At 42.8% G+C, this 71,859-nt stretch overlaps 1 protein-coding gene and 2 long non-coding RNA genes across 20 annotated transcripts; 2 read left to right on the top strand and 1 right to left on the bottom strand.

The window, feature by feature from the left end:
* Positions 1-15,389: 15,389 nt before the first annotated feature.
* LOC139077359 (uncharacterized) lies at positions 15,390-18,398 on the top strand. Of its 2 annotated transcripts, none has more exons than XR_011529805.1 (2): positions 15,390-15,781; positions 17,443-18,398. It is a non-coding gene; the product is annotated as an uncharacterized lncRNA (long non-coding RNA). The 2 variants fall into 2 exon arrangements; XR_011529804.1 differs by lacking the exon at positions 15,390-15,781 and adding an exon at positions 16,275-16,412.
* On the bottom strand, positions 16,014-48,663 carry TFAP2B (transcription factor AP-2 beta). 17 transcript variants are annotated; one of them, XM_070584774.1, is made up of 11 exons: positions 47,744-47,758; positions 47,305-47,441; positions 44,194-44,220; positions 42,565-43,023; positions 37,730-37,790; positions 30,137-30,356; positions 28,366-28,484; positions 26,023-26,164; positions 22,591-22,850; positions 17,228-17,283; positions 16,014-16,766 (listed from the first exon to the last, which is right to left on the bottom strand). In XM_070584774.1, the coding sequence occupies exons 2-11, from the start codon at positions 47,383-47,385 to the stop codon at positions 16,509-16,511; spliced, it is 1,683 nt and encodes a 560-aa protein (XP_070440875.1). In that variant the 5' UTR covers positions 47,386-47,441; positions 47,744-47,758; the 3' UTR covers positions 16,014-16,508. The 17 variants fall into 17 exon arrangements, with proteins under 17 accessions (XP_070440875.1, XP_070440878.1, XP_070440882.1 ...); XM_070584777.1 differs by lacking the exon at positions 47,744-47,758 and adding an exon at positions 16,840-16,903 and having other exon boundaries at positions 47,305-47,518; XM_070584781.1 differs by lacking the exons at positions 44,194-44,220; positions 47,744-47,758 and adding an exon at positions 16,840-16,903 and having other exon boundaries at positions 47,305-47,569.
* LOC139077358 (uncharacterized) lies at positions 47,004-48,928 on the top strand. The gene is made up of 2 exons (XR_011529803.1): positions 47,004-47,375; positions 48,621-48,928. It is a non-coding gene; the product is annotated as an uncharacterized lncRNA (long non-coding RNA).
* Positions 48,929-71,859: the final 22,931 nt, after the last annotated feature.

The following is a 71,859-nucleotide window of genomic DNA, read 5'->3' as shown; positions in this document are numbered from 1 at the left end:
GGGGCTTGGGGAGAAAAAAAAGGAAAAAAAAAAAGGAAGCTTGGCAACAGATGTTAGCTCAGGTGCCAATCTTTAGAAAAAAAACAAGTAAAGGGGGTAATTGCAGGGAGCATCTTAGCTTGGCCTGCTATAACTAAAATACCATAGACTTGTGACTTATGAACAACAGATATTTATTTCTCACAGTTCTGGAGGGTGGAAGGCCAAGATTAGGGTGCCAGCATGGTCACGTTCTGGGGAGGCTGTCTTCTGGGTTGCAGACTGCTGACCTCTCCTTGCTGCCTCACATGGCACTAATCCTGTTCGTAAGGGCTCCACCCTCATGATCTCATCTAATTCTAATTACCTCCCAAAGACCCTACCTCCACATAATATCATGTAGGGGATAGAGTTTCAACATGTGAATTTGGGGGGGACACATTCAGCCCAAAACAGGTAGTGTTCATTCAATTATGTCTAGATAATATGAAGTTTAAAGTACTTCAAATGAACTTAACTTTATTAGCCACTTGAGTTCTTTGGGGGAAACGGGGAAATCTCAGGAATTAAATTATCACTCTTCAGGAAGAAAATGTACTATTTAGTGTTTCCTTGGATTTCATTACATTTCTGTTTGTACTTTGTACTTTAGTTTTAAAACATGGCCAGAGACATCTTATTAGCCACTTCAATCTTCTGATTCTTTAGATGCTGCCCATCATCTGCTCCAATTTGAAATGCTCTTACCTGTACATATAAGTATAGACAGAACTCTTTATTGATAGAAGGTGTTCTTTCTTTTTTGTTTTAATACATTTGTACCTCTAGGACAGAAAATCTAAACTATTCTATGAATACAATAGAAAAATAATAAAATTAAAACATGATATGGCTAATATATCACTAAAACCTAGAGAAAGGAAATATGTTGTAAAAAATTTTACCATTCAACCATTTTACCATGACATATATTTTTAGATTAAAAAAAAGGTGTATCTATGAATTCTAATAGTTTCCAAATTACCCTTTAATGACAGACTTCAGAGACTGAATCAATTGGATTTTAGTAGCAGTAGGTACTGAGATGCTGTGTTAATAGGAACAGTAAAGTGGTCCCTTCTTTTAACAACATCCTCTCCTTTTAACTTAGTGCCAAATAAACACAACTCCTGGAATGAAGATTTAATAGGAAGAAAAGGGAAAATTTCCAACAAATAACAACAGCAGCACTTAAAGCACATGAGGAATTAAGATACATCTCTGCCACCAGATTAGTAATGAATAAATAGAGCCCACTAATTTTTATTGTGCTCGCAGTAAAACAGACCACACAGGCCTTCTCCTCTGGAATCTGTAAGTAGTGCTTTAAAATCCTTACATGACTTTAGCACCTGTAATGACTTAGGATGTTCAGGGATGTCTAAAGGAAAAGGCACTCAGCATTTTCTTACACACAGTTAAAAATAATTTCCTGACTGTTAGCTACAGTGACCCAGAGGACAGCTCCAGGCCTAAACACCAGGGGTGTTATTCTCTACTCACCTATCATCTACCTTAGCTTTTTTTAATGTGACTCATCAATTACCCCTATACAAATTCATCCTCCAGCCCTAATGATTGATATAAATGTTCCCCATCCATGATAACATAATTTACAGTACTCACTTCCTTTCATGCACAATTCTGCATAGGTATTTGACTTGTAGTAAGATCCCACATCACTTTAATTTTTCATATTGAATTCATTTCAAGAGCTGCACCCCAGGATCCCCTCACATGACATCTCATTTTCAGGACAATCTGTAAACACTATGGCAATCTGTAAGCCGGCCTGATAGGAGCTATGTTTATAGAGACCCCAAGGAGCTGTTGCTGCCGAAGGGGGAGTCTCTCTTCCCATGTGGCCGCTCCCACATTTGTGACAGTTCCTGCTAATGGCTGTGTTCTGACTGATGCTGGTGAAGAGCTAACTCAGATATGGCAGAAACTGCTCTCGGATGGACGCTTGGATAGTTGTGCAAGCTTTAGTTCTCCAGGAACGAGGCAGGAATCAGAACGTTTATACACAGGCAGAAGAACCCCCACAATCCCCCTTCCCAACCCTAAAATTCCCACTGTCATTGTACTATGCAGCTGTGTCTGTGTTATGGGGGAGACTTGACAGTAAAAGAATTTCAGGAAAGCCCCATGGATTCTGTGCATTTGCCACTTTTTTCCTATAGCTCAATTCCAAGCCTGCTAGTTTTAAAAACAGGTGTGTCTTTAAAGAATATAATTTGCATCTAGGACTATGACATGGGAAAACCCAACAAAATCACTGGGAGGCATGTATATATGACACATTTAAGTGGGCATGAAACAGTTAAACAGCAAAAGCCTGTCAAGGCAGCCAGTGAACAGCTTTTAACCAAGGGCTGCTGATGTCATGGGGGGTCGTTGATAGCAAAACACAGGAAGTAACAATAAAGTAAATTACTTCTGAGTAGTGAGGGAGACTTTTTTTTAACTAGTGCTCAGCCTGAAGTTTATTCTATTTGCCATCTTTACAATCCAAGAGAATTTTCAAAACCTCTCTGTTGCTACTGCAAAGGAAAGATATTTACTTCTGGGCAGCTACAGAATAACTGTTAAACAAGTACCAACTGGGAGGTTAATCACATTTCCAGCATTAACAGGAATCTATATAGTAGGAGATAGGAAGCAAATAGCTAAAGCCATGGAAATCAGTAAATAAGGAGTTTGCACTTCAAATGCTAAACTTTGTTGTGGCAGATAACCTAAGAATTCTCCATAATTCGTACATCAGCCCTGACACTAGTAAGGGACAGACCTATGGGCCTCTCTGACATGGGGCATGGATGAATGGGACAACAGGTGATAATAAAAAAAAACAAGTGCCAGACCATGGCAGAGACATTTTCTTAGCCAAGGCTGCTGCTTCCCATGGATTTGGTGAGAAGAAACTGAGACAATACAGAACTACAATATCATTTTTTCCAAACACTACTTAGAGTTTGTTTTATCTATAGTTGTGCTTAATTTCATGATTTAGTAAACACATCTATTTCTTTCTGTTATGAGCATTTAATTGTTCTTAATTTTTAAAATCTTTATAAAGAATCTTTATAAAGATTTTAAATAACCCCACTTGATCATTTTCAGAGAGAGGAAATTCTACCAAAATGTCCCAAATTAGATTTTCAAACAAGATCTTTATGTCCAGATATGCACGTTAAACAAAATGATGTCTGGTGGAGGTCTCACACCGTGTGGATATATCTTACATTATACCTTTATGCTGAGGACATATTATTATCTCATATATCACAAATGTGTGAGCTATGCTCTCTGACCAAACTGAACCTTCAAAATTGACTAGCTATTTGCGTTTAATGTAAAGAAAATGACATTATCTAAACCTGTTACTCTTATTCACCAGTGAGAGCTGCTAAGTTACCAGTTGGAGAAACACAGCCCAAATGCGTAACTCAATTTTCCTCCCTTCAGCAGAAGGAAATCCTCTCTGAAAAGAAAACGCTTTCTTCACTTTTACAAAACTTTTTATGGAGAACTATTATCAAACTTAAGCAAGCATTGCAAGATTAGAACAAAGAATTTCCATATTCACCCAGATTCATAATTTTGACACATTTTTTACCTTTCTCCCCACCCCTCCTTCTTTCCTGAACTATTTGAGAATAGATTGCAACATCACACTCTTATATCATAGGACAATTATCAAATCACAAAACTTAGCATTGATGCAAAACTATTTTCTAATAAAACTAGCCATATTTAAATTTCACCAATTTCACCAATAAATCCTTATAGCAAATTTTTCTTTGATCTAGGTTCTAATACAGGATCATAAATTGCATTTAGTTGAATGTCTCTTAGTCTTCTCTAATCTGAAACAGTTCCTCAGCCATTCTTTCTCTTTCAAAACACTGATATTTTTGAAGAATACGGACACTTGTTTTGTAATAGGTCCCTAAATTTGGGTTTATATGATGTTTCCTTGTGATCGAATTCAGATTATACATTTTTTTTGTGAGATGTCAAACTGCATAGTGACAAGGCAAGTGACATCTTCTTCTTCTCAGGGTATCACAGCAGGGGCACCTGACACTGGTTAAGACAATGGCAGTCAGGCTTCTCCACTGATATGTTAAGAGTCTCCACTGAGTTTCTCCATTAATTTTCCTTTCTGTAGAACTCCATCCCATTTTCCAAGGCACAAAGAATAGTTTATTATAACCATTTCACCTATATCCCAACAGGAAATAAGTTGAAATCATTTGCTATACTTTCACTGAAAATCATTTATACCATGTACTGTTTTACCTCTATATTTGTATGTGTGTGTGTTTGTTTTTATTTATTTTTTGGTGAGGAAGATTGTCCCTGAGCTAACATCTGTGCCAATCTTCCTCCACTTTGTATGTGGGACACTGCCACAGCACGGCTTGATGAGCACCATGTAGGTCTGTGCCCAGGATCTGAACTCACGAATCCCGGGCCGCTGAAGTGGAGCACGTGAACCTAACCACTATGCCACTGGGCCAGCGCCCCGTATATTTGTGTTTTAACATCCTTAATTTATAATAGAGACCTGAAAAAGTTTACCTGATGTCAAAGAAATTTCTGGCACCGAAAAGCAAGTAGAAAAGGGGCCAGCCCAGTTGCACAGTGCTTAAGTTCATACATTCTGCTTTGGAGGCCCAGGGTTCGCCAGTTCAGATCCTGGGTGTGGACCTATGCACTGCTTGTCAAGCCACGCTGGGGCAAGCATCCCACGTAGAGGAAGATGGGCATGGATGTTGGCTCAGGGCCAGTCTTCCTCAGCAAGAAAAAAGAGGAGGATTGGAAGCAGATGCTAGCTCAGGGCTAATCTCCCTCAAAAAAAAAAAAAATCAAGTAGAAAAGGGGCCGGGCTCATAGCTGACTGGTTAAAGTTCTGCATGCTCTGCTTCGGTGGCCCAGGTTCGAATCCCAGGCACAGACCTACTCCACTCATCAGCCACACTGTGAAGGTATCCCACATACAAAATAGAAGAAAATTGGCACAGATGTTAGCTCTGGGTGAAACTTCCTCACCAAAAAAAAAAAAAAAAGTCAAGTAGAAGAGAGATTTAGAAGGAAAGAAGATTGTCCTTGTCTCAGAGACTTATTAAGTCTGGCTGACTCTAATTTAAACATAATATTTTAGGGTCCTAAATATCAGGCTTTCAGTGAGAAAGAACAATGATATTACTAGGCATTTCACTCACTTGCCCATTCCTTAATCCATTCTTTCCTTTATTTCTTCTTTCTATCATTCTGTCTTACGTTCCTTTCTATCTTTATATTTCCTTCATTCCTTTCTTACTTGGATAATCGTCTAACCTACTCTTTCTCTTCCTGTGCTTCAAAGTCCTGATGGTTAGATGCCAAAAAGCAGCGATATTTCTCAAAAATAAGTGCCCTCCCTTTCTCCTGCACCACCACTCTTGACCAGGACATACAGCCCCTCCTTGAGCACTAGATGACTGGAAACACACACACACACACACACACACACACTTAAACACACCTAATTCATGTTTTCATTATCCACCTAAGCAGTTGTAGTCAAATTGATAAGTGTGTATTTTCTGTTATAATTTAGAGGACTCCGGGTGGCAGGATATCCACTGCCAATTAGAAGACTTTCAGAAAATCAGCTGAAAATCTCTTCATTGCTTGTCACAGGACAAGCCCATTAACTCTCCCCAGCCTCCCTTTACTCAACCAAGTCTGTGAGGTCCATAATATTCCAGAGAACCTGTGTGGGATTAAATGAAACAAAACACGGGAAGGCACACTTTAAACTGTACAAAGCTGAACAAATATAAACTACTGTTTTCCTTATACTTTTCAACAAAAGATTTTCCTTTGAGTTTGCTTAAGACCCTAATCTAACACGAATGCTTATGTACTGGTTCTGAAGACACCAATTAGAAGAAAAAGACATAGTGTCTCAACCGGAATGATGACATTTCAAGATACTAAAAGGACATTAGATTTCCTGTATGTATATCCTGGGAGCCCTACATCTGAAAAGGAAGATTTGGTTAACTCAGAGATGTATTTAAAGGAGAAGAAGAGGAAGAAGGAAATGGAGAAGAGCATTTTATATGTCTATATCTGTCTATCTATCTTTATTCATACAGGTGTATGTGTATATATACATAGAGAGAGAGAAAGGGAGATGGAGAAAGAGAGTGCACATCTTAGCTTCACTTATTAAATCTCCCTCAAAAAAAAAAGAAGAGGAAGAAGACGACGACTATACAGCAGAATATCACTGGGTCTGGCAGTTCTGGCTAAACACTGAGGATTTCTTACTCAACGGACCCCACTCTAACGCTACTTGTCCAGTACACTTGATGACCCAGCATCTTTTGAAGACTGTTAAGTGTTAAGTTGCTTGTTTTTCTTCCCTAAACAAAGAGCCAAGTGCACTGCCTGTGCTTTGCTTTCCTTAATGCCACTATTGTGCAGGGATTTGCTCAGCAAGCTAGGGGCATAGAGTGTGGATATTGAATACAAAGAGGCAGCAGGTTCCAAACATAGCCTCCAAAAGACGAGGCTGCCCTGCACCCCGCATGGGATGGAATGAAACTGTGTTTTGTCCAAAATTAAAAAGCCTGACCCGCGGGTCCTCAGAGGAGAAAAAGATTTCCTGCAAAGGTGACATCTGGATTTGGTTCTTGCTTCTGCTTCTACTGCTGTTTTTACCACCATCTACTATATCCCCATTTCTTTGCTGCAACTGTCAAAATTTAAGTTTGAAAATATTTTATCCTCCCCTCTTGCACTAAACAGTTTGAGTGAGGGGGAAGCTTATGATTTCTCAAGCGGATATATTTTAAAAGGGTTTAAAGGCCCCACTATTTCTTCCAGAAATTTTAATAAGCATATAGAAATAGCCAGCTGGCTAATCCTGGGAATATCCCTCCTCCTTGTTCATTTTATAGAAAGATCCTGTGGTCAGGAAATATAAAGCTTTCAACACATTGACCACAGCTAGGATTATAGCCTCATATGGTAGAGCTTTTTCCCACTGTCTTTTTCTGGGTGTTGGCAATATCCAGCAGTCCTCTCCCGGGTGTCGAAGTCACCTTCACCCTTCACTCACCAGGGAGAACTTCGAGATTGACTGCACTAATGAGGGAGTCTAGAATTGAGACGTCACATGTAAATCCATCAGCGTGATTAAACTTAGCATGCACACTGTGTGTGCTTGGTGCTTTCAAAGAGCCTGGCTATTAAATGGCTTCATATTTTTATACCTTTTGGCACCCTCATAAAAAGACTTAAGGAAACAGAATTTTTCCTTCACTGCTACAGATGGACTAAGGCAAATCTATGCTAAGACGCTATAAAATAATTTGAAACGTCTCAGGTTCATTGATAAATCAAGTCAGTAGCTCTGCTGAATATTTTTAAATGTATAAAAACATATATTAATAAGGTTATATGCGTATGTAAAAGCAGATATATGGTGCAAACCCTATTAAGTTGCAAATAAAGTAAAACCTCATTAATTCAGACTCACTTAAATCAGAATTTCTGATCTAACAAAAGGTCTGGCTGAGCAGAAGTTTGCCTTTACCATATCAATGGAGAAAAGACTTGCCGAACAAATTGCTGGTGTAAATAAAGATTACAGGGGAAGTATATAAACTGTTTAAGAGAATACACTGTTTTTAGTGTCCTCAAGCACTTGAGGAGCACCCATTTACATACAAATAATTGAGAGTATAATTACAAAGCAATCTTATGTATTAATCAAAGCAGGCCTCTAAGGACTTCTAAAAGGAATCTTAATTATTGCAGGTCCACATCTTTTATACACTTGAAAGAGGTACAGCTACATCCTTTTAAAACATTCTATAGTTCAAACTTCTCACACATGTATGCACATCTTTGTCCAGTTGATGTAAACTATCAACTATGATACATTAACATGCTAGCCTCCTTGTTTTTGCATTTCAAATACTGTAACAAAACACTATTTGCCCATTGCTGTGGTATGTATGGCTACATACTTACATTAAGTATGGCAGTATGGAATGACAGAAGGAGCGTAGAACTTATCTGCTCTGCCCCTCTGCTGCTAGATGAGCTTGGGTCCCAACCTGAGCCCAGGTTTCCTCACCTGTAAAATCAAGAGAGGTGCCTTAGTACCCACCTTACATCTCAAACTTATTGCAAGGATCATTAAATAATGTTACTTAATGAAAGTACTTCATAAAGTGAAATGCAAATATGTTTTAATTATCTTATCTATATAATGGATACTTATCTTTGATTTAGAAGGAAACGTTGATGAGGCATACTATACTAAAATATCTACATATAAATTTCAAATTCATTATTACCTGGAAAATATACTACGTCCTAGCTTGGGATGAAACGAGAGTAAAGGAAATTGAAGCAATCTATAAACACCTACTCATTCTCTTTACCATCTAGAGTGCAGTGTTAGGGATTGAAACCATAAGGTATTTTAGCAATTGAAGAAATCTCTTAGATATTAAAAATCCGACATTCATTATGTAGGTAAATAGGGTTTAAATGAAAATCTCACAAACGTACAGGGTTTAAGAAACACAGGATGGGCCAATTCAAAGGGCAGATAAAACAGTACACCCAAAGCAAGAGCCCTTGTATCCGGTTCATCCGCCCTAAGGTAGCCAGGACCAAGCACAATGGCTAGCATTTAGGAGGCACTTGATGACTATGTGTTTTACTAAGATGCCTCTTGGCCAGCTATCAGCTAACCCTAGATAGATCCAAAACTGGAGGATCAACATACTTGCCTTCAGGACAAAAGACTGTGCATTTCACAAGGTAAAAGACCAGGTCTGTCTTGTTACTGATGTATCCCCAGATTCTACAACTTAGTTCTGCTCAGGAAGCATGTGTTGAAGGAATGAGCAACTACTATATGCCACGTTTTATGTAAGTTGATTAAGACATCGTCTATACATTTAAAATTTATAAAAGGAGGTGGACAGAGAGAGACTTTTATAATAGGACGGGGGGGAGTGCCATGTTATCAAGAAAGTGCTCTGAGAACATAAAGCATTGATTTGTTAGCCCAGCTGTACATCAGAAACACCTGGGGATGTTTTGAAGCAATATCAGTGTCTCAGACCAAATAAATCAGGGGATTGGGCTTGGACAACAGTATTTTTTTTTTAACTGTAGGTAATTTTAACATGCAGCCAGGGTGGACAACCATGAGAAGAGAAGTTAAAAAGAGTAATTATAACAAGAGGTAAAAGAGTTAAAGAAATTTTTCTTAAATGAGGTGATATTTATACTGTGCCTGTTTGTCCCTATGACACATCAAGCCTAGAAAAATGCTAAGTTTTCTTCCCCTTCCAAATTTCCAAACAAGTGTCTCTTCTCTAGGCACTGTGAAGACCAACTCCTCCCACACACTGCTCTTTCAGACCCTTTGAAGTTCTAAATCCCAAGGACTCAGAGGAGCATCAGAGAGTCCTAAGAGTCCTACATCACACCTCACTGGAGAGTAAGATTCAGTACCTCAATCTGGAGCAAGGATGGAAGAAAAGGAAGAACAGGTAGCTCATGATGTTCCAGTAGATGAATTGCCTAAGATTGTCTAGTTTTCTTCACTTTAGGGCTTCTGCACATGTGATCATACTCAAGGGTGTGTGGTTTCATGATTTAATGAGGGCTGGCATGATCTGTGAGCGGAGAAGTCAAGGCATCACCTTTATCTGTCATACGTTTCAATCATGTTCACACTTAGTTAACTCAGACACTTTTATTTATAATAACTGAACAACCTAGTCCACCATATTAGGAAGAAAAACAAGAGTTCTTTATCTTATTATCCTGATCTTCCAATCCCAGATAAATTGGAAGAAGAATTTTCACTCTCTCCTTATAATTAATGCCAAAAACTGTGATGCCAAAAGAGTATCCATTGTGAGGGATCTATTTTTAAAAATACTGTCCTGTGGGATCAGAATCCTTTTAAGGCCTCTTCTTCAAAACTGTTGAAAGATATGTAGAAAAAATTCAACACTAATATCTAGAATAAAAACCAAAATCCTAAGATCTTCTATAGAGGAAAGAGCACTTTGGACTAAACTTCTAATTGCAGTTCCACCATGAGTTACATGCACAAGGTTGGACGAGCCATTCTCTAAGCTTCTGTGAAATGAAGTGTCTAGGTTAATGATGTTAAAAGAAACTTTTTTGTGCTGCCATTCTGTCCTACTTTAAATTCAACATATTAACACTTCCCAAATGCACCCAAGGCAGGCAAGAGAATATCCTATGGTAAGAAAAAGCCAAGTGTCCCCCTGTGCTTTCAAATTCTCTTTACTGATTCCAACCTTAAAAATCATTTGAAGTTGATCTCACCACACCACCTTCGGATAGGGCCTTTTACGGTCACCAAGGCAGCTCTACTCTGACCAAGTTTTGAAGAATCCTGAAAGATTATATATATATTACTTTTGATAAGTATAGGCAGTCCATGTGGATTTTATTGGTTACTGGAAACTTTTTCCTACACGGCTATTGCTCAACTAAATGAAAGAGCCATAGTTCGTGTGCTCTATTTATCTGCATCAGGCTGTGTGTGGATAAAATGAAGCGCTAGGCAGTAGAAGGTAACATACACAAGGTACTGTTATCATTACTGTTTTAGGTCTCACCATACTTATTCAAGACTATAAATCAATGAATAAAAATGATATATGAGGGGCTGGCCCCGTGGCCGAGTGGTTGGGTTCGCGCGCTCTGCTACAGGCGGCCCAGTGTTTCGTTGGTTCGAGTCCTGGGCACGGACATGGCACCGCTCATCAAACCACGCTGAGGCAGCGTCCCACATGCCACAACTAGAAGGACCCACAACAAAGAATATACAACTATGTACCGGGGGGCTTTGGGGAGAAAAAGGAAAAAAATAAAATCTTTAAAAAAAAAAAAATGATATATGAATAGAATGACAGGACAGGTACTAAAGACAGTCCTACTTTCAGGCCCACCACCAATGGAGCCAACAAGCCCACTATTATGCAGGCAATAGTCACACACACTATTGCCTGCATAAACTCAAAAAAGGTTCTTTTGGGGGAGCATAAACTTCTCCTTTCATCCCTATGTATTTCATAGGTCCTTCTCTCATATTAATGAGTTTCAATATTACCTACAGGAACTCGAAAACCATTGCTATGTGTATTTTGTGGCCAGGTGCTTGTGGACCCAAAGACTTCTCAAGGAACCACTTGGAGAGAAAAGGAACTTAACATGCATTTGGTCAGCATCATGAATTATATTATTAAACCAACCCAGGGTATGAATGATGGCAGGTCCAAAGGAGAATTGAAACCACCCAAATCTTCCCCATAGCTGAGAAGGGCCACAAAGGACCTAACTGACTATAAGGTTAGAAATTATGTTTTCAAGTTCCCATCTGGAGGCATGTTTGTTTCTTGCTGTGTAAGTTTGCTCCTGAGTTCTTCAATGGTCTGTTTTGAAAGGGTGAGACTGACTGAAACAACTGCCTCTTTCTTAAGGACTTAAAAAAAATCACTGAAAACAATGTAGGGATATAAATGTCTGTGCCCACAGCCAGGATAAAAAATGCAAAGTCTGGGCCACCTTGCCTTTAATTTTCTAACTGCTGTTTTGTAAGGCTGTGTCATGCTTCTCAGTTCAAACACGCTTTGGCTCTTTATTATTCATGGACCTTTTTCTCAGTCAGTGGTGTTGAATAATAAAACAGCCCAGGATCAAATGGGCCAATTCTCCACGCCTGACACCAACTGCTACTGTTCGCTGGGCTCTGCCAAGCGTTGCCTCTGATAATGAGTGGGATTTGGTTAAACAGTAAATTAATGAATAATGAAATATCCAGGTTGATCAGTTAGAGAGCACGCTTGCTTTGCCCTGGGCTAAATGCTTGGGGCAGAAATTACTCTCAAACGGCACTTGCCTGGCTGCTGGTCTGGATAACTATTTTACAGCCTATTGCTTGACAGAATGCTGGGAGGGGGGAGCCAGTGGGGGAGAGGAAAGGAAGAAGGACAGAGTTATTAACAGTCAAAAAAGAGAGAGGAAGAATAACCTAGTTATCACCTTGTAGGTTTCTAAACTGCATGTGTAAGAACAAAGTCACAAATATGATCTGGAGAAGTCAGAGTTCCAAAATTCCCAACACATGTTTAACATCAAGGAGAAATGAATGAAAACAGTCTTCTGAGTGTGCCTGTGCACATTTGTGATTAAACGTACAACCATTCAACTGCAAACTCATGTTTCTGTGTACACATTAGAGTGATGACATGCAGGGAAGCCATCCAGTGTCCAGTTGACAGGAAAACTCTACCCTCACTTTAAGGTTTCATGCTCTGGTTCTCAGACACATCCCCTTCCATAAATTTTAGAACATTAAAAATAGGATGGCTTTTCCAAATGACCTCCATTAGGAAAAAAGTTTCACTACAACTGAGAGTCCAGGAGACAGACAGATATATACTGATATATCTGTATAAATACATATATAGTCACTTTTCAACCAAGTTTTAAATTGTTATGTAGTTTCATGCATACATATGTAATAGGTTTGCTCATTGAAGATCAGATATATGTCCTTTATGAGAAACAAGTACGGATCATCAAAAATCCAAAATAGAGTGCCATGAGGAAAACCTGTACTAAGAAAACGTGTTCTTTCACTCCTGACATTTGTTTTGGAGATAAATTTCTCCAACTGGTTATTTCTGGAATATCTTATTATTTCAGAATTTTGACCCTTTCAAATGGTCTCAAGATTGGTGGGTTTCGCAGATGTGCACACTGAAAGCTGAAATACTTTTCAATAGATTGATTGACATGTGGTGGGTGTATTTTGTCAAGTTGTTTGGGGTTGGTTTGGTGTTAGCTGGTTCTTAGGTGGAAGACAGAAGAGCCTTCACAAAAGTGGTGGGAGAGTGAGAATTCAGGAACCTAACTGAGGAACCTAATTTAACAGTCCTCGCAGCCAGAAGTAAACTCAGAACAAGGCTAGAGAGAGATGGACATGATTTTCTTTTCCTGGTATAGAGATGACAAATGATAGGATTGTAAAAAAAAAAAAAAAAATGCCCGCAGACTAGTAAAGAAAGGAGCAATATGAATTACGTATATCTTCAGTGTACATGATAACTACACTCAATTCCTCAGGGCCTACAATGCAGCAAGGCCTAGTGGGCGTCATTCCCCTAGTTTCATCCTGCAAAGCAGTGTCATAGACAAAGTTTTTACCTCTCCACACTGGCACCCAAACCCCTCTTCCCAAAGAAAAAATAAAAAGCTCTAATTGTCTTTATTACTTTCAGACATTGGCCACCGAACACAGATGTTCACTATTGAGAATTAAAGGAAGGGTAAAAGGTCACAGGGACCCGGATCAGCTTTATCCTTCTTTGGATTATTTGGTCCCATTGTCTTGAATGGCCCTTATCTTTGAAGAAGAAAAGAATATTTAGATTGAACATAAAAGTGATTGAATCACTCAGTGGGCCCATTTTGTCGGTAGGGCTCAAGCCTGTGAACCACCCCACCTTCCTAAAACCAGCAGAAAGGAAAGTGTGTGAAACAACCCATAAAAAGAGTAAACTGTGCTTTTGCCTTAAATGTTGGAAGTTTCCTATCTCTAAGAATCTCTGGCCAAAAGAATTCTGTCTTGAAAGCAAGAGCCCTAAATCCTAAGAAACGAAAAAAAGTCTTCCTTTGGTTCCTTAACACAGGGGACTCTCACGGCAAAAAAAAAAAAAAAAATCACATTGGAAATGTTGCTTTGTTGTGGTTGTTTTTTGTTTAGGAATTGAGGAGTTCCCATGCTGTGATACTGTGTGTCTGTGTGTGTGGGTAAATAACCCTCACTACAATCCCCCCCCAAAAGTTCTCTCATCTAGTTTCTGGTAGGATCATTTATCAAGGAGGACAACATATACACAAAAGTCATCCTGGTCCAAGATTAATATCTTGATCCTGAAGTTAGCGCTGGCACATTTGGTTTAGTGTGGTTTTGGTGAGAGCAGGCTAATGGAGCACTAAGGTTTTGTGTGGTTTTATACTTTTCTTTGGATTGATTGGGATTTTCCCAGCCATTTTGTACACCGCCCCGCCCCCCGCCCCTTTCCAAACCTAGAACGGTCGACAGTTTAGGAGTAAAATCCACTGCCGTGTAGAAACCACCTAAAATCCTGTTTCTTTGGAAACTCGGACCACGGCTGTACTCACTCTGGCCACTCGAACTGCCACCTGCCTTTCCGGTTATCAGGTGTTTCCGAGCTGCCCCGCTTCTAACTGTGCATCTAGACGCTGGTTCTAGCGCTCAGCACCCGATGGTTCACGCGGTCAGCGCTGGAACTCACTGGGTTGACTCGATCCTCCAACCTCTATACCGGTCTGATTTGGGTCCGTATTCCCAACCCGAGAAAACTTGCATGCCCAGTCCCAGAGACCCTCCCCTTCCCCCCGCTCTGTACCCTGCCGCTCATGTACCAGCTTCTTTTCTCCAGCCATTTGATAAATGTCTGCACAGGTAGGGACATGTGGCTGTGTCAGAGGGCAGACTCTGACCTCCCCAAAATATTCTACGCGTATTTGCCCTGTCCGTGCCCTCCTTCCAGTTAAGTGCGTCGGCTAATGACGTCTGACAGCCACATCCTTGAAACGTTCGCTAATATCTCCGCGAACCGGCACGTCCAGGACGTTAACTGGTGGTCGAGTCACAGATGACTGCCAGAGCTGCCCTCCGTGCGGCCTGGGCAAGTCACGCTTTGCTAAGTCCATTGGCTATTATGCTTCTTTTTAAAATTTTTAAAAAGCATTTTTATGCAGGGGCCTCTCCCGGCAGCAGGTGTGACCCCTATTTGGGTCTGGCTGCCTCTCGCCTGAGTCATCTCCAAAAGGCTGCAGCCCGTTCGTTCGGAGAGAAGAGAAAAGGCGAAAAGAAACAGGAGGGGCAGGAACCAATACGTTTCGAACAAGTGGGCAAAAAAATCGCCGCCTGACCTTGCTCGCTTGTGAGCAGCGCAGGACGTGTTGAACTTGTGTGATAAAAGTGCTCTTAATATGAGCATAAATAGCTTTCAGGAAAAAAACAAGGTTGCCCACGCTGCGCACGTTTGCGAACTCAGCGCCTCCATACTGACCGCGCGCCGCAGGAACCCTCCTAGGCGGGCCGCGCCCTGGGCCGTCGCGGGGGCTGGAGTTACGCCCCGGGGGGCCGTGGCGCGTGCGTGCGCTTGCGTGGGCGTGCGCGCGTGCGCGCTTGGTGACACCCTGCGCCGCAACCCAGAGAGCGTGCCTAGACGAGGGCAGCGGCGCTCTGTGCGTGCGCTCGGCGCAGGCGGGGGCGGCGCACGCGTGGTACGTGCGCACGCTGGCTGTCCCCGGGCTGTGAGTGTCTCCGCGTTCGTGCGCGGTCTCCACGTTGCTGTCCGCTGGTGCATCCTGGAAAGAGGGGCGCAAAGCGCCGGGAGCGCGCCAACCTGTGACCTGGGAGGGGCGGCGTCGGCGGGGAGGGAGCCACGCCGAGAAAGTGGACCCGGGGAGACGTTTGACGGACCTCTTCCTAAGGGAGCGATGTGGTTATTTATTGGGCCTGATTTCAAAGTAGTGGCTGCCAGGGAAGTGAAAAAGGAGCTTACCCCAAGCTATGAGAGAAGCTATAGTCGCAAGAATGCTGTTTATGACGATATAAATCAACATGGAGCTTGTGATGGGAAATATGGAAAGTGTGAGTTTGGGATAAAAACAAGGAAACAAAGTCAAGAAGGAAAAATGCTTTCGCCCTCCGTTTTCTGCCCCCCGCGTGATTCCTTCCTCCCCCAGGATGCCAGGACTCCAGCAGGAAGCTGGGGAGGGTTTGAGCACACCCTGTCGAGGGTCGGTGTGCCCGGGTCTTCCCCCAGTTTAAAGGAGGCTCGTTAGAGGGCGAGGGAATACATGTAAATAAACAACTTGGAAAATTTATGGGAAGGAGTTCAATTTTATAAGACTGTATTTATAGAGCCAGCGCTGGCTCACTTATAAATAGATTAATGGGAAGCTAAAATTAATGGACTTGTGAGCTGCACGTTTAATTTCTGAGGCTTCAACATGACAGACAACCGCCCTCCAAGTCCAAGCATGGAAGGCAGCTTAGGTCGGGAAATCGTGAGCGCCCTCGAGAAGGGACAGGTCTAGTAGGGCCAGCACCTCTCTGATGGCTCTCTGCTCTGGCTCCCCAGGGTTCCTGGGACGGGGACGGAGGATCCCACGGGGGCTGTTATTTGCAAATGAAGAAAAAGACTGAAGCTTCATAAAAGAATAATCGGATCTTCCTCCTAGCATTATTTTTGATCAGGGCCCTTAAACGGCTAATACGGGTGAGCAGGGGGTCTTCTCGGGCACTGTAAGCCGCTCACCCAGGCTGGCTGCCCCCTGGCAGGCAGAGGTGGTTGCGACACCTCCTCTAAGATCACTTAGGGTTCCTGCGCTGGGCCTGTGGTCGGGGTCCACGGCCTAGCGGTTCCAGCTGCGGTTCTTTCCTCACTCCCTCTGCAGCCTGGTAAGACAGTAACAAAGGGGCTGAGGAGCTGTGACAAGCTGCCAAAGGCCATTTTCTTACGCAAGGCTGTCTTCAGGCTTCCTGCCTCTTTCCTTCCTTTCCAGTTCCTCCTTCCAGGTCTTTCTTCCAGTTCTTTTCCCACATTGGGGCCCATCAGGACCTTGGGTTTTACCTAGTAAAGTAGATTGTCTCAGATCCTCTCCCTGTTAACGGTGGTGGGAAGGGGGCAAGTGGTCAGAATTTACCTATGAGATAATAGATGGCGTGTCTGTTTCTCCAGAGCTGGAGCTAACCTTTCTGTAGGAAAATCTGCCATAGGAAATGGAAGTTACTCACCACCCCCTTTGTACAATCCCAGGGGTAACCAACCCCTCACCCTCCGAAAAGCAAATGAAGCTCAACATAATACAGTTGAGCCAGAGATAAGGCATATACCTGTTTTCTTTCTAGATAAATGGATTGCATGCCCTGTTAATCACACTTCCCTTGATTTTCCTTCCTTCCTTCTACTTCCCTTTCCTTTTTGAGGGGAACAGGGGAGGCTTTTCTTTGATTTGGTCATTTATAGTTCTAGTCATGATACCCTCCCCCCTTTTATAATTAATAAAGAAGCCAAGAAGTGGAAAATCTCACATAAAGCAGATTCCATTGTCCCTTCTGTGTTTCCCTATGGGGAAGTCCAACTTCACCTGAAAAACAGAAAATTGATATGGGAGGTATATTGTTACTAACTGAGCACCAACTATATGCTAAGTACTCTCATAATCTGGGGTTATCAAGATTTAACTTGCCCATCATCCTTAAATGTATATAAATATTGCTGTTTCTGCTTTTTATATTTAAACTAGGCAATGGCGATGTTGGGAAGGACCTTAGAAGACCCACATTTCACAGATAAAGACCTTGATGTCTAAAGAGAAATAATGACTCATCCACACTGTGTGACATCTTGGATGACTTTACTTTCCTGGTCTCAGGGAAGACACTCAAGCCTAGGGATGAAATACAGATTGAGAAGATGTTTGATCACTGCAGCCCATTAACCCAAATGAGAAAAGCTCTGCCTTCTCTAGGCAACCTCTGAGCCTGAGGTAAGAAGCTACCTCCTCAGACCGCTATGCCTCTTTCCTTCTGTGAGTCAAGGGAACTTTTCCTCATTTGGTTATGGGTCACCTAGCTTTGCTGGTAAGGTCAGGGTTGCGTTCAATCCTGAAATGAGCCACCTAATTCCTCCGACTTGAAGGTGTGGGGTGCAGGAGCCCATACCTTGCCCTGTGGGCATCTCCCCTGCACCATGTCCTTCAGGGAACACCATGCCAGAACGCTAGCCCACTAGCAGTGGGAGGGGAGCTTTATCTTTGACTTGGACCCAGACTCCTTTACTTATTGGAACACAGAGTTACCTGGGAAGTCAATTTGATGCCTCATTTTTTTTAAAGGCAAAATAAACCAAGAGATGCAGTTAGCATGAACTTTTATTGCAAATCTGGTTAGAAATAGAGAAGAATGTCAGTTTGGAATTTAAAAAATTAAAAATGCCTCCTAGTGAAAACCAAAGTGTCCATTTTTCTGAGAAGCAAAAGTTATTGTATTTGTGCTGTTATTTATGCTGTAATGAAAACATTGCCTGCATTTCGGTAAGAGGGGACAAAAGGAAAAACTTCTTGGCTATACTTTTTTTCTGTCTGTAGAGTTAATAATCATATTCAAGAAACTGAAGATGAAAACACAACAAAAACACAACAATCTTTTTATTTATGTAAATCAGATCAACACTGGACAATAAACCAATTTCTACCTATTACCATAACAGCTTGTCTATAAAGAACAGAAAAATTCAGATAAGATTCTACCTAGGGTCAAGCGGGTTTTTTTTTTTTTTACCACCCATTCACAGAGGTTTAGATTCACAGATAAATAATCCCAAACTACTTGCTCGCCATATTTACACATTCCCATTAAATTAAGCATAAATAAATATATACAAACTTAACATGGATACCCTCCAGAACTCTTCTCGTGAAGAGTCAATAGATTGATATTTCTCGATTGTGTGGCAAAAAACAATGTTAGTGAATTAGAGACCAACTCAACAGAGAAGTCGATTTTGGCATTTAAAGAATAGTGTTCATTCCACTTTTTAAAAGAAAACAAAATGAATTTTGATATTTCTGTTTTTAACGCCGATAATTTAACATACATTGGCACAGGAGGGGAAACACTGTGGGCTCTTGAGGCAACATCAGATGGTTTAAGGTTATTATTTCCTTTCCACATAATGTATTACGCATACAGGATATCAGATGTGATGACAAATTCTCTATAAACACTCTAAGTAGGAATGAGTTGCCCTTTTAAGTAAGGCTTTGTACCGGAGGAACAGTGTGTAGATAAGTTCGGGGTTTCGGGTTTTCCATTCGACCAAAGTTTTCATAGGATATGAAATAATTGAGAGAAAGTGGTTTCCTTGGCCAGAGAAAATAAAACAGCCAGGTCTTTGAAAGCCTCTTCGGTTCTTTATGTGGGGATAGAGAAAGCTAAGGATGTGGAGTCAGAGAGAAGCAAAGAAAACGCAAGATGCCTGGGGTAGGGAGAGGAAGTTACCTTCCCAGTTTTGGGGAGAAGTTAAAGATCACTTCGTAGATGGAATCCTCACCCAGAACAGCCTTTTTTTTTTTCTCCCCTGAGACCCACAATACATGTCGGAGGAGGCGGGGTTGGGCGGAGAATGGTCAGGAGACCTTTAGAGGCTCCAAAAGGACGTGCAACGTGGAAAGCGTGAGGGCAGCGCAGCCACATCCGGACTCCTCCTCTCTATCTTTAGCAATTTCGGTGTGGGACAGAGCATTTAGGAGAGGGCTCTCGGCATGGATAAAATGTGTAGAGTGCAGGCCTGGGGAGAGAGCTGCAACTCACCTGTTTGGTTTGAAAACAACGCTCAAAAGGGCTTGCTTTAAACGTTTCCTTTGACTTAAAAGGCAAACTCTTGCGTTAATCCTACTGTTTATTGATTTATGGGCCCAAGGAAACCAAATCTTTTAATAACTCAATTATCAGATAAACGTAGCGGGCCTGGCTAACGAAAGCAAGGGGCGGGGTGGTACATGAAAGGAGAAGGGAGGGCGGGCGAGGGGGCAGTGGGATCGCCCCGCGCGGGGGCCGGGAGGCGCGCAGGGGGCTCTGCTTGGCTGGGGCGCGGGAGGAAGGCGCGGGCGCGGGCGCGGGCGAAGGGAGGCTGCGGAGCCAAGCAAGACAATTCGTATCCCATCCCCCGCCTCTAGGAGCGTGAGGGCGGAGAGAGTTTTCGTCCTGGCACAGGCAGGGGAAGCTTCCGATTCCCTGGACATTTCTAGGCCACTCGCCCTCTGGGAGCAGACGCCCGCGGTGGCTGCTGCTAGCAAAGGGCCTCGGCGCCACTGAAACCCCTCCCCGCCTGCAGCCCGCGGGGCGCCGCCCCATTACCTACGGGAGAGTGGGGCTTTCTCGGTCGCCTTAGCCCTTAGGGTGAGACCGAGAGCGGGAAGGGCCCGGGCGGCCCGCGGCCCCTCCAGCGGCTGATTCTATGTCCTCAACACGACTGGGCGCGAGTGGCCCACAGGTTCTCAGGACCTGCACAGTAAGAGCAAGGCGCGTCCATCGCGTCTCTCGCACGTCACACGCGTGGGGCGCGTTGCCCTGCAAGGAAAGGAGACGATGGTTTTCAGTGTGGTTTCTCCTGGCCTTTTGCAATCAGAATACATCTAAGGCAAGCGGCCGGGCGCCCGGACAAAGGCTCAGGCTTCTGAGCTGCGGAGAGATGGCGTGTCTACACTCTCTATAAGGTCTACTTCCTGACTTTTGCACGCATTCAACTCGTCTAGGGCCAAGCCCTGCACGCCGAGAGACGCCCAAAGGAGCTGGTGGTAGAGGGGCTGGCGTGTGACATTAACAGTTGCGTAGACCCTCCTGGTGAGCTGAAACCAGCTCCCTAACTCCCTCTCCCATAAAAAGGTCAGCACAAAGCTCTCAACAGGTTCCTAAACCCCAACCCTCCAACCTCCTCCCAAGGCCAAGGCCCATCCCAGGCAGCAGAACTGAGAGTGCTAGTGGGTCCTAACCGTAAATCTTGCAGAACAGACACCTGGATCTTTGTCTTGAGGGGATGTTGCAAAGGTCCTGATGTCTACTTTGTAAAAAGAGGTGGGTGTGTCGACGCTAAATTTAGAGACCTGTCTCACCCACCCCACCCCAGGGGATTTCTCGCAGCTTTTGGGAGGACAGGGACAACGGGTTCCAGATCTTATTTCATGATAATGCCCTGATGAAGCCCCAGAAAGGAGATGAGCTGCCAGAAGTGAGAGATTAAATGCATGAAACAGTATCCATTGGGAATAGTCCCAGTGTATCCAGACAGTAAAATTCAAAGCTGAAATACATCCTTTCACTTTGCATCATTTTACCATTATCTGCCAAAACAAGTGCACGTCTGGGAGGGAAAAAAAAAAAAACCTCTTTCATAAAGCATCTTGTAAGAAAACAATTGCTGCTGAAAGACGGGAGCTTGCACTACCCTCTTCCCCAGGACCACTCGCAAAGCTGCTTCTTTCCCCGCTTTAACAGCGATCGCCAAAGAGCCCAAGGAAATGGAATCAATTTTAAAGGTAGGGCAATATTGTTAAAATATTGAGCTCCAACAACCCTTACCCTTTTCCCCTAAAATTCATTTTGCAGCTCCCTGCCTCCCCAGAATTCCGTGTTGAGGTATCTGTTAGCAACTAGACTCAAAGCTGCTTCAATCTCTTATTGGCCACTTTCTAAATTATTCTCTTTGAGCTTCTTTAAAGAAGTGCACCTGCAGAATTCTGACACATAGGCTTTGATTAAAAAGGGATCGGATTTTTTTTTTCTCTGTACCTTATAGATTGTGTAGGAAGCCCAAGTCCTCTTTGAAGAAGCTCATAAACCATGCGGGCAAAGCTTTGGAAAACAGAAGAGAATGAAATGGTACATACCCCTCCGAAGGAATTACATACTAATCAACGTATTCATATTGGTTTTTTTTTACTATTGTTCTTAAAATTGGTAGATGACACATATTGTAACAAATGCAAGATTCTCTGATATGCAGATGCTGGCAAGGCTGGGAACTAGCAACATCTCTGAAAGGAATTGATGATGAGTCTGAATCGACTTATTGGTCCGGATTTTCCTCAGCCGAGGGAGCCTCTGCTAGACCGGCTGGCACCCCAAGTTGCAGCTACCGCCTGCCTCTCCGCGGGCCTCCCGCCCGGCCCGCCCTCGCCCTCCCTAATTATGCAAACGGCCCGGGAGCTGGGCACCGGTAAGTTACGAACGCAGGGCGGGGTGGGGGCGGGGGCACCAAGGGGACTGAAACACCAGGCACAGGGGCCAACCACACTCATTTGCATCCCAGAAGATTCCCATGACAGCTTGAGGAAGGGAGGGCAATGTAGAAAAGGGTGGCTGGGGGAGGGGTCAGGTGAGGTGGAAAGGCGGGGACTGCGAAAGTTTCCTAAAAAAATATTAAAAATTAAAAAGTTCGTGCGTCTCAGTCAACCAGCTCTCAAAGCACTGACACCAACAATGTTTCTCCGATTTTCTTCCAATAAGTTAGCGTTTTCTCATGTTTAGTCTTATGTTTATTTTCCAAAGGGGGAAAAAAAAATCATGGTTTTCTTTTATTATCAGTATTACTAAGCTCGAAAGAACCGAAGTGGAAAATCCGGACGGTTGTCTCCAAGTGTATCTTGAAATAGACACTGAGAACCGATACTGTTGCTCCGTTGTACGCCTCAGTTTTTAAGTTATTTAGCTTTTTTAAAATTTTTTTGATTGTATGTGTATTCTACCTAATATAATTCTTCCAAAGCCAATCCAATATTTTAAAGCTAAAATTAAATTTTTTTCTGTTTTCCTTTTGTATTTAAAACATTTTTCCTTTTTTAAAAAATTTTTTCATTTCCTGTGTTTCTCCTCCTTGTCGCCAGTTTTACTACCTGGGCCTTCCCCAGACGTGTGCCTGTTAGTGGTGGTGTTGTTCAAGAACATCTTGTCCATGCCTTTGAGCGCCTCGGTGAGATAGTTCTGCAGGGCCGTGAGCGCGGCGCAAATGGCCGGGGCGCCGAAGCCGTGCGTGATGAGGCTGAAGTGCGTGAGGCAGCTCTGGATCCCCGGCTCCAGGATGGGGCTGGGCCGGCTGTTCCCGATTGGCGTCCGGTCCTGCGCCAGCAGATCCGTAAATTCTTTACAAAGTTGCCTGCAAAGGGTCGGGAAAAGAACAAAAAATCACCCTCAGTGCCCGTTGTCATTGGCATTAGATAGGAGACGCTCACACAAGCCCAGAGGCGCCCGGTCACCGGAGAGCCGAAGAGCGAGGCTAATGTGGGCGATTCCGCTCTGTTTCCTTTGCCAGCGCTCTCCCTTCTGGAGCAGCTGGGACTGGAAGAAAAGCCGGGGTGGGGAGGTTCTGTACCACTTCCATCCCAAAGCCTTGCCTTCCCCGCCCCCCACCCCTCCGGCTTCCAGTCTTCCCCACTTCATTCCAGGACCACAGAAACCTGCTCAGGGAAATCCGCTTGGCTTTAGTGTTTGATTTTGAATATTCAGTAATTTTGAGCTCTTACCTGGCAGTTCTTTTCTAAGCCCCTTCCCCCGCCTCTCCCCAGCCTCTCCAACCTCTTGGTGATCAGGCTCGAAAAGCCCTGAAAGAGTTAGGCCCTTGGGCCACAAGCCTGTCCCTGGCACAGAAGCAGATTGCCAGAGCCTTCCATGGCCCAGGGCAAGCCACTGTTTATTCCAGGAGAGAATGCTGATTCCATTCAAAGCAAAAATCTGTTTACCTGCAGTATTTGGGGAGGGAGGTATTCGCCCCCTTTTTTCTTTCTTTCTTTTAAGTGCAGGCTACCGAAAATCTTTGTACAACAGGACTGTTGTCAATATAAAAGGATTCCCACATTGTTTAAATAAAACCTAAAGGTAGATGGTTAAGACACTGGGGAGGATAGATTTTTTATTTGTTGAAGGTTTTTGTTTCCTCAAGGCACCTACGATTTAGAGGAATCTCCCAGCCTTAGAAATCCTGCGTGCCTATATATGGATTGAGGTTTTTGAAAAATTGTTAATATAGGAGGTGGACAGGAGGGTTTTCACCCGGAAGGTCCAATGGCTTGCTTCTGCTGGTGGCCAGAAGCATGACCGCCCAAAGCCACAACCCTTCACAGACTGGCAGACTTCTCCTGCCAACCTGCCTCCACCCAGGCTGTGAGGAAAAAACTACAGAACTCCAGTCCTGGGCCCCCCTGGGATGGCCTGACACTTGGTGACACCTGGCCTGGCCAACAAGTAAACAGGGCAGGTACCTGGAGGCCAATATGAGGGACCCAGGGGATTCCTACCAGGAGGAGTAGTGGCTAAATTAGACGGAGAATACCTCCTACCTCCTCCCCCCTCACCCGCAGCAGCTCAGAGGGTTTTCGTTTTAAGACTGGTGGGTACAGCACATTGACAGACATCCTCTCTCTACCATCTCTCTACTAGTTTCTCCATTCGAAATGTACACATATCTCTTCACAGTTGGGAAGAAACAGGTAACACTTCTGACCTAAAAAGGGCAGCTCTTTAAGCCTGAAGTACCTCAGAATCACCTGTGGGGTTCAAGTGCACACATCCAGGCCTCCATCCCTGCGGAGTCCAATTCAGGGGGGTTGGGGCTAGGTCCACAAATAAATATCTTGAAAAAGCTCCCCAGGTGATTCTGATACTCACCCCAGGTTAATAAGTGTTGGCCTAAGAGAAGCCACAAGGCTTCAAGGGGGGAAGTTACAAGCATTCCTTAGGGGAAGGACTGAGTCATTTGTGGAATCTTGTTATTTAATTTATATGCTTTGGCTTTATTTTTCCTCCAAAGTACCTTTACCCTTTTATTTTTTTTATTTTTATTTATTTATTTATTTTTGAGGAAGATTAGCCCTGAGCTAATTGCTGCCAATCCTCCTCTTTTTGCTGGGGAAGACTGGCCCTGAGCTAACATCCATGCCCATCTTCCTCCACTTTATATGTAGGACACCTACCACAGCATGGCGTGCCAAGCGGTGCCATGTCTGCACCCGGGATCCGAACAGGAACCCCAGGCCACTGAAGCAGAACGTGCGCACTTAACCGCCGTGCCACTGGCCGGCCCCCTTTACTCCTTTATAAAGCACCAACAGGTCCTCTGCTGCCAGACATCAGGGCAAGGGATGGGAGGGCAATTTACTGACAAAGATATATTATATTGCTAGTTGGTACATCAGAGGGAAACCTTCTAAAAAGAGGTGAGTCCCAGGTTTTAATCATTGGAAGAGATGCTTAAAGTCTTTCCTTAAGTTTGTACTCATTACCAAAGTGCCAAAAAGGAAATTCTGAACTGGGGAGAACAAATGCTTAGAGTCAAACATTTTAAATCTTCAAAGCCCAAACCAGGGTCTGCAAGCAATTAAAGTTCTGGGACATTAATATTTTTTGACCCTGCGGAAAGGGGCAATCAAATTCCAATCACGTCTCAAAAACATCTGGACAAATTTGAGCAAATGATTTTTCAGCCTTCCATATATTTCTTTAAATTACGCTGTCAACGGAACAAACCCGTCCTCAAGCGCTAAATAAATGAGCGCCGCTGTTTGGGCCGCGCCTGCCTGCGAGAGAAACGTGCGGGCGCGCGCAGCGCCGCCCACTGCAGGCCTGAGCCGGCCATAAAACACCAACAATATGACATCGAAGCCAAAGACAGGAGTAAATCAAATAAATAGAAAACCCACTGTAAAAGTTCAAATGAGCTCTGGACCTAAATTTAGCCAAAGATTTACTATTTTCCCCTCTGGAGTTGTAGTAAATTTTTCGTCTGTGGAAGATGCCAAACAGCAACGTTGGAAAGAGAGTAATTAGAGCTGCGGGTAAAGATGGGTACACGTGGGTGACATATAGACACCCTGAGCGAGCACACGTGGGCGTGTGGATACGACAGGGAGATGTGAAACCTGGGCAGAAATATGCACTTAGGGATCCAGGGAAGGAATCGAACAAGGACCCACCCGAAAAGGTCTTCCTGACATCCGCAGGGTTGGGGAAGAGAACTTTAAAAACTCTGGATTCAGATTAATAAAGACATCCTCCCCAGAAACTTGGAAATAGAGCAGAGGAGACAGAGACAAACCCATAGCCCATAATCAACTCTGGGGAGGGGTGGAAAGAGGAGTGGCAGCGGCGGGAGCTGGGAGGGCTTCCTAGCCAGCAGAGGACAAGCTGCATACGCTGCTTCTACCGCTGAGCTCCTCCCCTGACCCACAGAGCAGGTCGGCATAGCTGCTCCCCACCCCCACCGCCTCCTCCCCAGCCAGGTGGCTCAGCGGGCTAAGAGTCAGGGATGATGGCCGAGGGTCTGGGACACTCACTTGGTGGCCAGTAGCATATTCTTTCGGGAGTGCAGGTCACTGGGGTCCGTGTGCTGCCGGTTCAAATACTCAGAAACAGCTTTGGCTGGAAACTCCGTTTCACAAATGTACCCAAAATCCCGAGCTAAGTGAACAGCTTCTCCTGAAAAGACAGCAGCAGAGGTAATACTCAGCACCCAGTTCCTAATGATCCCAGAGCAGGATGATGCTCCCTAGTCAACTCTGTCATTATTTACAGAAAAGGCCAGCGTTTAGAGGCAAAAGCAAAGTTGAGACAGATGTCCAAAGTAAAAATGATTCTCAGGCCATAATTAAAGTTGATGGAACAAACTTTGCTCCTGCCACTCTTTCCAGCCTCTCCTTGATCATCCTTCCAGCCAAGTCCTAGCTAGACATCACCTGAATAGCTTTGTGTCTCCCACACTCATGCTTTGTCTTAAGGGAAAGGTGGGTTGATATAGTCAGGAGCCACCTTGCAAGCACATAGACAGTTGGCTGGATATTCAAGCCACATTCTCCCCTTCTTTTTAAAGCATCTGTTAGACCTGCTTTAAATAAAATTTAAAAGTCTTCCTATCTTTTGTGTTATCTTTTGTACCTTCCTATAATTGTATTAGGAAAAATCTCTTTTTAATAACTAGTATGTGCAAACATAAATCCATGTGTCTATGTCCACATATATTAAACGTATATGTAAAACATGTATTTGGAACTCACATATGAATATTCATATATGGAACTAGTATTTCTATCCAGCATTGAAATATTTATTCTTCTTGTTAGTTTCCTGCTAGTTAGGTTTCAGGTTTCTCCTGTTCAGAGGTTCCTGTCATCAGCCTCCTACTTAAGGACTTTCTACTACGCAAAGATGACACAGCAGCTACAGAAAACCTGGACATCTGAGAGATTTCCCAGCTTATGTGGAAGCCCCTTTCGAACAAAGCACTATTACCCTTAAAGCGCAGCCTTAGGGCTCAAGGGAAGATCCTGAACATAAAAAAGGGATATGTTGATTTATCCCATAGCTACATTATTTTAAGCATGACTTACTTTTAATCATCATCATAGTAACAACAACAGACTTCAGGCATGGTGCTTAGAACAATTCACAAAACTGGAAACTGCCAACCAAATATTGGACTTTCAGTGGATTTTCCAGTTTCCTCCCTTCTCCACCCAAATCCCTGTCTTGGGCTGAGATTACCTTGACTGCTTTTCCAAATGAGGGATTGTGATATTAGCAATTCCCTGAAGGGCAAAAAGCAAAACCTCCAAGAAGAGAATCAACCGCTAATAAGTGTGGTCTGGAAATTTGGTGACTGCGGTCCCTGAAGGGTGAGTTTGGGCCAGGGAACTCTACCTTAAAGATGGCAAAGTGCAATACCTATAAATGTGATGACTTCCCAGTTGCTGCTTAAATATTCTAAGATCCTCTCCTTCAAAAACCAACTCCCCACAGGAGTGTCATAATATCACATCCACAAAAATAGAATAGAAAACCAAGACCTACACGTTAGAGTTTTCTACAGAAAACTCTACAACTTCCTTCATTAGGACCGCTACCTAACCGTATTTCCTCTCCCTTCTCCATCCCACAGATTCAACCGCAGATCCTCTTATTCTAGATTGTGTAGAAGATCCTGTTTATTACATACCATAAATATCATCGCCAGCCCCCAAATGATGAGAAAATTAGATTTTGCTTGTTATAATTATGGCCCTTTAATTCACAATTGACCAATCTACGTTGAAGGTCATATGTGATTCCTTTCATGTTTCCTCACACCACCCCCAGTTTTCTCCTAGGCATCATTGGCCTTATTAAACTATATTTCAATAACAATAAGTCCCAGGTAATCAGCAGAAGATAGGGCCCTGGGTGTGACAGGAGTTTTAAAATAACCAATAGGGGTCATCAACGCAATAACAGTTTCATAAATCCACAATGCATTTCCCACTACTGATGATTCAGAGGTAAAATCTGGGAAGGAGAAGGGTATAGAATGGATTGCTGCTTACAGAGTGACTGTTGCAGGAGGGTGTTTCAGACACTGTGCCCTACACCTGGCGGCAGAGGTGACCCCTGAACTGGCTTGGAGGCTGGACCTGAGCACTCTTCAGAGCAAAGGGACTCTCACACAAGTCCCTTGGCCTCTCTACAATTGCCGGCTCCCCCTAAGTAAAACGACCTTTGAACTTCTCTCAAGCAGCTGCTTGACATCCAGCTCATAAGGGCACAACAATTGCAATGATTTCCAGTTAATCATGAAACGTGTAAAATGTCAGCCTTCAGCCGACAGTTAAGCTCAGCCACTTCGTGAAATGGCCACACGTCTTGCTTACCTTCCACCAGGGAGGTGAGTAACGTGACATTTGCTGCTTTGCGCCTGCCCGCGGGTAAATTCAAACCGATTTTTTCTAGCCTTTCTCGCAAAGATCTCCCCCCATTTTTCGATTTGGCTCTGAAATTGCAAGAATTAACATTCTGATTAACCTCAGAGTGTTCCTGAAACAAAGTTTAGACTTAGCAATCTAAAGCCCAGTGGAGCTTGAAGAGGTTTTAACTTGAGGTTAGCACATTTTCCCCCCTTCCTTTTGGTTATTTGCTGATAGTTTGCTGAGGTTTGCTTAATTTCTGCAATACAGAGCATAAAAAAAAAAAAATCTCAGTTGTTTTCTTTTTTTATCTCATGAGAAAAAAAAATGATACCAGATGGGAATAATTAGGGTGTAGGTTGTGGGTCCAGAGAAGGCAGAAGTTGCACATGCACACACACAAGCCCTCTTCTTGTCATGGAGCCAGTTAGGTGAGCAGAAGCTGCAAGCACAACCTTGCTGAAAAGAGGGAAAGAACTGGATGGTTCCAAAAGGAGAAAGCACTAGCTGGAATAGGTGGGCTTTTCGAGGAAGGGGTCAAGAGTCACTATAAAATGGAGTTGGGTTAAAAGGGGAAAGGGAGACTGAAACATGAAACCAGTAATGACGGTAATCATAATAACAGGAAAACTAACACTTTAGGGACTTTAGTTATGTGATAAGCACTTTATACTATCTCACTTAATCTCATTGCAAGTTTTATACACACACACACACACACACACACACATATACCCTCAGTGCCCAGGGGTGACTGAAAGAAACTTCCGCACTCTGGGGCTCGAAGGACTCACTTGAAAACTGACCTAAGGTAGAGCAGAGCAAGAGGATTCCAAGTGAGAAAAGTCCCTGGTCACACCCTTACTTCCTCCCAAGGCTCTCCCTGTAGGTGCTAAGGTCTGGGCAAAAATATAAGAAAAAACCCCGTTACTATGACCTCTTGCTGTACTGTTCACACAGCCACTTTTAGGAAAGAAAGGCATTTTCAACCCCGAAATAGGCTAACTGGAAAAGTTCATCTCATACAATGTCACCTTCATATCAAGGACACTACCAAAGGGTTCAGGCAGTGGCAGGGACCTGGGAGGAGGCTGTGTATCTTAAGCTAAAAGCCACTTCCTTCTTCCCATTTTCCACGAGGAGTCTCGGATTGTCTTCTTCCAATCCTGGGTAGCATATGAACGGTCCCAAGGAATAACTATTCATATTTCTAAAGTAGTATCATTGTTATTGGTAGTACCGAAGGAAGGAGGTCATTAGTCTAAATAGTTATTTTCAAACTGCGGGGCACAAGGCATTAGTGTGTCGTGACCAACTTAGTCGGCCGCCAACTATATTTTAAAACAAAATAAATATCAGAGTACACTGCAGGTACGAAGGGAGATGCTCCATGAAAATTCAGCTGTAGATAAGTGTGTAGATTCTGGGTCTCACTCAGGTTTGAGCATGCCCTCGAAGTGTCCTGTGGGTGGGAGGGCGCGGGGCGCCGGGCGCAGGGCAGGGGAAGTGGAAGGGTCCCAGGGCAGCAGGGCGGGCGGGACAGCGAGGGCGCGGGGGTCCCCGCCGTTCGCCTGCGCCGCCTGGAGCACGTGGGGAACCGGGATTTCCCCATCGCCCCATCGCTGCGCTGGGGCAGCGCTCCGGCAGCCTGGTTGCTAGGCAACCGCGTCCGGCTAGGCGTTGGTGTCCGTGCGAGCCTCTCCTCTCACCCCATAAAAAATGGTGTGCGGGGTTTTACCTTCTGAGGACGCCGCCGAGGAGAGACGCGTTGAGGCATTCAGGGGGCGAAAGCCGTCTCTGAACTTCCCCCACAGTTACTTTGTACTTTGACGTGGAACTGAGCAGAGACAAACGGCCCGGGACTGAGCAAAACACTTCGCCGGTGTTGACGGACATGCCTCCCAGGAAGCCATCTTTATTCATCATCAGGGAAGTCACAGATTTGGGAGGAACCGGAACTAGAGAGAGAAAAAAATATGCCATAAAGGTGACCGGGCTTCGAGCCTGGTGACCGGCTGATAGAATGTATCGGTGCGTGCGCAGGGCCGAGATCACAGGACAGGCGCCAAGTGGAAAGCTGCAGGAGGAAGTGTTTGTTCCACTGGGGTTGTGGTGCGTTCAAAGCACCGTGTACAAACAAATGGAAAAGCCATCGCTCCTCTGGAAACTTACCCCAATTGTGTAGACATATGAGTATCGCTTGCCACCGTCCCGCTCACTACACAAATCAAGAAAACGCACGACCCGGAGTTTCGAGTGTGCTGTGAAACCAGGCAAATCCTATTCCATCACGTGCTTGCTGTGTGACCTTAGACATCTCACTGAACCTCTCTGATTCTCAGTTTCCTCATCTGTCTCCTGAGAATAATGATATTTGGTACTGAAGCCTGAAGGTGATTATCACTATCAATGATATCAAATGGTGATACCAATGGTCTTTATGGGAACCCTTTCCTCCTCTCCTATTGTACCCAAATCTACGGGCATGACCAGGATTAGGAGGGTGGGGCCCATCAGACATTGTGCCCAAGAACAGCCAAGTAATACCATTAAGCTGGGGAGTTGAGCCCAAAAGAGCTGCTCACTTCTGTAAAGCGGATCCCATTCTTTCCTTCATCATAACAACAGATTAATTTAGAAATGAACCCAAATGCTCCTCTCCACTGAAAGCAATTCCGCAGTGATATGAATTTTGTTTACAAATTAACGTAAAGCACCGGCTGGTGATTGTTTGGAGCAGTTATGATTTACAACAGGTGCCCTGATCAATCAACCAATCACTCTAATTCATGTGAGCGGTGGTCTTGCCTTGCCCCAGTTGTTTCATTTCAGCAAGTAATTGATAACAAACCGCACTCAAGGTATGTTTTATGCAGAAGTTAATAAGAGCTGACAGCTGGTTGCCACTGCTACCCAGGCATATTCAGTCTCTCCAGCCTGTATTTCTGTTTAATTGTGTTTCAGTATCATCTGCACCTCAGGAAGAGGCGGGGCTCAGTAGAACCAGAAGGCAGGGAATGAGAACAGTGAATGGTCAACCTCCCAGCCCCCTGGCACTCTCGCTTCCTTGGACTTCTACACTGCTGAAGCCCATTTTCTTTCTGCAGGCTCCAGAAGCCACTGGGCAGGTGACTTCTCCTCCTGACTTGCCCTACACCTTAGCTTCTTCCACTGGGATATGGAGCCCCCAAATCTTCAAACAGTATTTGTCAATCCTCATTCCAGAGGATTTATTGGAACATGCATCCGGCATGAAGAAGGAGGCTTCCGTTCTTCCTCTTTAATAAAGACTGTGTCTCACCCTAGAATTCTGGTGGGGGAAAGAAATGCTATTTCTACCATCCGGACCCTGGAACTCTATATGTCAAATGAGTTGCATAACCTTGTTAAACAAGTTGTATAACCTCTATACAGAACAGACTAACCGACACTGAGTATTTTTGTAACATCTTATTCCCTCTACCAGATTCCAGCATTCAGACCTCCACAATCAGTTAGAGACTCCTAAAAGCCGGGTAGGTCCCAAATCTTTTATTTACTATCCATCGCATTTGGCCCTTTACAAACACCTTGTGGAAAAAGGGCTCTCCTTGGGGAGTGGAGGGCAGGACTGAAGCATTCCCTTTTGCTACTTCTTAGTGGACATTTTAGGATTTCTGGATCCATCTAGGGAGTCCAAGACCTTGTCTCAGGGCAGATGAAAGCAACTTCTCATTTGAGAGAAAACCAATGAAAAGCTGAAGTGTGAATATTAATTAAATGTGAGTAAAATATGGAGTTAAAGTCACTTAGCAGACAGTGGTTGGCGTTGGAACACCCTGTCATTTAATTCTCTTACACATCATCCAATCTATTTTAATCTATCTTATTCTTCACAGCAGTCCTGATTTCCATATTTCAGATTCATATTCAAGCTCTATAAACAAATAATTTATGCTCATGGGAATTGGCATTAGATAACCTTGGAAAAGCTTTCCCCCAAAATATAGATGGCCCTTTGTAGTTTTAACATGGTATGAACTATAGAAATTGATAAAAAGCTAATCTTTGATACTCAGCAACATTTTTATATTTAAATACTACTTAGAAATAATATTTTAACAGGAAAAAAAAAGCCCACTAAGCTGAAAATAATAAGTTCAGATCCTATTTGCAGTCCTGCATAACCGAATATCTCCTGAGGATTGGAATTTCACCTGCTTCTCACAGTCCCAGATGCCAAATCTCTTGAAAAGCCAGGCCCTTAGAGACGCCTTATAACCTGCCCTCTAATTTCACTATTGTTAATTGCCTGACTTACCCAACAAGAGTTGTTTCCTTTGGGGAATGTATATTGCTCCCTCCCATGGGCTGTACCTTTCTGCATATACATTATCACCTAAATATCACCAATCCAGTCAGCTGCTGTCAGCACACTGCTGTCTGAGGAGAGTTCCTCCCCCCCCCCACCCAAAGACGCAGACTATTTGAGCAGACTGGCTTCAGATTTTATTCCCATTTTCTAATTGAAATATCAATCGCGTACCCACTCGCTACTCTCTCATCCTCAGGTTCTAAACCTATCTCCCATTCTGGCCTTGGTAGTGGTCCCCTGGACAAGACCCTACACATTTCTTGTCCCGACTTTCCTTTACGTCCACAGCACTGTTCTCATTCACCTTCCCGTCTGCTCTCACACCTGCTTAGCTCAGCTGATTAACCCCATATTTTATTCTCTTTGTCTTTTCCCTTCTGCTTTCCTCCAGCTTATCAATAAACCCAGAGAGCAACAGGGCCCGGTTGATTTGTTAGTAATTATGAGCGCACTGTTCCTGCTCACAGAACCCAGAGATGACTAAGATAGGTTGAAAGCGACAGCAGGAAATGGTAAGGAAATGGAGCATGGCAAAACTCAGCGTGAAGCTTTCAGTTCTTTACATGTTTACAATTTTCTGTGCATACATTAAAACTGGGTGGGTTTTTTCTTCTCTTCCGTTCTCACTTGGATGGCATGGGCCAACTTCTGGATATAACACTCGAAAAACTTGCTGCCTTCCACTTTTCCGTGCATTTCATTGGGGAGAAGAAAAAAGGTTTAAAAACCGATCAATATTTCATTACAGTGACTGGAGTGTTATTTAAGAGAGAGGAAGGAAAAGTGATTAGAGAAAATATTATTCATTAGTGGAATATGTAGAGCTACAGTGTTAATAGGCCAGTTCTTAATCTGTACTCTTTTTATGTGGGAAACTGTAGCTTTGAGATCCTGTGTTTGACTGGAAACAGACCCTCTGTGGGTCTGATCTGCTGCTGGGGGAGAAGGGAAGACATGAATGCATCTAACAGATTCAAGGGTAAGTCCCTCTGACAGGTACTCGGACTTAAATATGTAAACTACAGCGGGAAACCAACAGGAGGTTGAGCATTGCTTGAAATAATTCTCACCAGCAGAGCACCCCTTTCCTCCTACTTGCACTGTTTGTCATCTAACTGAGGGCTAAATGTTATTCCACATGTATATATAGCACATGCATAAGTGTGAGCACTGAAAGTCTGGAAAGAAAAATAAAAGTATTCCACAAAGGATGCTAGAACATAAAAACTACAAACATCCAGTGTTGGTATCCTTTAGGGGCAAACTCTAAGAGACTGGACACTGAGTTGGGACCCATCACTTACTGGACATGTAGGGTCTTGAGAAAGTCACTTATCTTCTGTCTCGGTTTCTACACTGGAGGGTGGGGGTGGGCGCTGGAGAAGAGTGTCTACCCTTCCCAGCTTCGAAATTCTGTGAACTCTGATTACTCCCTGGGTGGCTGGAATGTATCTCAGAGTCTCTAGTTGAAGACATACCTATTGGAATCCAAGTCAGTTCTAGAAATGTGAACCTCTTCCTTTGAGAGGAAACTTATACCCTTTCAGAGGCTCTGACAAGACGCGATGCTTTTAACCTTCTAGGTCAGAAGGAAGAATCCCAACAGAACCCATTGTCATTGAAATTGGCAATTTATTTACCCCCCACCCCCCAAAAGAATCCACACCAATCAAAGCGTTTCTGTGGGGAGGGGGCCAGAACTAACACAAAAAAAGTGGGAGAGAATGGAGGCTGAACTGAAACTAACCCAACAGGATATCCCTAAGACCAATGAAAATGCCCCACAGTCACAACATTTGAACCTGGGACTCCAGCCACGCTAGCCTTTCCAAGAAATCTCAGCATGTTTTCTGCTGTGTTAGGTGTCAAACCAACTGCACGTTGGCCTCTGATTGCACCAAAAACAACTTCTTCAAGCCTAGGTGAGCCTTTTTTCAGTTAGGCTGTAGGATGGTGGCAGTGATCATTATTAGCTGGGCACCACCCCACCCCCTCCCGGCCTAGATTCCTAATCTTAATGGAACTGAGAGTTCAGAATGATTTTTTAATGTCTCGTTGGATTTTTACACTGTTAATGTACCGAATCCTTCTCATTATTACTTTATTGATTGCTCATTGACCAGCCCCCTTCAAATCGTATTAACCACCCTCTGCCGGTTTAGATTAGGAGAGTTTAAAAAGCACCTTTCATTACTCCCCCCACTCCCGCCATGGAGTTGAGACCGGGAGGCTTAATGGGAGCTCTAATGGGGCAGCTAAGAGGAGAGGGGCCACGGTCCCTGCCGATTGCATTAATAGCTCAAAGGGGGCCAATACAGAAAATTAGCCGTAAACGAGCTCTGGAGATCTTCAAATGAAAGAGCCATTTATCACGCTGGCTACCTTCACTCCACTCGTTTGCTCTCTCTACTGGGAACAACTCATTTCCTCTTAACTAAATTACTTCAGAAATGTCAGCTAAGCCCAGATAGCAAACATAACAAGAGAGCTAGCCTATAATCTATGGGTGATAACAACACGGGTGAAAAATTGGACTGGTTAAATTTTAGGAGGGAGCCCTTCCATAATTAGAGAGAGAGAGAGAGACATAAAGACATAGATCCTTTATGCCAGAGTCTTTTGGCTTCAATCTATGGAGAGGCAGACACACCTGAACTGAGTCCAGTTGCTGCACTTTTATTAATGAGGTAGAATTTTAAAAATCTCTCTAAAGCCCCGTAGAAAATACATTAAGCAATTGAGTCCCCTGCCAGTTGTTGAAATTTAGAGTATTTAGTTCAGAAAACTTTCTCACCTCCTCTTTTACGAAATTAATCTCTTAGAGACACTCCTCATAAAGGTGGGGGAGGAGACAAAGATGGGAGACCAGGGGGCAGCGAAGGAGCTAATGAACCCATGGCCTTATTTTAAGTGGTTCATAGTGATCTAGAAAAATAAAGCCACTACTTATTCCCATTTTGCCCATGGCCCTCTAAAGATAGAAGTAGGGTATTAGGATCTTTTCTTCATGTAATAAAACAAATAACTGAAATATTAAATAATGGAATTGACCTAACACTTCATATTCATAGCCACGCCCCCTAAATCGATAAAGTGACTGGGATACCACATAGATGTTTTAAGCCACACATTTTTTTAAAAAGTTTGGGGACCATAAAAAGTACTCCATGTTTCCAAAACAGAACCAGCAACTTTAATCAATATTCTCTTTTTCTTCTTCCTGGAGAATCCCTTACACAGAAATATTCAGATTTCACTACAAACATATACAAGCCCTGAAACCAAAGCATCTCACATCTAAGAATATTTCAGCTCCATTTGTTAGGCAAACTAAGTTTCAAATATTTTTACTGGCCTTGCTGCTAAGAGCATTTCTGATTGGTCATCTGTTGGCTATGCCCCACTGCCAGCCCAAATGCTGTTTCTAGAATACAGAACTCTGAGCTGAGGGGTTCTAGCTTTCCATGAAAAGGGAGGGGGAACTAAAACAAAAAAGAAACAAAAAAAGCCAATGGAGGAGCACCTCCCTTTTACCCCCCCTCACCACCTCCATCAGCCAGCAATTAACTAAAAGAGAAGACCCAAGAGGAAATGGTGAAAGTGAGCTGTCAGCACAGTTGCAAATCTAAACCAGGAGCCCGGGTATCTGAGGAAACCCAAAAGCCGGCATAAAAACCAAAATGATACTATCTAAAGAAGAGAGGGAGAGACATTTGGCGCAACACTGAAAATAAATAGTTTTGCCCCAAACCTCACTATTCTTCTTCAGGATATTACATTACAAAGCCAAATGGCATCATTTCAAGGGCAGCTTCCCCCTCCCACTTTCTACCTCTCAAAACTACTTTTTCTGCATTTGTAAAAGAAGAAAATTTAGAACACGTCACGTCACCCTGTTTGGAATCCTTACTTCAGTCTTCCTACTTGACAGCTTGACTCTGGATTACTTTCCAAAGCATCTTTTTCTTTTAATTGTTTTTGAGAATGTCGTGGCTCAAACAAACCATAAATGACATAAGTGACACCAAACATAAGGACATGCCTTTTGCCAGAATCGATAAGAAAGGGTTACAGTAGTTAAAACTGTATCTCCAAATACCAGTTCTTGCAATAATTAAAGGTTGCGCTGTTTACGTTTAAGCTCCTAAATTTGTGGCATGTGAGTGACATTCGGGCCTTTCAGCAGCCACACTAATCGCCAGACATTCTCCCAGTGACTGTCGGAGAAGAGGGGGAAAAATTAAGCAGCTGCAATACGCCCGAAATGAGTTATTGTAATTACATTTAATTAGTTTAATTAGTTAATTATTTTGCTTACAGCTGTACAAGAGACTGCAAACATTTGTTAATATCACATGCCCTTTAACAGTATGGGGTGATTCCTCAGTCCTACTAAATCACGAATGCGTATGTAGGAAGATTTAGAAATGTGCATAGGCTGCCTCAGCTTCTCAGGATGCGCATATTTAGCAACACATTTGGCACAATTTAAAAAAATAACCAGAAACAACTCATAAAACATAGAGAACTGGGAACAAAATTACCACCAAAAAATCAAATACAAAAACAAGGAGAGACGGAGCAGTCTCAATGACTAGGCTTTAGCTCAGCAAACTCCAGTTATCAATGAAATAATTATAGCGCATTTTTGGGAGCAGTGTTGCCCAGCCAGTTCCATACATGATGGTAGTTCAATTATTTAAGATGTCTCTAGAATCGCTACCAAACGTACCATGAGAAAAAAATGGCAATAGTCTCCCTCTGTCTCTCTCATCCGGGGTTCTGCCTATGGTCCTCCCCCCTCTGCCCCCATTTTCTTCTTCCCCGCATGCCTGTTCACCCAGACAGCCACTGTCCTGCGATTGCAAACAAACATTTGTGTTCTGTAAAATAATAAATAACCCAAAGTGAAAACTCATCATCAAGACATGAATGCATAGGAAAACTTTGCTTACTTTTGGGGGGAATAATCCATACCTTTTTTTATGACAGACTGGTCCAATAGATTCATGCCGCTGTTATTGGCATCTTCAACTGACTGTGAATATAAAAACATCACTATTCAAATTGACTGGATATTAAAGAATCACACACATAAATCATGTCATTCCAAACTGGAGTTTCTGTTATTTCCATTTATATTAATTCACAAAGGGAGGTTTTATTATTATCATTATTACCTCCAAATCAACATAGAAATGAAATTCACCCAAATTATAAATTCTTCCAATGGAAGAAGAGGAAAAAGGAAACTGTGACAGACATCTTGGATGCAGTATTGGTTTAGTTATTATATTAAACATAGATATTACATAGACATATAAATTTTATATTATTTGCTCTTATGAATTGTGAAGATCTGGCATGAGCTGAAAGAATTTCACCAATATTAGTAAGAGCAATTTCTGTTTTCTATCCCAGTGCATCTTAACCCCAGAGTCATTTTACAAATACATAATAGTTTACATTATAGGATTTTAATTAAAGTCTGAGCAATTTGGGATGGAATGCAAACAGCAACACACAGGAACCCGTTTGCATGCCACCAGGATTGCACACCCACTGTAGTCTATACACATCCCTGTGTGCTATGTACTTCTTGATACGCAGCCACAATCCCTCGGAGGAACCTGCACAGTTTGCTCCCCCTCCCAACCCTGCTGCTGCTGCTTCCCAGCAAGGAGCACACCTGTTAGGAAAGCAGTCACTACAGACACACAGACAGACATAGAGGCCTGGATCCTCCCAGTCAGCACCTAGGTAATGGGGAGGAGCATTCAGTCTTCTGTGCCGCAGTTTCATCCCAGAGAAGGAAAGTCTCAACCCTGGGTTTTGGCAGCACTTCTGAAGGAAAGAGCTGTTGGAATGAGTTGCTTACTGTCAGGATGCAGAGAACAGAGTTCTGGCTGTGCATCCCAGGGCATCCCAAAGCAGTGGATTTCCTCCCACTCCCTCCCAAGGAAAAGAAAGGCCAGGTCTTTCTGAAATGTACAGCTGGGTTCCTTGATCCTTAGAAATGTAAGTTTGGACCAATTTGTCACCCACTCTACAGGGACATCAAAAGCAAAGGGCTCCAGAGTGAGGTTGTGTTTTCACAGCACCTCCCTCCCACTCATGCTGTATCCTCAGACAGGGTGTGTGTTCATCACAGGGGAGAGACTGCCTCCCCCAAATGAGCAGCACATTAGAAATGAGATGATCTCATCATGGACGGAGGCACGTTAATTTGTTTCTTTTAGTTTTTAATAATCACTCTTCTGATCTCAGAAAGGTGAGGAAAATTGTTATTCTCCGTAAGAACCATTTTCCATATTGCAACATGCCATATACGTCTTAATAAATGGTAAAAAGCTTTTTTTAAAAAAGTACTTCATGTAACTTGTTCCAAACTCCTCAGGAGACCCCACCGCGCACACGCGCGCGCACACACTATTCACTCCTTTCTATGCTCACGTGTCTACAGTGGCGATGTGTCCACGCAGGACAGCATAATTCGCCCGTGTCTGTGGGCAAGCAGACCCGCGGTCTCGCGGGCCAGGACCGTGTGCCCCCACACCTCACCCTCACGTCGGTACGTAAATATGTATATACGCCTCATCAGCGACGTGGGGTAGTTGTGGTAGTTAATGAGAAGGCTCTTGTCTGATTTTCTATCTAATTACGGCCGCCTGCTGGGTTTTTGTACAGGATATTCACGCAGCATGCTGGCGCTTAATCGTCACAGGGAGGATCGTAAAGATTTAATTAGGACTGCATGCGGAAGCGCAGAAAAACAACTCAGACTCGTAATTACTAGACTTCTTTAGTTAAAAGTGATACCAGGGGTTGCTTTAAGACACTAGGGTGTGTTTGAGTGTGTGTGTGTTTCTGTGTGTGTGTGTTGGGGGGTTGACTTAACATCCTTCTATGTTTATACTCGTGGGTGGTAGAGGTGAGGAGAGGTTAGAGAGCAAAGATGGGAAGAAGAAAAGAGGTGTTCTCGGCAACTAAACAAACTCCAAACTAGGTGTCATTTCATTCTCTCTCTGATGCTGTTTTCCTGAGTTTTTAGCACTGCCCCCCGCGCGCTCTCTCTCTCTAGCTGTCTCTCTCTCTCTCTAGCTGTCTCTCTCTCTCTCTCTCTCTCACACACACACACACACACAATGGGTGAAATGTAGCATACCCAGAACCCAAACAGCGATTTGCTAGTTTAATAGCCCCTGTGAGTAAATTGAAATAGAAATTGACAGGGTTTTATAGTTTCATTTAAAAAATATTAGAAGCATTTGGTTAATTAGCTCTCCTTCTCCTCTCTCACGGTCGGGGCGGTGGCCCCGCGTGTGTGTCTGGGTCACACACACCCACCCCCCCAACCCTCGGCCAGGTGAGTACCCCTCGCGTGAGACCCACCCGCCTGGCAGCGCCCTCTGGATCTGCCTCGTCCTCAGCTGGGGTGGGGATAGAGGGGATCTGGAACACACACTAGGCCCCTGAGATGGAACAAGTGACTGAGATCCAGGCCTAGGCACTCTCTGGTCCCTTTTAAAGACCGGTCGGGCGCCGCCAGCCCATTCCGTAGTGCAGGGCATGTTGAAACCCCGACCCGCTGCTCTAACTTTAGCCCCCGCGCTCCAGATCCCTAACTCGGAAGTGGATCCTCCCGGATGGAGCAGATGAGGCGCAGCCTCTGGTTTCGCAGATCTGGTCCTAGGTACACCTCCTCCCCTTGTCTTTCTTTGTCACTTGTCCTGTGTCACATCAAGCACACACCAGCCTCAGAGGCCTGTCATCACAGCAGAGACAGAGATCATCCCTGCCGCCGTTGTTTCCCTCCTGGGACAGGCGCGCCGTGTATCCTCCGCGACCCCTTGCACTGAGGGTCATCCAGAGAAGGTCCCGAAGGCTGGGATGGGTCTCGGGGAGGAATGGGGCCGAGGTGATGTGGGGGCAAGGAGCATGCGAGGACCAGGGCCTGCGCTTTCTCTCCTCTGGGCGCTCTGCTCCTCTGCCGTCTGTGTTCCCGGCAACAACTTGGCCGCCCGCACCACGCTTTGACAACGGTGTTTTCCCAAATGCACGCTAACCTGGCCCTGTTTTTCTCTCGCCCTTTGCGTCTGGCCAAACGTTCAAAACCCCTTACAATTCTATCTTTAAAAAAATTAAAAACCCAAGAAATCAGTTCCCTCTTTCGGGGGAATTTCTGGGCTCAGCCGCCTGAACCACTCGGCCTGCAGGGTGATGGTGACACAGCCGGTGTTAGCATTGCCAACCGCAATGGTGATGAGTCGATCCACTTTCATTATCTAGCACTTTGAACCGTACTCCGAAAGGTTAATTTAAAAACTCCCCCCTCAGACACATATTACCCCAATGCATTAAAAAAACAAATATTTCCTTTCTCTTATGATATTCTGAAATAAGCAATATCTCTAGACAGGGACAGTCAAGCTCGGTTAAATCAACAAAACCATCCTTCTTATTACTATGGGTAAATCCAGTCACAAATCAGGTGATTCCATCATTTTTGGAAATAACTAATAACTGAATTTTCTTTAAAACAACAAACCATCATAGACTACACACAGACAGCATTTGATGTTGTCACCACGTTTTAACTGTTCAAAATACATCTTTTTCCAGCAAGGTAAAGAAGAAGGACGCATACACCCTTTTCCCTTTCCCATTTCATTTTCCTTTGCTTCAGAGCCATGTCTAAAATGATGCCTGAAATATACAACTATGCCAATGAGACCAAAGTGTCAATTAAATATGCTTCAACTATATTTGTCTTTTCTGGAGCCTATTTAAATTAGGGAGCAAAAGGAGACCTGCTCAGAATCACCCAGACAGTTTTTAGAAATCATTTCTTTGATGTTTCTTTGTTTAGTTTAAACAAGTATTTTCAACCAAATCAGGCTCCATTGTGTAGGTTGCAGATGGGATAGTGGGTGGGTGGGGGAGTGTTTGGAGCCTTTTGTTTTAAGAAATAAACACGTCATGCCTCTTTAACTGGGGTGGTGGAGAGGAGAGGAGAGTATTAATGGAGGGGGAGGGATGTGGAGAATATCCACCATGGTCCTGTAATGGACCAAAAGGTGAAAAGAATCTCCAAGATGCTATGTGTCCTCAAGGACTCCCAAACAGAATTAGGACTTTCTGGGTCTCTCCCCACAAAAATTCCACATCTAGGGTGATGACTCTGGAACTCAATTATCTTGGGAAAGGGTTCTGCAGCGTATGAGACATTCAAAGTAAGATCTGACTTGGACAAACATAGCGGACACTTTTCTCCCAAGGTGCATTGTCATGCTTAAGGAAGTCATTGCAAATTCAGCAGGAACCTCTGGAGCCTACGGAGGACCCTGCGCCTCGTGCTGCAGCCCCAGACTCTAGGGCCGGGTCTTCACCTGCCCTGTCAGCCGGCCAGGCCCATTATGGGACATGCGCGGGGGTGGGTTGGGGAGGGTACCCAGCTTGCTCGCACAAAGCGCAAGAGAATAGGAAGGAGTCGGGTAGCTAAGGCAAGACAAAAACATCTAGCTTTGATTCTGATGATCCTAAACTATCGAAACACGCATATGTATTTTTCTCCTTCATGATTTCATTTCTAGTGGTTCTAGCCTTCGTAATTGGACCTCCAGAAATCGCCACTATAGGACCATACACGTATGCACATAAACAGTTATATACGTGGTGTCCAGCTGGTCCTGTTCTAAACATGGAAACTACCTCTCCCAAAGGAGACAGAGCTAGCCCTCCCCCACCCGTCCCCTCTCCCGGGACACTCGTTATTTATTTGTTGTCTTTTTCGTTTGTTTGTTTGTGGTTACCTGGACGTCTTCCATTCCGGGATGGCCGAGGCCGTGCAGCGAGAGGCTGTCACCCATGCCCGCATCCAGGCCGTGGTGCGCCGAATGCAGCAGCACGTCCGGCCGGCGGACCGAGTGGTAGTCCCTCCGGGGGTCCAGGCCCGAGAGCTGGGGCAAGGCGGCCCGAGGCTGGGGCAGGAGAGAGCCGGCTTCTGAACCCACTTCTTGCCGCTGCCGTTGTCCCCAGGGGTGCTGCTGGGGCTGGTGCAGTGGGTTCAGGGAGTAGGGGTCATTGACGTGGGAGTAGGGGTCCTGGCTCTGGTGGTAGGGGAGCGGTTGATAGGGGGGCGGGAAGTAGGGCGGCTGGAAGTCTGACGACGGGGTGTGGGACAGCGGCGGGGCGCTCGAGTAAGGTCCTTGCGACACCGAGCCCAGCTGGGAGAGCCGCGAGCTGTGGCTCGGGACGCCATCGTGCCGGTCCTGGGAGCGGAGACAGGAGAGAGACAGAGAGAGAGAAGGGGAAGAAAAAAAAAAACACAAGCGACAAATGGAGAAGCCCGGCTTCCGTACGTTCCTCCCGGGACAGGGGAAGCAAGAGGCTGAAACTCAGCCTGCAAGTTCACTCAGAGGGCACATGATTTCGGCAATTCCAAACGCGAGGCTTTGGGGGGGAAATGGGGAGAATCACCCACTTAACCAACATCTGAGCTCTGTTGAGAGTGCAAAGCGGCAGAAGGAGTGAGGGTAAAGTAGCTGTGTTTGCAGGGACATTCTAGATTCCTTACTCAAAAATACAGGAGTCATACAGATGGCATTTGCTCTTCTGGGGGCTTTAAACTATTTTTTTCTAACTCTTCCAGACGTCCAAAGCATAACAAATAAAACTTCACACTATTTGCTGTGCTGCTCCTCCTGTTTCAAACCAAATTCTGCCTTCACTGGCAAGCCAGCGGCCAACCAGGACCTCCCCACACAACCTGGTAATTCCAGGAGCTCCGAGGAATCGGCCTGATACGAGTTCCCAGTCCCCCTCCCTCCCCAAGAGGAATTAAATAATTTAAATAGTGTTTGATTGAAATGCATCTCATTTGAAATCATATCCTGAGCCCACATTAAATTAAGTTGAGTTGTGGTCCACAGGAGTTATTTCTAAGCTTTCTTTTCTATATCTAATGCTATTATACTCCAGAGTGTGAAAATGAAGGACTGGGGTCGAGAGAGAGAAAAAAGCCCAGAGAACTTATTGTTGGTCCTATCTGGAGTGGTAAACCAACTGAAAGGAGAAGGGGGAGGTGTGTGGATGAGAGGGGTGTTTAAGTTTCTCCCTGTCCTCTGTGGAAATGCCATGGTAAAGTCCCCAAGGTTCTTTTTGGAGAAATAGTCACCTAAATTTCCAAACTGCAATGGCAAATAAAAAGTTTTCCTGTTCGGCCTCCCCCCTCCCCAGCTGACTCATGGAGCTCAGAGGGAGAACACACAATGCAGAGAGAAGCAGCTGCAGCCTCGTCCAATTATGGTGCTAAATTACCAAGCCAAAGGCGCTCAAAGGAAGACAGAGACAGAGTGAGACACACACACAGAGACAGAGAGACAGAGAGACAGTGAGAGGAGGGAGCATGCAATTCTGGTACAACGTGAATCCAAACTCACCATGGATGAATAGGTGTGGACTAACATCTGGAAAAAAAAGCCTGGTTACTGCTCAAAATCAAACAATGATTAAAAAAAAACAATCAAGGAGTCCAGCTGAGCAACGAGCTGGACACAGGAGCCGAGCTTGAGGTGTTTCCAGGACAAGCCATCAAAAAAAAAAATTTACCCCCCCCCCCCCCCACTCCCAAACAAGATTGGCGATGCCTGTCACACACAGACAGAGCTGTTTCTCCGTCTCTTGCTGTCTTTTTGGCCTTTTTTCTTCTGCCGTTCTTCGGGGCTCCAGACGCAGTCCTCTTCCACCCGAAGCTGGGCTCAGACTGCTCAGGCGCCCCTTCCTCCCTCCGCTTGCCTACACCGCCTCATAATAATTGATATTCATGACTATTAATATTACACGAGTACTTTAAAGGGAGAATGGAGGACAAATGGAGCGTGAAGCAGCAGCGAGCGCAGAGCTCCCCTACTATTGTAAATGACGTTCATTCAGTGGAGAATTACTAGATGTAATCAGACCAGGGGGCTGGCAAAGGCAGACTGGGGAAAAAGTTTAGCAGGAAAGAGGCAGAACTTCAATTAACTGAGCCGGGGACACGCGTAAAGCAGCCCCTGCTCCCCGGGACAAGGCAGGGAGGGAGAGCATCGCTGGGGGCTGGTAGAGAACGTAGGTGTCCTTGTTCCTGGAGAGGGACTTTCCTAATGGGAAGAGTCGATCGCCCTAGGTGCTTTGTGTGCAGATTAAGAACAAAATAAAAAGGCGTTCCCTCATCATTTGGAGGAGAGAGAAAAGTAACCCGGTGGGCCCGGTTGTTTACAGTGACGTCTGCGGACTTTCACTGAATATCGGAGATTATGCTTATTTATTAAAGGACAGAGGCGAGCCGGGGTTTTTCATCCGTGTGCCGCCTTTCCCTCTTTAGTGCTCATACAGTCTGATTTTTACCTCAATTTACAATACATGCAATCAATCTTCAAGTACACTAAACTTATCCTTTCCAGGCAAAGCCAGGGGCAACAGAAAACCTTTTTGGATGTTTCAGGAACCCGTTCGACTGGCCTGACTGCCATTTCTGTTAAAGTTCAACCTTCCTCCGGACTTAAATAGGCTCCTTCCACCGGGCTGCGGGTTCTCCTATATTTTTGAGCAGAAAATTTAGGCAGCTAGGAATACCTGCAATATTCTCAGTCTTTCTCTCTCTGTGTCTCTCTCTCCTCTCTCCCTCCCTCTTTATTCTCTTCTCTCTTTCCCTCTTCCACTCCACCCCTCCCTCTTCCTCTCTCCCTCCCTCCTTTCCCATTTAGCCAGTTTACTTTTCATCATCAAAGAACAAGTTTTATCCCGCTTGCTTTTGGAGCCCCCTGAAATCCCTCTAAGTACACCCCGAGCTGTCTACACCGTGGCCCCATCCCTGCCAGTGTCATGCCCACTTCAGGCGCTCACATTCTTCAGGATAGTTCTAGTGCCTCGGACTGTGCTATTATCCCGCCTGTTAGAGAAAGAAAAGGAGGCCGAACCGAAACAAACCCCACCAGGCGGAGGCGCGGCTCTTCGTTACAGTCAGTACACAACCACAAAGAGGAAAGGAAAACCCCAGTCCTCATTCGCAGAAAGACGAATCTCCTCTCCCTCTGCGTGTCTCTCTACCTGTCTCTCAGTTTCTCTCTTTCGCCCCCGCCCCCCGCCCCTCGCCCCTCCGTTAGGATTCAGAGCGGGCCGGAGCTGGGGGCCCTGGGCGCGAGCGCTGCGCGCTGCCTTCGGGACGCGGCCAGGCGGCGGCGGGGCCCGCGCGGGCCGGCTGCTCGGAGCCCCATCCGTCCCGTAGGACCCGGGCTGCGGCCTCGGTGGGAGCCTGCCGGCCGCTTCAGTGCGTTGCCAGTTCCCAACATCCGCCAGGTGGCTCCCCCCGGGGCTTTCGGAGTCATGCGGGACGGCGGGGTCGCGTTCTTCCGCCACTGGTTTGGGGAGGCTCTGCGCGTCCCACCGCCACGGCTTCGTCCGACCGCGCGCTGCCCGCTCTCCCCGCCCGGGACTTGGTTTCCCTTCCTCCTTCCTCTCGCAACTTTTCCCCTTTACAGCCTCCGCTGCCGCCTCGCCAGCTTCGTCGCCCCTTCCCTAACTCCTCTCCGCCTTTCCTTGCGCCTTCCTCGAGGCTTTCCTTTCTTCCTGCCCTCTCTCGACGTCTCCTCCGAGTCTTCGCTTCCTCCCTTCCCCCTGCGTCCAAGTCGAGGTCTCCGGCCGCTCCGCTGGGAGCGCGGTGCAGCGGACCTCCGCCGCCGTCCGCTCCCCGCCCGGCCTCTTGCCTCGCCCGGAGCCGCCCGCCGCCGCGGCAGTCGGCGCCCGGGACCCGCGCGGCCCCGGTCCCGGCCCCGCAGGCGGCAGGCGCCCGCCCGGCTGCCGCGACTTCTCCAGCCCCAGGACGAGTTGCGCTGGCCTCAGCGCTGGAGAACCGGGAGCCCTGAACAGGGCAGAAAATTTCTTTAAAAATGCCAAAACATGGGGTGGTTTGGGCGCACTGACCCTCAAAGAAGCAAAACACAAGGAAAAAAGAAAATAAAAAATTGTCTGCTACGGCTCCTTGGACTGTGCTCTTTCGACATCCATCTATCCATCTGTCTATCTATCTACCTCCCTCCTTCTAATTTTCCGTCCTCTACTCGGATCCGTTTGTAATCGGTTTCAGAAATTTTATTGAAGGTAAAATTTAAAAGCCCGAGCTTGTTACGAATGAGGCTTGAAACCCTAATTCTCTCCCACACTCAAAACGAGGAAGAGCCTCTGCCTTTATCCGTCTCTGTTTTCTCTGCCCACATTCAGTGGAACCACATTCCCCATCAGAGCCTAAAGGGAGGGGGTGAGGAAGAGAGAAAGAAAAATAAAAGAAGAAAAAGAAATCTCCTAAGTTAACGTAGTCAGATTTCAACCTTAAAGTCCGTTTGCAGAATAGCGAAGTCTCCCCAAGCCAGCTTTTCTAAAAGTTAGAGAAAGCTGATAAAACCGACCGGAAATCTACGAGTAAATAGCTTAAAAATATGTATCAGTTGGGGTGTCAAGAAGCTCAAATTCTCTATCTGCAAAGCTCTAAGATGCATCTGGGGGTGTCGGCTCACCTCATAGATATCTTCGTACTTGACATTCTCCACGAGCTTCCAGAGCATGATGGCAGCCTGATCTCTAGGAGGTGAGTGCATTCATGTGAGGAGCAGATGTCTGGCTTCTCAGGACTCCGCTGTCTGTAATGATCCATCTATAATTGGAAATGGGGGATACACACCAAATCCGACGCTCCTCTCCCATCGCAACTTATATCTGTTGTCTCAAACAATAGGCTGGAGAAGTAAGCCTCAGCAGAGGGAAAAACATTATTCCACACACAGGAGTTAGATACAACCCACAGACATATATATTATAAAAATCATAAACACGTATTTACACTCAGACACCCACATTTAGTTATATAAGCACCCCTGGGTCACACAGAGTCGACAGACTCTAAACATGCATTTAAAGGAGAGAGAGTTATTCACTGTGATTAATATAAATATATACATTTTAAAACCTCTAGATTGAAAACGATGAATCATTGTAGCCACTGACTAAAGTCTTTATAACTCATAATGAGAAACCAGGGGGCCAACAGTCCCCCATTTTCTATGTAGATTTTAAAAGGGGGACCATTACTGAGATTTTTAAACACAAAAGCTCCTATTCATGTCGTTCAGCAGGAGGGTATTTTGAAAGCTGAATTTTGGGATTTTAAGGGCGATCTCTCTGTGTTGATGTCTACATAACTTTTTTTTTTTTGAACTGTACCTCTGTCACTGTGGAACAGGAAAGCCAGCTCAGCACAGTGACCATTCCTAATATTTTCTGGTCGTTTTGCCCAACACATTTGGAAACTTAAATACTGTATGGACACCTCAACCTGTACTGTTTGTCGTTTTAGAGGTGGTTTGTGTGTATTTTCAACGGATTCCATGTGCCATTCTTTTCTTGGCTGAAGTCTCCATTTTATGAAGTTTTTTTTTGAGATGTTGAGAGCAACACAGGCACACATTCACATAATGTGAATTCCGAGCCTTCTTTGCAGAGGCTTAGAACATTTTATATCACCATCTGTTGTCTATAACTTTTAACTGATTTTAATCATAGAGAACCAAGAAATGGTCACCTGAACCTTTGGAAGATTTAAGCAGAATGTTCTTCAAAGAGATAGTGAAAAATATTTTAGGGACGTGTGTGTGTGTTTGTTTTGAGTGTATTTTTTCTTAGGTGATTAGTATAGTTTAACGGAAACATAAACAACAAGAACAAAGTTAACCAAACCTCGAAAATGGGTGCCTTTAAGGCACAGGGTTTGCGAATTTCATCGCGAAGTGAATACTCACCTTTTCCCCACTCCATTTATTTTTCTACTCCCTTTCAGGTTGCGGAAGGATCCTCACTGCCGGAAGGGGAGTCCAGTGGAGGATCTCTGCCCCTGGGGCAGAAAATAAATGACGGGAGGGAATGAGGAGGGACCGGGGCAATTTGAGGTGGAAGTTATTAAACCTGGTAACAGTTAATCTGCAAAGGCCGATCGTCTGTGAAGCTCACGGATGCTGAGCGCTGCCGTTCGGGAGCAGCGGCCGACGGGCTTGGAGGACGGGGCTCCGGACAACCGCGCTGGATATCGATTTGATGAAAACCAAGGAGGCGCTTCATATAATGCAGAATAAAGAACAATTCAGCAGATTTTTAATTTAATTTTTTAAACCATAAATCAAATGAAAGGAACTCAAAGAAGGTGCTTTAGGAGGAACTTCAGAAATAAACCCCTTCTTCATTTCCAGTTCTAATTTTTGTGTTTTGCCTTTCCCTCCCTCCTCCCCTCCTTCCTTTCTTCCCTCCATCCTGTTTTCCTTCCTTCCCTCTACTTTAAATATTAACACCTTAAATCGTACAAAACCTATACAGATTTTCCACTGGGAGCACGAGCAAAGATTTTCTTCTTTGCCCCCAGAGCTGGTTTGGACATGGAAAGACATTCTTCCTAATTTTATTATGTGGTAGGACTTGAAACGGGTTTACCCTCCGTTTTCACCCTTCTCGGAACTAAAATCAGTCCCTGATCAATACTTTGCAAGATGAATATGACACACTTGGAAATTCAGATTCTCTAGACACAAATTTATTAATGGGAATAATGGTCTTCTCTCAAGTCAATAACTCCATTATCGTTTTTATCTAAAGACAATTCTATCCCCAATAAAAAGCATTACATTTTTCCTCTAAATGCTTTTAATATCTTGTCCATCTCTTTTTGGTATATCTTTGATTAGTCTAAAATAAATTCTAAAGCTTAACAAAAAACACCTGAGAAAGATACGTTTATACATAAAACTATTTTAAGATATATAATATGTTGTTAGTATAACTATTTTATAGCCTTAAATACGTATAATTTCAAATTTTGCCTGCGTAATTTTATTTTATGCTAATATTAGGCATTTTAAAATTAGGAATGTCTTTAAATATTTGGTTAATTTATATACATTTTTAAGGAAAACAAAAATAAATTTGGTTTTATTAAGAATGAAGCATAAATTTAAAAATATACAAATAATAGATACTGAAAGAAATACACAGCAATAATTAAAACCCAAGTCAATTTTTCAACGTGGGCATTATTAAAAGAAAAAATCCTAGAAATTGCGAGAGGAATCTTTCCCAGGGAACCTTCCTTAAGTCATTGAACGGGCAACAGCGCCCTCTGTCGGGATTTAATATAAGCGAACCCTGCACCGCCGCTAGATTTGTTTTCAGCGATTTCTTTCGGTTCTTGAAAACCCTGTTGCTCCTGAGAGCATTTTAAAAGTTCAGTTCTTATTATATCTACTAATTTTAGAAACGACTGTTTCAGCATCTAGAAAGTTCAAACGCCTCAGAAAATGTATAAATAAAAGCTCAATCTCTACTGAGAAAATTTGCCTAACTTGAGCCTGCCTCTCTCTTGCTCTTAACTTTCTGCTGCGTTTAGCTTTAACCTCCAATCATGGGATGTGGGAAAAGATTCCCGCAAGGTCTAAGTAAATGAAAACTCATGAGTTAAACAAACTCTGATTTCAAAGGAAAGTTAGACGAGTAAAAGATGCATTTTCATCATCATTTCGTTTTTCATTGCGTCTTGCCTTGTGCACGTATTTCATTTTCAGAGCACACACATGCTCGCCTAGATAGAAGCGCGCTGGAGACATCCCAGATATTTCTATTCGTATTTTCCCCTTACGCTTATATTTATTTCCTCTTATAACAGCAAAGAGGAGAGTTAATAATCCCCTCCATTCCTCAACCTCAGACAGAAGAAACATGTTCCGATAAATATGGGCGCCACTAATCAATCGAAAGCGAAGGCACCGAGCATGGAGCCCTCTGCTGGCGGTTTTTGGAGTAGGTTTATAACTCCTTTAAAAAAAATCTTACCGAAAGATATCACTACGTTAAATCAAGGTCAACTATTAGCACTCTCATGTCTCATTACTTCTTTCTTTTAAAAATCTAATTATGAGTGATTTAAATTTCTCAGACTTCCCTCTGTCTATTCCTCACCTTGGCACGTAGGATTTAAGGCTTCATAATTGACTACCTTTCCCTCTCACATTATACGGTCCGCTTGGATTTCTCTTTTCCATATTCCCCAAACACAAAAACAATAAAATGGGAAAACACAGGATTTAGAATTAGGATTATTATGTCAAGTTGGGACCCTGGCCTTTCCCGTTCTGGGTGATGGGGCAAACCATTTAAAAGCCTGAAGTTCAGTGTCCTGAGCTGTGAAATGGGAATGATCGTGAGGTTTCATTAAAATAACACTTGTGAAGGAATATACTCAATACTATCGCTTTGTAAAACAATTTAATTTCACATCTTGACTCAAGAAGCGGAGCTGGGTGTCAGGAAAGTGAAGTCTTCCATCCTCGAGGGACTTACGTAAGCTCCTGTTGAGAAAGCGGAGATGGGAATCCCAACTTGGACTATGTACTCAGCACTTACCCCAGGCGCCATGATGCCATCTTCCTTCCTTCTGAAATTAAGAAGACAGTATTTTTGAACTATTAATGTTTTCCAGAGTTATTTTTGTCCTGGATTTATAAGCAAGCAAAAGAAGAAAGGAAAGAGAGCACTGACTTTTCTTTGACAAACCCGGATACCACCCCAGCCTCTCACCCATCAGAAGTATCATTGTCCACCACGTTGATTAACAAGACATGACAGCTGCACTTTTCGTTGTGACATTCTGATTCTATTTTTCTACCATGTTTCTATCTTGAAGCTTTCTCATGATTGTATCTTTTGGTAATCTTGATTGTGTATTTTTAACATCGATTTGGAAAAGTTACTGTTGAATGTGCTAGACAACAATTCAAGCTCCTGCCCTTAGATTTATAGGGTTTTGCTGCCATATAGGTTTCAGTGATCTGGGTATGAGGAAACAAAATAGGAGCAACTAAGGTTTGTGTAAGAGTGTTGAAAAAATTAACTGAGGGTGGAATTATCTCTAGATTGCCACTTCGTGATTATACAGATTGAGGCAAACATTGAAAAGGAAATAAATATCTTACTTTAACCATAATACTTAATCAGTGGTACATTTGTGAATTTGTAAAGTGATATTTAGTTGAAATCACTTGTGAGAATGAAAAGCTCTGTGACTGTGGAAACTCCTACTTTCTCTTGGACTATTGATGGGCAGCAGTAATTTTATTACATATTTTAGATGTTCTGAAGTCCTTAGGCTTTCCTGTTTAATTGTAGGGGTATGAAGTTGCCAAAGGGACAGGTTTTGAAATTTCTGTTTCCTGGAGATAAAGCGGTTAAGGAACCAAAGATGGAGGGTTTGAGTAAATGATGCAAACAGCCACAGAACAATTGTTTCCAATACCAATGGGTATTTCACACAAAATGTGAGAGATGCGTGTCTTCCCGGGCGTGACTAATGCGGGGGGACAGGTATTTCCATCATTGTGGACATTTTCCATATTATTGCTTTAAGAAGGAGCAATCTCAAAGGGTGAGAACACTAAACAATTTGGTTTCAAAATGCAAGCAATAGACCAATACATATCTGTGAGGAAAAATTTGCAAATAAAGATGTGGAAAGATGTAGAGCAGAAATATAACCTTTAAAGCATGAATAAACACATACAACGTATAACGTTAGAGCTGTAGTGTCTCTTTAGTACAGGGGGCATTTAGGAGAAATTAACATTACATTGGAACTACTTCCTAAAATTCACGTTTATGCATTTTGATGAAAATAGAAAATGATATTCATTTTATGACTTTTTATTTCTTTGACATAAGATGATCCTTTCGCTTACCAGCTATGTCACCTTGGGCATGTCCTTTGACCATTCCAGATCTCGGTTTTCTCATCTATGAAGAGAGGTGAATTTAATAATGATAAACACATTTCTTCCTTAGAAATAGACTTTACAAGATTTGTAAAAATACCAAATAGTAAATAACGAAAAGTTTAAAATGAAAGTGTTCCTTTCTGAACATGTTGTAGCAGAATCTCAGCTCTCTGAGACCCTCTGGGGGAGAGTTTAGAAGAACGGACCCCAGCCTTTTGATAAAGACTAATTACACATACACAAATTTTTTTTTAGGAATGTCATCTTAGAAGAAAGCAAGCAAAGAAAGGATAAGAATACAGCTTGAGGGAAGAAGATATCATTTTAATAGTTAGTACCCAATAGGCACTATGAAAGAGTTCAAGCATCAAAGTCCAGAAGAATGACATCCTAATGCACTAAAAGAGTTTGCAGTTTTGATCTTGAAATTATGGTCTGTAACCTTTGATAAAGTATGCAAAAGGGAAGCAATGGCTACTAGCAGAGCCTGGAGGACACTTCATTTTTCAGAAAGAGGGAAAAAGATGGGTCCTAGAAACTACAAATTGGATTTGTGCTATTGTGTCCCCAGAAAAATGATAGTTCAGGTTGTCAAAGTGCAGTTAGTCATGCGTTCTGGAAGGGGAAGAGAAGACCCCTAGGAACTAGACTGGATTCAGGAAAAACAGACCCTCCCACGTTCTCATTTCCTTTTGTGATATTAGACTGAGTATCGAGGACATAATCTATCTGGAACTCACAGAGACATTTCAAAAATTTCTCATTGGCAACCCAATCTGGGCTGAGTGACGCCATGGTATCTGGAGGCAGTCTGCCTTTTGAGTAAGGACAGGAGCTTGGGACTGGGAAGATGTGTGTGAATTCCAGATCTGCCGCTTACTCTCTTGGATGTTAGGAAAATTACTTAATCTCCCCTAGTCTCAATTTCCTCATTTGAATCATTTGAAACATAGTTCTATATATGAGACGTATTCATTATATGAAACAAGTACATAGCAATAACCATTGCATGGGGTGATCCTGATGATTAAATAAGGTCTTACATATAAAATGCTTGTCATGGCCTCCAGCATAAGGAAACCACCCAGTATTTTGCATGTACTGTTTCCATCACAGATTCGCAGCTATTTGAATAATTTTCTCCCAAAGAGATTGATTGATTAATGAAAACCAACTTGAGGCAATCAATTTAATAGTTGGCAGTGAGACTTTGCCTTTAGTTTTATTCTTTCTAATATTTTTTAGAAAATTGATGACTCAGAAACATTGGGGAGAATAGTCGGTGTGTTGATTAACAGGATGAGGTTTCAAAGATATTTTGACAAGCTAATACTCTGGAACAAATACCAAAAGCTATAATTTAACAAAGATAAAAGTAACCAAAACATAAGTGTGACAGGGAGGATCAGAGACTGACAGAGGAAGACGTAAAAATACCTTCAGTTTTCCGCCGATCAGGGTCCTCCTGGTTTTTGGAGCACCGTGACCATGACAGCATCATACCCAGAACCTTATTGAGCCTGAAAACACAGTGAGCGAGTGAAATCCAAGGTTGCATTAGTAAAGACATGTGTTCAGGCCCAGAGAAGTTGCAATCCCACAATCCCTAGGCTGGTCAACCTGCATTTCGGGCGTTGTGTCCAATCGGGGTGGCCTGCTTTAAGACTGTCTTTGATAAACTAAAAATTCTTGAAAAGAAAGCAACCAGATTAAAGAAAGTCCTGGAAGCCATGTCAAGGGAGAAAGAGTTGAGAAAACTGGAATAGTCATCCTAGAACAGAGGAAAGTTAGGAATGTGAACTCCATCTTCCAGTGTTTGGGGTTGGTCTTGGGGAAAACGGAGTAGACTGATGAAAAAGTCGGCATTTGTCTTGTTCACTGCTATATTGCCAGCATATAACAAAGTGGCTGGCCCACATGTGCTAAAAATATTTTAGGTGAAATAAGTCTCTTTCCCTATAAAGATACAGGGTAAAGATCAAGAGAGAGATGTTACCAGGAGGCTGATTTAACTCAGTGTGAGAAAAAAATTTTTCTAAAAATTTGAAGTACTGGACCAGGTAGCTTTGATTGTGGTGAACTGCCAGCCCCTGCAGGTTGCAAGCAGAGCCTGGATGCCCTCTGTCAGGGATGGGGTAACACCGGGTGGGAGGTCCTCTACAAAGCCACGATATCGTGCTTCGGTTCCACATGCTCAGCTTGATATCACATTGCGAGTTTAGCAGATTAATCATGGTAAAGGACTGGCGTTGAGAGATATATGCGGAAGATTCCATTATTTCTGCATCTGTATAAGTACTATCTGACTGGGGAGTTGTACACATTTACTGAGCCCATTTTTCCGTGTAATGCGTGTGTTATCTGATTTCTACTAGTAGAAATAACATCACAGTAATTATACTCAACAGCCTTATTGGTCTGTCAGTCTCATTGTTTTGCTTCTGTCGTTATCATTTTTTTCCATATGTAATAGGATTTCTGTCGGTGGCTTTATAGAATGCAAAAAAGCAAATTTATTTAGGGTATGGATGAAGGCCTTTTAGATTTTCATTTGCAATCATTTTTTTTGTTGTGTTTTGTTTATTTGGAGGAAGATTAGCCCTCAGCTAACTACTGCCAGTCCTCCTCTTTTTGCTGAGGAAGCCTGGCTCTGAGCTGACATCCGTGCCCATCTTCCTCTCTGAGCTGACATCCGTGCCCATCTTCCTCTAAGTTTATAGATGAAGGCCTTTTAGATTTTCATTTGCAATCATTTTTTTTTGTTGTGTTTTGTTTATTTGGAGGAAGATTAGCCCTCAGCTAACTACTGCCAGTCCTCCTCTTTTTGCTGAGGAAGCCTGGCTCTGAGCTGACATCCGTGCCCATCTTCCTCTCTGAGCTGACATCCGTGCCCATCTTCCTCTAAGTTTATACGTGGGACGCCTACCACAGCATGGCTGCCAAGCAGTGCCATGTCCGCACCCGGGATCCGAACCAACGAACCCCGGGCCGCTGAAAAGCGGAACGTGCGAACTTAACCGCTGCGCCACCGGGCCGGCCCCTCATTTGCAATCATTTTTGAGGGACATTTGTTTGATCCGTAAAAGAAATAAATCCTTTCCTGAAGATTTATCCGATCAATGATCACACTCAAAGGCAGACTATTTAAGCAAGTTTCAAAAATCATCAAGCTATTAGTGCTTTTTGCTCTAAACAACGAACTGGAACTTTTATTTCTGGGTTCTTTTGTATAAACAAATCTTTTTGCTCTGTGCACTACGGTAATACTGTGCCATTTGAACTCGCAGAGAGGTGTATTAAATAAATAAATAATTTTCAAACAACAACAAAAATCTTTAGGCAATTTAATAAGTACACAACTAAAAGAAAAGCAGTCCTTTCCAAATCTTTCCTTAGTTGCAGAAGAATGTGAAAATTCTTTATAAAAGTTTCACTGTTATTTATAAAGAATTTAGGAAGTATGTTCTTTTCCTGCTGTATTGTAAACTATTTTGAACTTCACCATCATGACCTGAAAAAAGAGTGGAGAAATACTTTAAGACCCAACTAAGCATGGACAGTCAGATTTTAATCCAGTCTCTCACCGATTTCCTTTAGAACGTTGGTCAAGACATGAAATACAGAGTTTTCAGCATGAAAATGATCTGAAAGCTCCCAGGGAATTGAAACAGGAATTTGAGTGAGGTCGTATTTGCACTTTCTGAAGCTATCTGCTGCTTTTGGGTGCCTATTCTTTCACTAAATATTTATTAAATACCTATTTTTTTGGCAATGCATCACACAGATATGAAGATAAATCAGAAAAGGAAATTGGTCGGAAAGATTTTACTGTCTTAGGAAAGGAAATGGAAACTTATAGGATGAGAAGAGTTTGTGATCTTGACTAGGAAACTATATTAAGTGATATTTTAGTCTCTAATTTAAAACCTTAAGGAACTTATCACACTCTATCTAGGGTTTAGATGCCCTAGTTCTAACAAATTTTTTTTTTTTTTTTGCTTACAAATTTCATTTTAGTTTAAATAAAAACCATAATTAGGGGCTGGCCCCGTGGCCGAGTGGTTAAGTCTGTGCGCTCCGCTGCAGGCGGCCCAGTGTTTCGTTGGTTCGAATCCTGGGCACGGACATGGCACTGCTCATCAAACCACGCTGAGGCAGCGTCCCACATGCTACAACTAGAAGGACCCACAACGAAGAATATACAACTATGTACTGGCGGGCTTTGGGGAGAAAAAGGAAAAAAATAATCTTTAAAAAACAAAAGCACTATATTTAAAAAAAAAAAACCCATAATTAGTGCTTAGTAAATATCATGCACATCTGTGTGGGGGAGGGCCTCTTTGTTCTCTATCAGGCTCTAAGATCTCAGACTGTTAATTTCTTAACAGGAGAAATGGTTCCATGTTCTGCCAGTGGTGACTGTGTCCCATCAAGTCTCACCCTGAGCATTCCCAGGTCTTGATTTATGCACTCACTGAGGGGAGCGCCTATCTTCAGGGCCACACCTCTTATCACCTTTGCTGCTTTTGGCCCATGGCCCCAGGAAAGCAAAGAGTACTGCATTGTGAAGTGATGAGGAAGGAGGTCTCTTCCAGGATTCCAATGTACTGTCTGGCCTTGGCTGGTCTCTCTACCTCCCTGGGTCTCAGAATCCAGGAGTGGGATTCTGTGACTGTGTGCCTGTGTTGAATGACAGCTCTTCTAAGCTCTCCTTCTGTGTAAATACAGCTCAAGGAGGGAGCTGGATCAGGCAGCAACTAGTCAGTCACCTGGAGATGCTAGAAAGGCTCTGTCCCAGGACTTACAGCTTTACCTGGCAGAGGCTTTTCTGATTTCACAAATCTGTAATGCGTCTGACCGTGATTTGTTCTTAACCTCGTATCTTGGGGAAGTGGCTCTTTTTTATCAGTGAGCTTGATGTTATTTTTGCAAATGCTTTTCATTTCAGTTCTAGTTATTGAGACAGTTCTAGAAAATGAGGAACACAATTTTAGAGAATGTGATGATGTTGGCTACAAAGTGACATTTTACCCAAGTGACTCAAAAGACAAAAATGACTTTGGCTACAAAGAGAGACCAGAGGCTAAGGCCTTCCAAGTCATATTAGATCTGGGGGGAATGCAGCATACCAGCTCTGGCCTTTTGAAATCAGAGTGTCTCAAAATTTTTCTCCAAACATTATTTGGTGAGTTAAACTATTGTTTCTAGCTAATATTTTTTTTTCCCTCAGTAGAGGAAGGGAGCCATTACTTTTGGAATGATTATTATCTTAATAAATTCTAGTGCCACCAACCTACATTTGAGAATCAATGCAGGTGTTCCTATGTGAAATGGTCCCATTACAGAAATGTTAATTAAATTGGCAATTGTGGATTTAACTGGGCAGAAAGACTCCAAGGATAACTGTCATTAATTCTGCCCTTTACACTTATTTTCTTTAGATGGATTAGATTCTACCTATTTCGACAACTAACAATGATGCTTTAATTTCTATTATGAGCTCTTCTCTTAAAATCTCTTCACTGTGATTGAAGTATAGTTTCCTTCTTTCTAGTACCCTCATACTGTTAAGTATATATAATATATATATAATATATATAATAGCTGCCGCCTATTGAGATCTCACTGTGTGCCCTGTCCTGAGCTGAGCACATCAAATACTTCAGCTCACTTAATTTAATCTTCACAGGCCTACGAAAAAGGCATTATTACTCCAGCATTTCGGATGAGGAAACTAAGGCCCAAAGAGATTAGGTGACTTTCCCAAATTGTCACAGAACTGGTAACTGACAGGAATAGGATTTGAGCCTGATTTTGACTTCAGAACCATCCCCTTAACCCTATAGCCATTCTATGGGTGTTCATCAAGGCCCAGAGCCAGCTTTACTCTGACTTGTGTGGGCCAGTGATTTGGACAACTGCAAAACTAAATCACATGTAGAGAGACAGGGAAAGCACCAACCAAAGATGAAGACTAAAAGGAGGAAAAAAAAGAAAGAAAATGGTGGAAAGGAAAGAAAGATGAACGGAGAAAGGAAGTGAGAAAGAAAAGAAAGAGAACAGATACAGCATGTGATGAGCTGTTGACTTTCTGTCTAGGCTGTGGTCCTCACTGTGGGGTAATCCTGATCTCCAGAAGACATTTGGAATGTCTAGAGACATCTTTTAATTGTCATATTTTGGAATAAGGGGGATGCTACTGGCATCTAGTGGGTAGAGACTGGAAATGTTGATAAACATTAAACAGTGCATAGGGCAGCTTCCACAAAAAGAATTACCAAAATGTCAGTAGTGCTGAGGTTGAGAAATCCTGCTCTAGGGTTTGCTGGCCCAACCATTAATATGGGAATAACTTTGTAATTTTCTTTTTTTTTTCAAGTATACTTTGTTTTTGTTTTTGGTGAGGAAGATTGGCCGTAAGCTAACATCTGTTGCCAATCCTCCTCTTTCTCTTTTTCTTCCCAAAGCCCCAGTACCTAGTTGTATATCCTAGTGGTAAGTAATTCTAGTTCCTCTATATGGGACCCTACTACAGCATGGCTTTATGAGAGGTGGGTAGGTCCACGCCCGGGATCCAAACCAGTGAATCCTGGGCTGCTGAAGCAGAGTGTGTGAAATTAACCGCTCGGGCACGGAGCCAGCACCTGTAATTTTCTAAGAGATCTTCAATTACAATTCTCAAATAAGTTTAGTGTACACAAAAACATGAGAGAAGACTTAGGACGGTTAATCTCTCTCTTTTTTTTTTCCTGCAAGATCTGAGAGAGAAAAATTCTATAATGTAGTTTTAGAGTGACACTTTTTATATTTTTAATATAAATGGAAAATACATGTTATTCAATATAAATTACAGCTCAACTAAATTCAGTCAACTCTAAGGAAGCAGAACTGGGTTGAACAACCAGTTTTAACTGTTCTGTGTGAGGACTTTAGAAGCCCAGTGTCAGAAGTAGGAGAAACATAAGGGGCCATTATGTCTGGCCCATCATTTTACAGAGGAGGAAGTTAGGGCTCAGAAAGGTGAAGCCTTAAGGTGACTTGCCTAAAGTCATAGTGGCTGGGTTGGGACAAATCCCCTGCACCAAATTTGCTTCTGCAATTCACTACTAACCCTCACCATGGAAACAACTGAAGCATCTTTCTCTTTAATTCCTCAAGTCTATTGGTTAAAAGCACCCAAGGACACAAACACGTACCCTAACACACACATTAACATTTACAGACTCTCTTAAAAGTTTTGTGATGATTGATAAATATTTGCTCTTCCTTCTGAGAAGAGAAATGTAATAATAATGAAGTACTGCATTTGATTGAACCAGATTATAGTTTTCCCATGTTGGTAATTTTTGTAGGTGAACTTTTATAAGTCACAGTAACCAATGAAGACACTAATAATTTGAAGTGTGTCTAACTTCCTTATCAGTGTAACTTAACATGGAAGAATGGAGCTCAACAATTAAAATCAAATGCATGAATGAACCATGCGTTAATATCCAAACGCTTGTTAGATGCCCATTACTTGTTTTCAGCATTTTGGGTAATGACATGATGGCTATCACTTATTAGGTGCTTCTCTGGGCCAGGCAGAGTTCTCAGTGTCTGTGTTATATGTGTTGTCTCGTGTACTGCACTAGCTCCTGTACAATCTAGAGATGAGAAGAAATCGAAGTAGGGTTCCTTTGTCCATTGAGAATGTGTATTTAATTAGGGAAGCAATGCATATGAGGCTGAAACCCATTTATATATGGAAATTCCAGACCCAGTCTAAAAGGAAAGTGAGTAGGAGGGAAAGCCAGTACTAGTCAGAACATGATTTTAATCAGACAGGGTTTCTAGGAGAAGGTGGGTGTACAGCTAAAACCTAAGGGAAGCAGAGGTGAAGGAAAAATACAAAGAGAGAACAGGAGGAATGGGTCCCAGGCAGTGTGAAATGTAAAGAAACTCCCTCCCAACTGCAGTTGGGAAACCATGTCAGTGATACTGGAATGTATATTTGATTGATTTCTTCTATGGTTATATTTGAAAGTGGAGTTCCAAAACTAATGATATGACTCAGGTGAATCGAATTAACTTGACCACCCCAAACCTGGCACCTGAAGCTTTTGCGTGCAGGTCAGAGGGAAGATGGGCAGAGCTAAAAGGAGCTCTGCAGAGGGACTATGGATCTCCCAGATGCAGAAATGCCTGGAATTTGCCTTCCAGGATGGTGCTAGGGAGTCAGTCCACACCTCCACAGTGCATCTTGTAGTTTGCTTCTTCATCCAGCCAACGATCTTACTTGGTGGGAGGAAAAAAGGAAAAAACATTCTTCTGTTTTCTAGGTGACCAGAAATGTGCGTACGATGGTGGATAGATTGGCTCACTGATGTAGTTCAGAGGTATAACTCACTCAAATATTACATATAGTGAGTTGATTAAAAAAAAGCAATAACACTAACTTTGTTTTAATAACACTAATGAATTACTTTAAAATAATATTTTAGAGAAATTGTAACAAACATTCTAAATCTAGATATGACATTTCAATAAAAATATGTTAAAAAAATATAGCCTAGGGTCCGGCCCAGTGGTGTAGAGGTTAAGTTTGCACTCTCTGCTTCAGGAGCCCCGGGTTCAGATCCTGGACACGGACATACACACTGCTCATCAAGCTGTGCTGTGGCGGAAACCCACATACAAAATAGAGGGAGATTGGCACAGATGTTAGCTCAGAGGTGATCTTTCTCACCAAAAAAAAAAAAAAAAATATATATATATATGTACGCAGTCTACTAATTTGCCATAATAATTTTGGGGGCACTATCTCTAGTTGAACTAATAGAGGAGAGGCTTGATTATCACTTTTGTTATGTAGGAAAATCAAGAGGAATGGTGAGGTTGAGGGACGACCCTGGGTCCACGCAGTGAGTGAGAGGCAGCCCTTGTGTCGTTAGGGAGTAGGCTATTCTGTTTTGAAAGCAAAACTGGCTCTATTTTTATTTACTGACTTACATTTGCTTTTACCTCTTTGATTTTTTTCCAGTGGTTCTTATTTGCCCCATTCCCTGGATCATTACTCCTGTAATCTTTAAAAGGAAGTTATTAGAGGCTGTTGACATACCCTGTCCACAGGATTTCAAGTTAGGAATAAACTGTATTAAAAATCATATTTTAAAAGTTTTGTATAAAGGGGATTTGTAATTAAAATAAGACATTCCAGATTAATCTGTGATACAAAATGAAACAAATAAAATGAATGAACTATGGTGGAGGAGATAAACAACAAATGCAGATAAAGAAAACATGTTTCTTTTTATTACCATGTAGCGTGGCTTTCATGAGGAATGAAACTTCATATGGATCTGAAAATTCGAATTTTGGCATAGTTTGCTATTAGGCAATGGGAAAAATATAGCTTTTATTCTCTATGCAAATAATAGCCATATTATAATTTGGGCATTCATGGGAAGAGACTGAAAATTCATTTTAACAACTACTTTAAAATCTTTTTTTGATATTTTGATCTGAGCGAAGAAGCCTAAACCAACTTGAGGAATTGGTTCAAAAATAATACAATGAGCAGTATTTTATTTTTCAAATTCTGAAACATTGACTAGGGACTGAATTTTCCCTTCAACTTTCCAGATTCTGGGTCTACGTATTTATATATAAAGAAATAGTTGGGAAGATCATTGGTTAGATACAAAGGGTGGAGGAAATCATGGAAGCCTAGAAACGCAGAGATGATCACGAGTGAAAGAAATATACTTGAGACTCTCATTGTAGAACTCACCATGCTCTTGAAAACTCTCTGATCTAGAAGTAAATAAGGTGGTTGGACTGAGTACTTGTCATATAATCACACATGATTCCTTATGCATTTACACAGATAGCCAAGGGAAGTGTGGAAAAGAAGTCATTTGTCTTGAATGGTCGCATATTACAAGAAATAAAAGAGTGAAATTAGATTCAAGTTATGCATTTTTGGCAGGAATAGCACAGAAATTATGTGTTCTCATCGCATCACATTAGAAGGCAAATGATGTCAATCTGTGCCACAGCTGGTGATCTTAACATTGATTGCTTGGCTCAAATGGTGTCTGCCAGGTGTCACCACTGCAAATTCTCTCTTTTCTGCTTATAAGGAGGGAACACTGGACAAAGGCAATTTGAGAGATATACTACAAAATAACTGCTGATATCATAAAAGACTGAGGAACTGTTCCATGATAAAGGAGATTAAAGAGATTTGATAACTGAATGAAATTTTCTTTTACTATAAAAGACGTTATTAGTATAATTCGTGAAATCTAAATAAGGTTGTAGATTATAAGTAGTATTTTATTAATACTAAGTTCTTGATTCTGAAAATTGTCTTGTGGCTATATGAAAGGATGTTTCTGCATTTAGGAAACGCATACTGAAGTATTCAGGATAAAGCAGCATTATGTCTGCAATTTATTCTTAAATGGATCTATATAAGGCAAATGGAGTAGAATGTTAATATTTGGAGAATCAGAGTGAAGTATATACTAACACACACCTCAGCAATCTATAAGGCAGAAGAAAAGGCCCAGTTTTAGCAGCTGGTCTCTGTTTGTATTTCTTGCCTAGTCCTGGGGAAAATACTTAGACATCTTGCTCGTTAACTACCCCAACTATCACTCTCACTATTTTTCACTTTGTTCTGTTTGCATTTATACAGACTTTATGTTCAGATTTTCAAATGCAGTTACTTTACAGCCTTAGTGAACTCAGCTTTGTTAGGAATAAACCTGGTTGAAAAGCTATCTTTCCCAGCCTCTGATGGGCAGATAGTCGTAGGACCAGTGAACTCTAAGTGGCGTGTGGTGTGAGACTTCAGGAAGGGTGCTCAAAGAGAGCAGACTCAGCTGCGAAGGGCACATAACCTTTTCTCTCTTCCCTCATCCTCCTGCTTGCAATATGGCTATGACGGCAGTCATTCTGGGCCTTGAATTGAATCTTAGAGATGGAAACCAGGGCTCAGATGGTTCAGCTGAAGGCTAGAAGGAGCCTGGGCCATTGACCACTCGGGTCACTACACCAACCCTGGGCTGCCTACCTCTGGATTTCTTTTGCATAAGAGAAAAATAAGCTTTATCTCAGTTAAGCCATTGATATTTCGGATTTTCTGTCAAATCTTTTCTTAAATGATTGACCACATTACTTTGAATTTCTCAATAAGACAGTTTCTCCAGGCACTTACTATATTAAGGTATCAAATTAATGTTAATTATATTTCCCCCAATCTTTTGTTTGGCATGCCTCATGGAATGAGTATATGACTGAAGACCAAGAAATTCTTCTTTAGTTTGATAAGGAAGGTTAAGTCAAAACTTTTGCTTTGCCTTTTGGATCTTCCCAAATGGGTGAATGTGGAGGACCCAGAGATGCAGTGATGACAGTTTTCTTCTGGTACACAGGACATATATATGTTTCTCCCCCTCTTTCAAGACTTCAGAAATTCACTAGTTCTGGAAAGGGAAGGCTTCTGATCACTGGGAGCGGCTGACAATGTCAGAAGATGCCTATTAGGAGAAACTTACAGTAGAATCGGCATCCAGCACAGACCCTCCTAAGACAGCGCTGTCAGCACCTCTCCTTCAGGCCTGAGGATTCCACTGGCTCCCCGCTGCATCAAACTCTCTGTCTGGACCGTAAGGCCTCCAAAATGCTTTTCCATGCCCTTTATTTGTCTGATTATTTCTCTAAATTCTTATCAATTGTACATCAGTTACATCATTCCAATTCTCATCTCTAGACTTTTCTTACTCTCTACCTAATTTTAATATTATTTAGGAGCCAGTTCAAGTTCTACTTTCCCTTTGAATTATACCCCTGTTAGTTCATGCTCATTGATTTCTCCAATTACAGTTAGAGTCAACACCACACATTTAGTAATTAATCATCATTACATCTTTCATGGCATAGCCTCTCTCTGGGCTTGATTCACATTTCCTTGAGGGTAAACTACACGGCTTATCCCTCAGTGTATCCTATAGATGCCTCTTCTGTTCTTCGGTGTATACAGCTTTCTGTATCCATGCTGTTTTATTAAATTTAACACACAGGAATGAAGTGGGTAAAAGGTATTTTAAAGAACAATAATTTAATAGGAAGGAACATTGTGAAGCTGAGAGAAGTGAAATGAATCTTAGAAGATAAATTTCAAAATAAGGATTAGAACCCAAATCTTCTTGTTTCCTAGATCTTCCTCGTCCGTTAGGGGACACAAGTTAGAATGTAGGCTCCGTGAGGGCAGGACATTAGTTTGTTTTATTTGTTGACATATCCCCAGTGCCTGGTAGAGTGTCTGGAACACAGTACAACCTCAATAGACATTTATTAATAAACAGAATGTGGGCTTTTGATCCTAGACAATAATTTGGCTCTTTATTAAAAAAGGACCACAAATGTATAAGCTGATTTTCCCATGTCTTCAGGAAGGGGCCAGAAGAAGTTTAGTCTATTTGACTGTGGGAAGCAAATAAAAATAGAAGTGACATTTACAACAAAGAAAAATATGCATAAATATATATGAAGCACCTCTTTCTTTCATGTTCTTCATTAGCTGATAAAATGAACCATCGTTCAACTGGTTAGTAAAATTATTTTTCGCATTTGTGAAATAAAGCACATTTTTAAAACTTTAAAAGAGATTATAAAAAAGGAAACTGATCATTTATTTTGTGAAGTGAAGAATTCTCTATAAATGTGACTTTATTGCTATATAAATATGTATATTCACATGACAGTTTTGCTTGAAGTGTGGCCAAGTGATAATGGGGGAAAGGGAACCAGATTCTTTTGCCTATCAACTGTCTTCAAACTTTACACCTATATTAATAAATCTTCATTATTGATAGATGGTGGGATTCCTAGATGGAAATATTTACAGGGGTAGGAATTAAGTGTGTTTTTTTAAAAATAGAGGGGCCAGCCAGGTAGTACAGTGGTTAAGTTCGTACACTCTGCTTCAGCAGCCTGGGGTTTGCAGGTTTGGATCCTGGGTGTGGACCTAGCCTCACTCATGAAGCCATACTGTGATGGCATTCCACATAACATAGAGGAAGACTGGCACAGATGTTAGCTCAATGACAATCTTCCTCAAGCAAAAAGAGGAAGATTGGCGACAGATGTTAGCTCAGGGCCAATCTTCCTCACACACACACACAAAATAGAGACATCACATGCAGCAGGAATGTCCTGATGAGTACCATGGAAACTAACCTGAAGTTAAATGGAAATCCCCTCAAATTTCCCAACTTAGAGTCATAAAAGCCTGTTTCACCAGAGGGTTTTTGAAGGAACCATATAATTTTGTGTCTCACAAGTAAGGTGTGGTAAAGATGCCTTCCCATTTGTTATTTGCTTATGCATGTTGGAGCAGCAGACACATGAGGAAACATCTGAAGAATAATATTTTGATCCTTTGGAGAAGCCACATCAAATGGTTGAGGCAACCAAGGAGTGTCAACATTCTCTGCAGGAGGAGACATCATGGAATGGTTAATGGAGTAATCAGAGTTGAAGACATGCTGCAAAGAAACAAAAGACATCTCTCCTAAAAACTACAGAAACTGCAGGAAGGACACCTGCCTTGCCTGAGTGCTCTATGAGTCGAAAGTGACAACTCTAACACATCTCCACTGTGGTCTCTGGAACTTTCCTGGATTCCAAATAATGGCTCATGAGAATAAATTGATTTCCACTTGTTCTATGCATTTGGGACATAGATTCTTAAAATAAATAACGTGTTCAAATAGGGTGGGCTGGTCCAGACCTAGGTAAATCATGGGGTTGCCCCATTAGTTAAGATGTGAGGGCTGGGGGTGGGAAAATTGCACCTTCATAGTCACTCTGGTTGTGTACACAATCTCAGGTAGGGGAAAGGTAAACCATCTTATGGCTGTGTGTAACCCACTTGGTCATGTATAGGTGAGAGGAAAGGAAGAACTGGGGAGCCATGGTACCTGTGAGAGAAGGGTATTGTTCTCTCTTCTTCCAGTGCTCCATGGGGACTCCATTTTCTCCCAGCTGGTCACATTCTCATGGGCCTCCTCCACCCTTTCAATTAGCCTTTCCATCTCCTGCCTGCCCACCCCCACCACCCATCTCTCCTTTATCCTGGATTCTCTGGCAGCGCCTGAGCTATTTGAGGTGGGTAGGTGTGCCTTTCTGTGCTGCTTTTTCTCCCCTTGGCCATTTTCTCAGCAGACTGGCTGGAGAAGAGTCCTTAGAACCCAGTAACCCTACAAAGTCCTAAGATGACTTTAGTCCACTTGATTAACTCACCCCAGACTGCCTAGTGATTTTCACGGAGATTTGGCTGGTGTCGGAAAGGAACTATGATATTGAATCTAAATATGCTGCAATCAATTAAGAAACATGATTAAACCCAACAATTCTTAGCACGTACTTATACACATTCATCAATACTCATCTGAAATGCATAAGCATCTTCTAGCTTACACAGATCCCATTTTTACCAAGATGGGAAAAGGCAAAAAAGAGAGAGTCACTATGGTGAGGGGTGGGTGGGGAGGGGTTGGAGGAGTCGAGGAAAAACCCAGGGAATCAAAACAGACTCCTCAGTCCTGGGAATGCAGCTCCAGAGGTTACTTTGCTGCCCTCTGTGTTTGACCTTAGCTCTCTGCTCTAAAATGGTAGTTTTCAAACTTTAAAGCGCTTTAATGGGGAGTGCAAAGTTAATACAAATTCTCAGGCTCCACCCCTAAAAATATTGATTCGGTAAATCAGGCACAGGGCCTAGGGATTTTCCTTTTAATAAAGATTCCAGAAAATTCAGATTCATGTAGTCCTATGAAGTTTTGTAGGGAATGGTGTGTGTGTGTGCATGCGTGTGAAACTTCCTTTAGAATAAATGTGACCATATGGAAATTCAGAGTTGTTATTTTGACAAAGGAGAAAGAAAGGATGTCTGAATCAAGGAAGGAGAGGGGAAACCTTTACTTATTAGATGCCATGAGGTCTAATAATCTAATAGGGGAGGTGTTCTGTAATTATTTTTCTTGTGCTTTTTCACCTGACATGTGACTTGATTAGGTTTAAGATCTGAGCTCACAAAAAAAAGCAGTCTAGAATTCCACATAAAACATTAGGGAGGTGGGGCTCTTCAGACAACAAGCCATTTGAGGAGAGAATACAGAGTGATGGAAATGACAAACCGATCTGACAGCGAGGAGTTCTGGGGTCCAGTTTCGGCACTTCTTGGGACAAACATTTTAAGTTCTCTAGGCATTGCTATTCTCGCCTCTAAAATGAAGGGTCTGGGAAAGGTGGTCTTTTGGTTCTTCTAGCACTGAATTCTGGAGAAGACTTTGTAGTGGCCTTACTGAGTGATTCATTGCTGCTAAAAGTTGGATAAATGAGGCTGGCCCCGTGGCTGAGTGGTTAAGTTCTCGGGCTCTGCTTTGATGGCCCAGGGTTTCGTTGATTTGGATCCTGGGTGCGGACATGGCACCACTGGTCAGGCCACGCTGAGGCAGTGTCCCACATGCCACAACTAGAGGGATCCACAACTAAAATACACAGCTATGTACTGGGGGGATTTGGGGAGAAAAAGCAGAAAAAAAAAAGAAGATTGGCAACAGTTGTTAGCTCAGGTGCCAATCTTAAAAAAAATATTGGATAAATGACAGGTAGTCCATACGCACGAAGTCTTTAAGGGACAAGATACTACCCACAATTTTATTCAGCAATTACTAGGTACCAAGATCTGTGCTTCATGCTTTTTAGGTATGTTTACCAAACCTCCCCCATATCCAGTAAGCTGTGTTTCTTTACTATGATTCTATAAATGAAGATAATATGATTCAGGGAAGAGACACCACCGCTTACTAACTCTGTGACTTAAGTAACTGAAAGTTACCTGACACTTTCTGTGCCTTAGTTTCCTCGTTGGTAAAATGAGGATTATAATGGTACCTCCCTCATGGGGCTGTGACAAATGGTACATATTATGCAAGTGTTTGCTTGAACAGTTATTACATATTTTGTTAGAGGTGAGATTCAAACTCAAGTTGTTTGAATCTGAAACCCATGCTACTTCCTTGCCCAATGACTGGAATAGCATTATTCCAGTGTTCGAGCCCAGACTCAACTCTGTGAGTCAAGATGCATCATTCAGACTTGAAAGCACCTGGCAAGGGAGGATCCAACATGTTCCCAAACTAGGACCAATTAAAATTTTAAGCCATTGTATTTCACGTAAACCTTCTGGAAACAGAATTAAATCCATGGTTCCCCAAAAATATGAAATTAAGTATAACATGCATATTTTAAGAAGATTCACCCACACAAACACACACTGTTTATTTGTCACTCTCAGTGTGCTTGTATTGTTGGAGTAAAAACTTTAAAGGTGGGTGAACTGAGGCACAAAGCAATGCAGTTGTTTACTACCTAGTGTATCAAGTGCTCTCATGGACTTCACGGTCCAGTAGGGCTCATAAGTAAATAGAGAAATGTAAGAAAGAATTATAATGTTGGGATAAGGTCTTCTTTACCCATCCATTTATTCTTTGTTTATTTATTTGACACCAATTTTCTTGTGTTCTAACCTAGATCTTTTGCCTCCCCTGACAAGCTTCAGTTTATCAATTATCTGCACGTTGCTTAGGGTCATCTCCTTCCGCGTCCTCTACTTGTCAAACGCTTATCATTTTTAAAGTGTTATCCTAGTTTTATTTTGCAGGTTTGTAAAAGTTTAACTTAGTTCTGTAAATAGACCTAACATAGTTGCTGAATGTAGATACTCAGTTTTGTCTCTGAATAATATCCTCTCTATCTCTCTATCATCTATTTATCTATCTATCATCTATATTAGAGGATATATTAGCTGGCAGGTGATAAATAAATAGTTGTTGAATGAATTATAGAGAGAGCAGCCATTTTCTCCTCTCGCTCTTGCATCTAATTGATGGGCGATAACTCGTTCCATCTTCCAGCAGAGGGCAGTAGAATACGCTCTCTGGCTTATAAAAGCCTTGGGAGCTACTGCTGATATTTTGAAAGGAAGTACTGTGTTCAGACGTGTTTGAAGACAGAGTAATGTGAGTTTTTGGTGAAAACAAATTTAGAGGAAAAGTGGGGGTTACATTAATTCCTGTTAGAAATCAGAATAAAAAATGATTTCTCATTGTAACTTTTTTCTTCTTCAGGGAATTGGTAATTGGTACAAGACTCAAAGCATTCATCACCACATAATCCTGTCATTTTCAAGTATCTTCATTAATTATATTCTATATTTAAATGATATTTAATCATATTGTATTTCCTTGTGAAATGGGTTGTAGAACTATAAATCTGCCCCTATGGCTACTAGTTTATTTTGTAAAGTAAATCTATGCCTTATAGGTACTAAACTATTCAGTAGTCAGATAAATGTGTGCCCTATAATTATTAGTTACTTATCAGTTATCCAAGAAACATTTTAAAAAATAACTTTAAAAAGTGTTTTTAGGACAGAGATCCTTTTCCAGAGCCCCACCTCTGTAGATTTTTCCCCCAAACCTCATTTATTTGTGCCATACCTGTGAATGTGTTAGGATTTGCAAAAAGTTTTCTCAGCCCTCGCCCTTTGATCTCATGACCTGTTTGACCGTATTTTCACACCCTCTCAGTCACATGTACACATCTCTATCATCCACAAAGATCTGCCCACTCTAGTCCCTCCTTCCCCTGCGGTTATCATGGTCTGTGCCAATTTCCAATTAGGGAGACAGAAAGGAAAGGGAATAAGAAAATCCAGACATTCCCTCAGATCACAACTCCTCGAGGGATCCTGGTGTTGGAGACACTCAGCAGCTCCTTCTCCATGATGGAGGTGAAACTGGAGTTTGGGGAAACAGTGGGTAGGAAGAAGAATGGGCCACAAGAGAGCTCATAGTGAATAGAGAAATGAAATGAAGAATTATAATGTTGCCCCTCTATTTAGCCTTTGTTTATTTGACTAATATTTATTGATGACCTACTAACATTCATTTAAATGCAATTGCTTAAAGTTTTGAGAAATATTTTCTGGGTATGCTTTGATACTGGGTACCATTTTCTGCTTTATGAACTCTTACTTTTGGGATAGAAGAAACGTTTTTTTTTGTAAGGACCTTGTATTAGACAGGTGTTTTCCAAAGAATACTTTTAATTTCATTCTTTTATTCATCCATGTTTAAATGAATGCTTCATGTCAGGCACTGTGTTGGGTGATAGGGATACATCAGTGACAAATAGATTAAATTTCCCCACACAACAAGGTTAATTTGAAAGCGTAAATTAAAGAGAAGTCCTCAGACAATGGTTTTGTCCAGAACTGTGGAGGGTCTGAGATTTTGTCTAACTTGCAAGTTAACAAAGCCTGCCACAGTTTCACATAAGCTGGCAGAAGACATGAGACTCCTACGTCAGAGACAAAGGACTTTATTACTCACGGTAATAGCGGAAGCCAGAGTGTAAGCATTGGTATCAGCTTCTAATTCCCGCAAGACAATGTAAAGAGGGCTTGTTGATACCTATACACGTAGTGGATTGTGTTATAAGAAAGGGAACCTAAGCTTATGGAACACGAATCTTTTAAAAAGGACAGTAAACAAAAGCATGACTACTCTCTGCTCCAGAAGGAGACATCATCTCTATCTCCCACAACTGTTCACAGTACAAACATCCTTGAAAAGCTAGTTCAGACCAAAATAGTCATTGCACAAGACATGTAGAAACACAGGAGACCCATGGAGCACTGTCTCCCAACAGATTTGCCTTTGTTTTAGTCAACTTACAGCATGGGCCACAAAATTATTACATGGCCAAATAAGACTGAAAGTTCACCTGCTTCTTCTGTGAGAAATAGTATGTCTGGAGATATGCTTAGTGGGTCTGCACAGGTGAGCTTTTGTGAACAGCTGGCCTCAGTGCGTTAGATCTGCACAGTTTGGTCCCATTTACAGACATGTTCTCAGTGAGGCTGGGAGGTTTGAGGGTTTTATATACTCCCTTTTATGACTGCTAGACGTTTGTTACACCTTTTAGCAAACTTTAAGCCTGACTTTTCTGTTTATGTTGAATTTATGTGCTTATGTAAAAAGATAAGAAATAGGTATGATAAAATATACTTGGAAATAAATTTCTCCTCAAACATTAACTTGTAAAATTGTCAAGGTGGTAGCTCTTAAGAAATGGTCACAGAGAATTTTCTGGCCAAACTTTTAACAGATAGTGAGATTGGGGATCCTTTGTGATTACATAGATAATATT

This window comes from Equus przewalskii, chromosome 19, assembly GCF_037783145.1.
Source record: "Equus przewalskii isolate Varuska chromosome 19, EquPr2, whole genome shotgun sequence".
Taxonomy (NCBI): Eukaryota; Metazoa; Chordata; class Mammalia; order Perissodactyla; family Equidae; genus Equus; species Equus przewalskii.
This window is presented reverse-complemented; position numbering and strand designations above follow the sequence as displayed.

Bases quoted from the DNA above. Each gene is read 5' to 3' on its own strand.
- TFAP2B (XM_070584774.1), bottom strand. From the start codon at position 47,385: ATGCACTCACCTCCTAGAGATCAGGCTGCCATCATGCTCTGGAAGCTC. The intron at 30,357-37,729 runs GTATGGATTATT...TTCTCTCTCTAG, and splicing joins CCAGTCTGTCATAAAAAAAG to TTCCGGTTCCTCCCAAATCT. The intron at 22,851-26,022 runs GTGAGTGTCCCA...GACCCTTTGCAG, and splicing joins AATATGCTACTGGCCACCAA to GCAACTTTGTAAAGAATTTA.